Source organism: Narcine bancroftii, chromosome 8, assembly GCF_036971445.1.
Source record: "Narcine bancroftii isolate sNarBan1 chromosome 8, sNarBan1.hap1, whole genome shotgun sequence".
NCBI lineage: Eukaryota > Metazoa > Chordata > Chondrichthyes > Torpediniformes > Narcinidae > Narcine > Narcine bancroftii.
This window is the reverse complement of record NC_091476.1, coordinates 113,209,011-113,279,461: the sequence shown is the minus strand read 5'-3', so window position 1 is coordinate 113,279,461 and position 70,451 is coordinate 113,209,011.

The window sequence follows — 70,451 nt, the reverse complement described above, 5'->3', positions numbered from 1 at the left end:
TGCGGAATCAGAGCCGATGAATCTGAGCCGGGAAATCGGAAGCAGAGCAACAGAGGCGATGAAACATGGGTGCGGAATCGGACGCGGGGAATCAGAAGTGGTGACTCAGAGGCAGGGAATCAGAGGCAGGTTATCAGAGGCAGGGAATCAGAGGCGGGGAATCAGAGGCGGAGAATCAGAGGCGGGCAATCAGATGCAGGGAATCAGAGGCAGGAATTCAGAGGCAGAGAATCTGAGGCAGGGAATCTGAGGCAGGGACTCAGAGGTGGGGAATCAGAGGCGGGGAATCAGAGGCAGGGAATCAGATGAAGGGAATCTGATGCAGGGAATCTGAGGAAGGGAATTTGCGGCAGGGAATCTGTGGCAGGGAATCTGATGCGGGTTATCAGAAGGGGGAAATGAGATGTGGGAAACGAGATGCAGAGAAAGAGGCACGGAAATAGAGGAAGGGAAAGAGAGGCAGGGAATCAGACGCGGGGAATCAGAGGCGGGGAATCAGAGGCGGGGAATCAGAGGCGGGGAATCAGAGGGGGGAATCAGAGGTGAGGAATCAGAGGCGGGGAATCAGAGGCGGGGAATCAGAGGCCGGGAATCAGAGGCAGGGAATCAGATGAAGGGAATCTGATGCAGGGAATCTGAGGCAGGGAATCTGAGGCGGGGAAACAGGCGGGTAAACAGAGGCGGGTAAACATAGGCGGGGAATAAGAGGCAGGGAATCAGAAGCGGGGAATCATAGGCGGGTAATCAGAGGCGGGGAATCAGTAAAAAGTTATCAGAGGCAGGGTATCAGAGGCGGGGATTCAGATGCGGGGAATCAGAGGCAGGGAATCAGAGGCGGGGAAACAGAGGCAGGGAATCAGTTGAAGGGAATCTGATGCAGGGAATCTGAGGCAGGGAATCTGAGGCAGGGAATCGGAGGCAGGGAATCTGAGGCAGGGAATCAGTAAAAAGTTATCAGAGGCACGGTATCAGAGGCGGGGATTCAGAGGCGGGGTATCAGATGCGGGTCTTCAGAGGCGGGGAATCAGAGGCGGGGAATCAGAGGCGGGGTATCAGAGGCGGGGAAAGATATATGGGGAAACGTAGGCCAGGAAAGTTGAGCGGAAAGGGAGGCAGTGAACCAGAGGTGGGGAATCAGAGGCGGGGAATCAGAGGCGGGGAATCAGAGGCGGGGAATCAGAGGTGGGGAATCAGAAGCGGGGAATCATAGGTGGGGAATCAGAGGCAGAGAATCAGAGGCGGGCAATCAGATGCAGGGAATCAGAGGCAGGGAATCAGAGGCATGGAATCAGAGGCAGGGAATCTGAGGTAGGGAATCTGAGGTGGGGAATCAGAGGCGGGGAAACAGGCGGGTAAACAGAGGCGGGTAAACATAGGTGGGGAATCAGAGGCGGGGAATCAGAGGCGGGGAATCAGAGGCGGGGAATTAGATGCGGGGAATCAGAGGCGGGGAATCAGAGGCGGGGAATCAGAGGCAAGGAATCTGAGGCAGGGAATCTGTGGTGGGGAATCAGAGGCGGGAAAACAGGCGGGTAAACAGAGGCGGGTAAACATAGGTGGGGTATCAGAGGCGGGGAATCAGAGGCGGGGAATCAGAGGCGGTGAATCAGAGGCGGGGAATCAGAGGCGGGGAATCAGAGGCGGGGAATCAGAAGTGGGGAATCAGAGGTGGGGAATCAGAGGCGGGGAATCATAGGCGGGGAATCAGAGGCGGGCAATCAGATGCAGGGAATCAGAGGCAGGGAATCAGAGGCAGGGAATCAGAGGCAGGGAATCTGAGGCAGGGAATCTGTGGTGGGGAATCAGAGGCGGGAAAACAGGCGGGTAAACAGAGGCGGGTAAACATAGGTGGGGTATCAGAAGCGGGGAATCAGAGTCGTGGAATCAGAGGCGGGGAATCAGAACCGGGAAATCAGAGGCGGGGAATCTGAGGCGGGGAATCTGAGGCGGGGAATCTGATGCGGGTTATCAGAAGGGGGAAATGAGATGTGGGAAACGAGATGCAGAGAAAGAGGCACGGAAATAGATGCAGGGAAAGAGAGGCAGGGTATCAGAGGCAGGTAATCAGAGGCGTGGAATCAGAGGCGGGGAATCAGAGACACAGAAAGAGAGGCGTGGAATCAGAGGTGCGGAATCAGAGCCGATGAATCTGAGCCGGGAAATCGGAAGCAGATCAACAGAGGCGATGAAACATGGGTGCGGAATCGGACGCAGGGAATCAGAAGTGGTGACTCAGAGGCAGGGAATCAGAGGCAGGTTATCAGAGGCAGGGAATCAGAGGCGGGGAATCAGAGGCGGAGAATCAGAGGCGGGCAATCAGATGCAGGGAATCAGAGGCAGGAATTCAGAGGCAGAGAATCTGAGGCAGTGAATCTGAGGCAGGGACTCAGAGGTGGGGAATCAGAGGCGGGGAATCAGAGGAAGGGAATCAGATGAAGGGAATCTGATGCAGGGACTCTGAGGAAGGGAATCTGAGGCAGGGAATCTGTGGCAGGGAATCTGATGCGGGTTTTCAGAAGGGGGAAATGAGATGTGGGAAACGAGATGCAGAGAAAGAGGCACGGAAATAGAGGAAGGGAAAGAGAGGCAGGGAATCAGACGCGGGGAATCAGAGGCGGGGAATCAGAGGCGGGGAATCAGAGGCGGGGAATCAGAGGCGGGGAATCAGAGGCCGGGAATCAGAGGCAGGGAATCAGATGAAGGGAATCTGATGCAGGGAATCTGAGGCAGGGAATCTGAGGCGGGGAAACAGGCGGGTAAACAGAGGCGGGTAAACATAGGTGGGGAATAAGAGGCAGGGAATCAGAAGCGGGGAATCATAGGCGGGTAATCAGAGGCGGGGAATCAGTAAAAAGTTATCAGAGGCAGGGTATCAGAGGCGGGGATTCAGATGCGGGGAATCAGAGGCAGGGAATCAGAGGCGGGGAAACAGAGGCAGGGAATCAGTTGAAGGGAATCTGATGCAGGGAATCTGAGGCAGGGAATCTGAGGCAGGGAATCGGAGGCAGGGAATCTGAGGCAGGGAATCAGTAAAAAGTTATCAGAGGCACGGTATCAGAGGCGGGGATTCAGAGGCGGGGTATCAGATGCGGGTCTTCAGAGGCGGGGAATCAGAGGCGGGGAATCAGAGGCGGGGTATCAGAGGCGGGGAAAGATATATGGGGAAACGTAGGCCAGGAAAGTTGAGCGGAAAGGGAGGCAGTGAATCAGAGGTGGGGAATCAGAGGCGGGGAATCAGAGGCGGGGAATCAGAGGCGGGGAATCAGAGGTGGGGAATCAGAAGCGGGGAATCATAGGTGGGGAATCAGAGGCAGGGAATCAGAGGCAGAGAATCAGAGGCGGGCAATCAGATGCAGGGAATCAGAGGCAGGGAATCAGAGGCATGGAATCAGAGGCAGGGAATCTGAGGTAGGGAATCTGAGGTGGGGAATCAGAGGCGGGGAAACAGGCGGGTAAACAGAGGCGGGTAAACATAGGTGGGGAATCAGAGGCGGGGAATCAGAGGCGGGGAATCAGAGGCGGGGAATTAGATGCGGGGAATCAGAGGCGGGGAATCAGAGGCGGGGAATCAGAGGCAAGGAATCTGAGGCAGGGAATCTGTGGTGGGGAATCAGAGGCGGGAAAACAGGCGGGTAAACAGAGGCGGGTAAACATAGGTGGGGTATCAGAGGCGGGGAATCAGAGGCGGGGAATCAGAGGCGGTGAATCAGAGGCGGGGAATCAGAGGCGGGGAATCAGAGGCGGGGAATCAGAAGTGGGGAATCAGAGGTGGGGAATCAGAGGCGGGGAATCATAGGCGGGGAATCAGAGGCGGGCAATCAGATGCAGGGAATCAGAGGCAGGGAATCAGAGGCAGGGAATCAGAGGCAGGGAATCTGAGGCAGGGAATCTGTGGTGGGGAATCAGAGGCGGGAAAACAGGCGGGTAAACAGAGGCGGGTAAACATAGGTGGGGTATCAGAAGCGGGGAATCAGAGTCGTGGAATCAGAGGCGGGGAATCAGAACCGGGAAATCAGAGGCGGGGAATCTGAGGCGGGGAATCTGAGGCGGGGAATCTGATGCGGGTTATCAGAAGGGGGAAATGAGATGTGGGAAACGAGATGCAGAGAAAGAGGCACGGAAATAGATGCAGGGAAAGAGAGGCAGGGTATCAGAGGCAGGTAATCAGAGGCGTGGAATCAGAGGCGGGGAATCAGAGACACAGAAAGAGAGGCGTGGAATCAGAGGTGCGGAATCAGAGCCGATGAATCTGAGCCGGGAAATCGGAAGCAGATCAACAGAGGCGATGAAACATGGGTGCGGAATCGGACGCGGGGAATCAGAAGTGGTGACTCAGAGGCAGGGAATCAGAGGCAGGTTATCAGAGGCAGGGAATCAGAGGCGGGGAATCAGAGGCGGAGAATCAGAGGCGGGCAATCAGATGCAGGGAATCAGAGGCAGGAATTCAGAGGCAGAGAATCTGAGGCAGTGAATCTGAGGCAGGGACTCAGAGGTGGGGAATCAGAGGCGGGGAATCAGAGGAAGGGAATCAGATGAAGGGAATCTGATGCAGGGACTCTGAGGAAGGGAATCTGAGGCAGGGAATCTGTGGCAGGGAATCTGATGCGGGTTTTCAGAAGGGGGAAATGAGATGTGGGAAACGAGATGCAGAGAAAGAGGCACGGAAATAGAGGAAGGGAAAGAGAGGCAGGGAATCAGACGCGGGGAATCAGAGGCGGGGAATCAGAGGCGGGGAATCAGAGGCGGGGAATCAGAGGGGGGAATCAGAGGTGGGGAATCAGAGGCGGGGAATCAGAGGCGGGGAATCAGATGAAGGGAATCTGATGCAGGGAATCTGAGGCAGGGAATCTGAGGCGGGGAAACAGGCAGGTAAACAGAGGCGGGTAAACATAGGCGGGGAATAAGAGGCGGGGAATCAGAGGCGGGGAATCAGTAAAAAGTTATCAGAGGCAGGGTATCAGAGGCGGGGATTCAGAGGCGGGGAATCAGAGGCAGGGAATCAGAGGCGGGGAAACAGAGGCAGGGAATCAGATGAAGGGAATCTGATGCAGGGAATCTGAGGCAGGGAATCTGAGGCAGGGAATCGGAGGCAGGGAATCTGAGGCAGGGAATCAGTAAAAAGTTATCAGAGGCACGGTATCAGAGGCGGGGATTCAGAGGCGGGGTATCAGATGCGGGTCTTCAGAGGCGGGGAATCAGAGGCGGGGAATCAGAGGCGGGGTATCAGAGGCGGGGAAAGATATATGGGGAAACGTAGGCCAGGAAAGTTGAGCGGAAAGGGAGGCAGTGAATCAGAGGTGGGGAATCAGAGGCGGGGAATCAGAGGCGGGGAATCAGAGGCGGGGAATCAGAGGTGGGGAATCAGAAGCGGGGAATCATAGGTGGGGAATCAGAGGCAGGGAATCAGAGGCAGAGAATCAGAGGCGGGCAATCAGATGCAGGGAATCACAGGCAGGGAATCAGATGCATGGAATCAGAGGCAGGGAATCTGAGGTAGGGAATCTGAGGTGGGGAATCAGAGGCGGGGAAACAGGTGGGTAAACAGAGGCGGGTAAACATAGGTGGGGAATCAGAGGCGGGGAATCAGAGGCGGGGAATCAGAGGCGGGGAATTAGATGCGGGGAATCAGAGGCGGGGAATCAGAGGCGGGGAATCAGATGTGGGGAATCAGAGGCGGGGAATCAGAGGTGGGGTATCAGAGGAGTGGAATCAGATGCGGGGAATCAGAGGCGGGGAATCAGAGGCGGGGAATCAGAGGCGGGGAATCAGAAGTGGGGAATAAGATGTGGGGAATCAGAGGCGGGGAATCAGAGGCAGGGAATCAGAGGCGGGCAATCAGAAGTGGGGAATCAGAGGCGGGGAATCAGAGGCGGGGAATCAGAGGCGGTGAATCAGAGGCGGGGAATCAGAGGCGGGGAATCAGAGGCGGGGAATCAGAAGTGGGGAATCAGAGGTGGGGAATCAGAGGCGGGGAATCAGAGGCGGGGAATCAGAGGTGGGCAATCAGATGCAGGGAATCAGAGGCAGGGAATCAGAGGCAGGGAATCAGAGGCAAGGAATCTGAGGCAGGGAATCTGTGGTGGGGAATCGGAGGCGGGAAAACAGGCGGGTAAACAGAGGCGGGTAAACATAGGTGGGGTATCAGAGGCGGGGAATCAGAGTCGGGGAATCAGAGGCGGAGAATCAGAGCCGGGAAATCAGAGGCGGGGAATCTGAGGCGGGGAATCAGAGGAAGGGAATCAGAGGCGGGCAATCAGAAGTGGGGTATCAGAGGCGGGAAATCAGAGGCGGGGAATCAGAGGCGGTGAATCAGAGGCGGGGAATCAGAGGCGGGGAATCAGAGGCGGGGAATCAGAAGTGGGGAATCAGAGGTGGGGAATCAGAGGTGGGGAATCATAGGCGGGGAATCAGAGGCGGGCAATCAGATGCAGGGAATCAGAGGCAGGGAATCAGAGGCAGGGAATCAGAGGCAGAGAATCTGAGGCAGGGAATCTGAGGCAGGGACTCAGAGGTGGGGAATCAGAGGCGGGGAATCAGAGGCAGGGAATCAGATGAAGGGAATCTGATGCAGGGAATCTGAGGAAGGGAATTTGAGGCAGGGAATCTGTGGCAGGGAATCTGATGCGGGTTATCAGAAGGGGGAAATGAGATGTGGGAAACGAGATGCAGAGAACTAGGCACGGAAATAGAGGAAGGGAAAGAGAGGCAGGGAATCAGACGCGGTGAATCAGAGGCGGGGAATCAGAGGCGGGGAATCAGAGGCGGGAAATCAGAGGGGGGAATCAGAGGTGGGGAATCAGAGGCGGGGAATCAGAGGCGGGGAATCAGAGGCCGGGAATCAGAGGCAGGGAATCAGATGAAGGGAATCTGATGCAGGGAATCTGAGGCAGGGAATCTGAGGCGGGGAAACAGGCGGGTAAACAGAGGCGGGTAAACATAGGCGGGGAATAAGAGGCAGGGAATCAGAGGCGGGGAAACAGGCGGGTAAACAGAGGCAGGTAAACATAGGCGGGGAATAAGAGGCAGGGAATCAGAGGCGGGGAATCAGAGGCGGGGAATCAGAGGCGGGGAATCAGTAAAAAGTTATCAGAGGCAGGGTATCAGAGGCGGGGATTCAGAGGCCGGGAATCAGAGGCAGGGAATCAGAGGCGGGGAATCAGAGGCGGAGAATCAGAGGCGGGCAATCAGATGCAGGGAATCAGAGGCAGGAATTCAGAGGCAGAGAATCTGAGGCAGGGAATCTGAGGCAGGGACTCAGAGGTGGGGAATCAGAGGCGGGGAATCAGAGGAAGGGAATCAGATGAAGGGAATCTGATGCAGGGAATCTGAGGAAGGGAATCTGAGGCAGGGAATCTGTGGCAGGGAATCTGATGCGGGTTTTCAGAAGGGGGAAATGAGATGTGGGAAACGAGATGCAGAGAAAGAGGCACGGAAATAGAGGAAGGGAAAGAGAGGCAGGGAATCAGACGCGGGGAATCAGAGGCGGGGAATCAGAGGCGGGGAATCAGAGGCGGGGAATCAGAGGGGGGAATCAGAGGTGGGGAATCAGAGGCGGGGAATCAGAGGCGGGGAATCAGAGGCCGGGAATCAGAGGCAGGGAATCAGATGAAGGGAATCTGATGCAGGGAATCTGAGGCAGGGAATCTGAGGCTGGGAAACAGGCGGGTAAACAGAGGCGGGTAAACATAGGCGGGGAATAAGAGGCGGGGAATCAGAGGCGGGGAATCAGAGGCGGGGAATCAGAGGCGGAGAATCAGTAAAAAGTTATCAGAGGCAGGGTATCAGAGGCGGGGATTCAGAGGCGGGGAATCAGAGGCAGGGAATCAGAGGCGGGGAAACAGAGGCAGGGAATCAGATGAGGGGAATCTGATGCAGGGAATCTGAGGCAGGGAATCTGAGGCAGGGAATCGGAGGCAGGGAATCTGAGGCAGGGAATCAGTAAAAAGTTATCAGAGGCACGGTATCAGAGGCGGGGATTCAGAGGCGGGGTATCAGATGCGGGTCTTCAGAGGCGGGGAATCAGAGGCGGGGAATCAGAGGCGGGGTATCAGAGGCGGGGAAAGATATATGGGGAAACGTAGGCCAGGAAAGTTGAGCGGAAAGGGAGGCAGTGAATCAGAGGTGGGGAATCAGAGGCGGGGAATCAGAGGCAGGGAATCAGAGGCGGGGAATCAGAGGTGGGGAATCAGAAGCGGGGAATCATAGGTGGGGAATCAGAGGCAGGGAATCAGAGGCAGAGAATCAGAGGCGGGCAATCAGATGCAGGGAATCAGAGGCAGGGAATCAGAGGCATGGAATCAGAGGCAGGGAATCTGAGGTAGGGAATCTGAGGTGGGGAATCAGAGGCGGGGAAACAGGCGGGTAAACAGAGGCGGGTAAACATAGGTGGGGAATCAGAGGCGGGGAATCAGAGGCGGGGAATCAGAGGCGGGGAATTAGATGCGGGGAATCAGAGGCGGGGAATCAGAGGCGGGGAATCAGATGTGGGGAATCAGAGGCGGGGAATCAGAGGTGGGGTATCAGAGGAGGGGAATCAGATGCGGGGAATCAGAGGCGGGGAATCAGAGGCGGGGAATCAGAGGCGGGGAATCAGAAGTGGGGAATAAGATGTGGGGAATCAGAGGCGGGGAATCAGAGGCAGGGAATCAGAGGCGGGCAATCAGAAGTGGGGAATCAGAGGCGGGGAATCAGAGGCGGGGAATCAGAGGCGGTGAATCAGAGGCGGGGAATCAGAGGCGGGGAATCAGAGGCGGGGAATCAGAAGTGGGGAATCAGAGGTGGGGAATCAGAGGCGGGGAATCAGAGGCGGGGAATCAGAGGTGGGCAATCAGATGCAGGGAATCAGAGGCAGGGAATCAGAGGCAGGGAATCAGAGGCAAGGAATCTGAGGCAGGGAATCTGTGGTGGGGAATCAGAGGCGGGAAAACAGGCGGGTAAACAGAGGCGGGTAAACATAGGTGGGGTATCAGAGGCGGGGAATCAGAGTCGGGGAATCAGAGGCGGAGAATCAGAGCCGGGAAATCAGAGGCGGGGAATCTGAGGCGGGGAATCAGAGGAAGGGAATCAGAGGCGGGCAATCAGAAGTGGGGTATCAGAGGCGGGAAATCAGAGGCGGGGAATCAGAGGCGGTGAATCAGAGGCGGGGAATCAGAGGCGGGGAATCAGAGGCTGGGAATCAGAAGTGGGGAATCAGAGGTGGGGAACCAGAGGCGGGGAATCATAGGCGGGGAATCAGAGGCGGGCAATCAGATGCAGGGAATCAGAGGCAGGGAATCAGAGGCAGGGAATCAGAGGCAGGGAATCTGAGGCAGGGAATCTGTGGTGGGGAATCAGAGGCGGGAAAACAGGCGGGTAAACAGAGGCGGGTAAACATAGGTGGGGTATCAGAAGCGGGGAATCAGAGTCGTGGAATCAGAGGCGGGGAATCAGAACCGGGAAATCAGAGGCGGGGAATCTGAGGCGGGGAATCTAAGGCGGGGAATCTGATGCGGGTTATCAGAAGGGGGAAATGAGATGTGGGAAACGAGATGCAGAGAAAGAGGCACGGAAATAGATGCAGGGAAAGAGAGGCAGGGTATCAGAGGCAGGTAATCAGAGGCGTGGAATCAGAGGCGGGGAATCAGAGACACAGAAAGAGAGGCGTGGAATCAGAGGTGCGGAATCAGAGCCGATGAATCTGAGCCGGGAAATCGGAAGCAGAGCAACAGAGGCGATGAAACATGGGTGCGGAATCGGACGCGGGGAATCAGAAGTAGTGACTCAGAGGCAGGGAATCAGAGGCAGGTTATCAGAGGCAGGGAATCAGAGGCGGGGAATCAGAGGCGGAGAATCAGAGGCGGGCAATCAGATGCAGGGAATCAGAGGCAGGAATTCAGAGGCAGAGAATCTGAGGCAGGGAATCTGAGGCAGGGACTCAGAGGTGGGGAATCAGAGGCGGGGAATCAGAGGCAGGGAATCAGATGAAGGGAATCTGATGCAGGGAATCTGAGGAAGGGAATTTGAGGCAGGGAATCTGTGGCAGGGAATCTGATGCGGGTTATCAGAAGGGGGAAATGAGATGTGGGAAACGAGATGCAGAGAAAGAGGCACGGAAATAGAGGAAGGGAAAGAGAGGCAGGGAATCAGACGCGGGGAATCAGAGGCGGGGAATCAGAGGCGGGGAATCAGAGGCGGGGAATCAGAGGGGGGAATCAGAGGTGGGGAATCAGAGGCGGGGAATCAGAGGCGGGGAATCAGAGGCCGGGAATCAGAGGCAGGGAATCAGATGAAGGGAATCTGATGCAGGGAATATGAGGCAGGGAATCTGAGGCGGGGAAACAGGCGGGTAAACAGAGGCGGGTAAACATAGGCGGGGAATAAGAGGCAGGGAATCAGAAGCGGGGAATCATAGGCGGGTAATCAGAGGCGGGGAATCAGTAAAAAGTTATCAGAGGCAGGGTATCAGAGGCGGGGATTCAGATGCGGGGAATCAGAGGCAGGGAATCAGAGGCGGGGAAACAGAGGCAGGGAATCAGTTGAAGGGAATCTGATGCAGGGAATCTGAGGCAGGGAATCTGAGGCAGGGAATCGGAGGCAGGGAATCTGAGGCAGGGAATCAGTAAAAAGTTATCAGAGGCACGGTATCAGAGGCGGGGATTCAGAGGCGGGGTATCAGATGCGGGTCTTCAGAGGCGGGGAATCAGAGGCGGGGAATCAGAGGCGGGGTATCAGAGGCGGGGAAAGATATATGGGGAAACGTAGGCCAGGAAAGTTGAGCGGAAAGGGAGGCAGTGAATCAGAGGTGGGGAATCAGAGGCGGGGAATCAGAGGCGGGGAATCAGAGGCGGGGAATCAGAGGTGGGGAATCAGAAGCGGGGAATCATAGGTGGGGAATCAGAGGCAGGGAATCAGAGGCAGAGAATCAGAGGCGGGCAATCAGATGCAGGGAATCAGAGGCAGGGAATCAGAGGCATGGAATCAGAGGCAGGGAATCTGAGGTAGGGAATCTGAGGTGGGGAATCAGAGGCGGGGAAACAGGCGGGTAAACAGAGGCGGGTAAACATAGGTGGGGAATCAGAGGCGGGGAATCAGAGGCGGGGAATCAGAGGCGGGGAATTAGATGCGGGGAATCAGAGGCGGGGAATCAGAGGCGGGGAATCAGAGGCAAGGAATCTGAGGCAGGGAATCTGTGGTGGGGAATCAGAGGCGGGAAAACAGGCGGGTAAACAGAGGCGGGTAAACATAGGTGGGGTATCAGAGGCGGGGAATCAGAGGCGGGGAATCAGAGGCGGTGAATCAGAGGCGGGGAATCAGAGGCGGGGAATCAGAGGCGGGGAATCAGATGTGGGGAATCAGAGGTGGGGAATCAGAGGCGGGGAATCATAGGCGGGGAATCAGAGGCGGGCAATCAGATGCAGGGAATCAGAGGCAGGGAATCAGAGGCAGGGAATCAGAGGCAGGGAATCTGAGGCAGGGAATCTGTGGTGGGGAATCAGAGGCGGGAAAACAGGCGGGTAAACAGAGGCGGGTAAACATAGGTGGGGTATCAGAAGCGGGGAATCAGAGTCGTGGAATCAGACGCGGGGAATCAGAACCGGGAAATCAGAGGCGGGGAATCTGAGGCGGGGAATCTGAGGCGGGGTATCTGATGCGGGTTATCAGAAGGGGGAAATGAGATGTGGGAAACGAGATGCAGAGAAAGAGGCACGGAAATAGATGCAGGGAAAGAGAGGCAGGGTATCAGAGGCAGGTAATCAGAGGCGTGGAATCAGAGGCGGGGAATCAGAGACACAGAAACAGAGGCGTGGAATCAGAGGTGCGGAATCAGAGCCGATGAATCTGAGCCGGGAAATCGGAAGCAGATCAACAGAGGCGATGAAACATGGGTGCGGAATCGGACGCGGGGAATCAGAAGTGGTGACTCAGAGGCAGGGAATCAGAGGCAGGTTATCAGAGGCAGGGAATCAGAGGCGGGGAATCAGAGGCGGAGAATCAGAGGCGGGCAATCAGATGCAGGGAATCAGAGGCAGGAATTCAGAGGCAGAGAATCTGAGGCAGTGAATCTGAGGCAGGGACTCAGAGGTGGGGAATCAGAGGCGGGGAATCAGAGGAAGGGAATCAGATGAAGGGAATCTGATGCAGGGACTCTGAGGAAGGGAATCTGAGGCAGGGAATCTGTGGCAGGGAATCTGATGCGGGTTTTCAGAAGGGGGAAATGAGATGTGGGAAACGAGATACAGAGAAAGAGGCACGGAAATAGAGGAAGGGAAAGAGAGGCAGGGAATCAGACGCGGGGAATCAGAGGCGGGGAATCAGAGGCGGGGAATCAGAGGCGGGGAATCAGAGGGGGGAATCAGAGGTGGGGAATCAGAGGCGGGGAATCAGAGGCGGGGAATCAGATGAAGGGAATCTGATGCAGGGAATCTGAGGCAGGGAATCTGAGGCGGGGAAACAGGCGGGTAAACAGAGGCGGGTAAACATAGGCGGGGAATAAGAGGCGGGGAATCAGAGGCGGGGAATCAGTAAAAAGTTATCAGAGGCAGGGTATCAGAGGCGGGGATTCAGAGGCGGGGAATCAGAGGCAGGGAATCAGAGGCGGGGAAACAGAGGCAGGGAATCAGATGAAGGGAATCTGATGCAGGGAATCTGAGGCAGGGAATCTGAGGCAGGGAATCGGAGGCAGGGAATCTGAGGCAGGGAATCAGTAAAAAGTTATCAGAGGCACGGTATCAGAGGCGGGGATTCAGAGGCGGGGTATCAGATGCGGGTCTTCAGAGGCGGGGAATCAGAGGCGGGGAATCAGAGGCGGGGTTTCAGAGGCGGGGAAAGATATATGGGGAAACGTAGGCCAGGAAAGTTGAGCGGAAAGGGAGGCAGTGAATCAGAGGTGGGGAATCAGAGGCGGGGAATCAGAGGCGGGGAATCAGAGGCGGGGAATCAGAGGTGGGGAATCAGAAGCGGGGAATCATAGGTGGGGAATCAGAGGCAGGGAATCAGAGGCAGAGAATCAGAGGCGGGCAATCAGATGCAGGGAATCAGAGGCATGGAATCAGAGGCAGGGAATCTGAGGTAGGGAATCTGAGGTGGGGAATCAGAGGCGGGGAAACAGGTGGGTAAACAGAGGCGGGTAAACATAGGTGGGGAATCAGAGGCGGGGAATCAGAGGCGGGGAATCAGAGGCGGGGAATTAGATGCGGGGAATCAGAGGCGGGGAATCAGAGGCGGGGAATCAGATGTGGGGAATCAGAGGCGGGGAATCAGAGGTGGGGTATCAGAGGAGGGGAATCAGATGCGGGGAATCAGAGGCGGGGAATCAGAGGCGGGGAATCAGAGGCGGGGAATCAGAAGTGGGGAATAAGATGTGGGGAATCAGAGGCGGGGAATCAGAGGCAGGGAATCAGAGGCGGGCAATCAGAAGTGGGGAAACAGAGGCGGGGAATCAGAGGCGGGGAATCAGAGGCGGTGAATCAGAGGCGGGGAATCAGAGGCGGGGAATCAGAGGCGGGGAATCAGAAGTGGGGAATCAGAGGTGGGGAATCAGAGGCGGGGAATCAGAGGCGGGGAATCAGAGGTGGGCAATCAGATGCAGGGAATTAGAGGCAGGGAATCAGAGGCAGGGAATCAGAGGCAAGGAATCTGAGGCAGGGAATCTGTGGTGGGGAATCAGAGGCGGGAAAACAGGCGGGTAAACAGAGGCGGGTAAACATAGGTGGGGTATCAGAGGCGGGGAATCAGAGTCGGGGAATCAGAGGCGGAGAATCAGAGCCGGGAAATCAGAGGCGGGGAATCTGAGGCGGGGAATCAGAGGAAGGGAATCAGAGGCGGGCAATCAGAAGTGGGGTATCAGAGGCGGGAAATCAGAGGCGGGGAATCAGAGGCGGTGAATCAGAGGCGGGGAATCAGAGGCGGGGAATCAGAGGCGGGGAATCAGAAGTGGGGAATCAGAGGTGGGGAATCAGAGGCGGGGAATCATAGGCGGGGAATCAGAGGCGGGGAATCAGAGGCGGGGAATCAGAGGCGGGGAATCAGAGGCGGGGAATCAGTAAAAAGTTATCAGAGGCAGGGTATCAGAGGCGGGGATTCAGAGGCGGGGAATCAGAGGCAGGGAATCAGAGGCGGGGAATCAGAGGCGGAGAATCAGAGGCGGGCAATCAGATGCAGGGAATCAGAGGCAGGAATTCAGAGGCAGAGAATCTGATGCAGGGAATCTGAGGCAGGGACTCAGAGGTGGGGAATCAGAGGCGGGGAATCAGAGGAAGGGAATCAGATGAAGGGAATCTGATGCAGGGAATCTGAGGAAGGGAATCTGAGGCAGGGAATCTGTGGCAGGGAATCTGATGCGGGTTTTCAGAAGGGGGAAATGAGATGTGGGAAACGAGATGCAGAGAAAGAGGCACGGAAATAGAGGAAGGGAAAGAGAGGCAGGGAATCAGACGCGGGGAATCAGAGGCGGGGAATCAGAGGCGGGGAATCAGAGGCGGGGAATCAGAGGGGGGAATCAGAGGTGGGGAATCAGAGGCGGGGAATCAGAGGCGGGGAATCAGAGGCCGGGAATCAGAGGCAGGGAATCAGATGAAGGGAATCTGATGCAGGGAATCTGAGGCAGGGAATCTGAGGCGGGGAAACAGGCGGGTAAACAGAGGCGGGTAAACATAGGCGGGGAATAAGAGGCGGGGAATCAGAGGCGGGGAATCAGAGGCGGGGAATCAGAGGCGGGGAATCAGTAAAAAGTTATCAGAGGCAGGGTATCAGAGGCGGGGATTCAGAGGCGGGGAATCAGAGGCAGGGAATCAGAGGCGGGGAAACAGAGGCAGGGAATCAGATGAGGGGAATCTGATGCAGGGAATCTGAGGCAGGGAATCTGAGGCAGGGAATCGGAGGCAGGGAATCTGAGGCAGGGAATCAGTAAAAAGTTATCAGAGGCACGGTATCAGAGGCGGGGATTCAGAGGCGGGGTATCAGATGCGGGTCTTCAGAGGCGGGGAATCAGAGGCGGGGAATCAGAGGCGGGGTATCAGAGGCGGGGAAAGATATATGGGGAAACGTAGGCCAGGAAAGTTGAGCGGAAAGGGAGGCAGTGAATCAGAGGTGGGGAATCAGAGGCGGGGAATCAGAGGCGGGGAATCAGAGGCGGGGAATCAGAGGTGGGGAATCAGAAGCGGGGAATCATAGGTGGGGAATCAGAGGCAGGGAATCAGAGGCAGAGAATCAGAGGCGGGCAATCAGATGCAGGGAATCAGAGGCAGGGAATCAGAGGCATGGAATCAGAGGCAGGGAATCTGAGGTAGGGAATCTGAGGTGGGGAATCAGAGGCGGGGAAACAGGCGGGTAAACAGAGGCGGGTAAACATAGGTGGGGAATCAGAGGCGGGGAATCAGAGGCGGGGAATCAGAGGCGGGGAATTAGATGCGGGGAATCAGAGGCGGGGAATCAGAGGCGGGGAAACAGATGTGGGGAATCAGAGGCGGGGAATCAGAGGTGGGGTATCAGAGGAGGGCAATCAGATGCGGGGAATCAGAGGCGGGGAATCAGAGGCGGGGAATCAGAGGCGGGGAATCAGAAGTGGGGAATAAGATGTGGGGAATCAGAGGCGGGGAATCAGAGGCGGGGAATCAGAGGCGGGGAATCAGAAGTGGGGAATCAGAGGTGGGGAATCAGAGGCGGGGAATCATAGGCGGGGAATCAGAGGCGGGCAATCAGATGCAGGGAATCAGAGGCAGGGAATCAGAGGCAGGGAATCAGAGGCAGGGAATCTGAGGCAGGGAATCTGTGGTGGGGAATCAGAGGCGGGAAAACAGGCGGGTAAACAGAGGCGGGTAAACATAGGTGGGGTATCAGAAGCGGGGAATCAGAGTCGTGGAATCAGAGGCGGGGAATCAGAACCGGGAAATCAGAGGCGGGGAATCTGAGGCGGGGAATCTAAGGCGGGGAATCTGATGCGGGTTATCAGAAGGGGGAAATGAGATGTGGGAAACGAGATGCAGAGAAAGAGGCACGGAAATAGATGCAGGGAAAGAGAGGCAGGGTATCAGAGGCAGGTAATCAGAGGCGTGGAATCAGAGGCGGGGAATCAGAGACACAGAAAGAGAGGCGTGGAATCAGAGGTGCGGAATCAGAGCCGATGAATCTGAGCCGGGAAATCGGAAGCAGAGCAACAGAGGCGATGAAACATGGGTGCGGAATCGGACGCGGGGAATCAGAAGTGGTGACTCAAAGGCAGGGAATCAGAGGCAGGTTATCAGAGGCAGGGAATCAGAGGCGGGGAATCAGAGGCGGAGAATCAGAGGCGGGCAATCAGATGCAGGGAATAAGAGGCAGGAATACAGAGGCAGAGAATCTGAGGCAGGGAATCTGAGGCAGGGACTCAGAGGTGGGGAATCAGAGGCGGGGAATCAGAGGCAGGGAATCAGATGAAGGGAATCTGATGCAGGGAATCTGAGGAAGGGAATTTGAGGCAGGGAATCTGTGGCAGGGAATCTGATGCGGGTTATCAGAAGGGGGAAATGAGATGTGGGAAACGAGATGCAGAGAAAGAGGCACGGAAATAGAGGAAGGGAAAGAGAGGCAGGGAATCAGACGCGGGGAATCAGAGGCGGGGAATCAGAGGCGGGGAATCAGAGGCGGGGAATCAGAGGGGGGAATCAGAGGTGGGGAATCAGAGGCGGGGAATCAGAGGCGGGGAATCAGAGGCCGGGAATCAGAGGCAGGGAATCAGATGAAGGGAATCTGATGCAGGGAATCTGAGGCAGGGAATCTGAGGCGGGGAAACAGGCGGGTAAACAGAGGCGGGTAAACATAGGCGGGGAATAAGAGGCAGGGAATCAGAAGCGGGGAATCATAGGCGGGTAATCAGAGGCGGGGAATCAGTAAAAATTATCAGAGGCAGGGTATCAGAGGCGGGGATTCAGATGCGGGGAATCAGAGGCAGGGAATCAGAGGCGGGTCAACAGAGGCAGGGAATCAGTTGAAGGGAATCTGATGCAGGGAATCTGAGGCAGGGAATCTGAGGCAGGGAATCGGAGGCAGGGAATCTGAGGCAGGGAATCAGTAAAAAGTTATCAGAGGCACGGTATCAGAGGCGGGGATTCAGAGGCGGGGTATCAGATGCGGGTCTTCAGAGGCGGGGAATCAGAGGCGGGGATTCAGAGGCGGGGTATCAGAGGCGGGGAAAGATATATGGGGAAACGTAGGCCAGGAAAGTTGAGCGGAAAGGGAGGCAGTGAATCAGAGGTGGGGAATCAGAGGCGGGGAATCAGAGGCGGGGAATCAGAGGCGGGGAATCAGAGGTGGGGAATCAGAAGCGGGGAATCATAGGTGGCGAATCAGAGGCAGGGAATCAGAGGCAGAGAATCAGAGGCGGGCAATCAGATGCAGGGAATCAGAGGCAGGGAATCAGAGGCATGGAATCAGAGGCAGGGAATCTGAGGTAGGGAATCTGAGGTGGGGAATCAGAGGCGGGGAAACAGGCGGGTAAACAGAGGCGGGTAAACATAGGTGGGGAATCAGAGGCGGGGAATCAGAGGCGGGGAATCAGAGGCGGGGAATTAGATGCGGGGAATCTGAGGCGGGGAATCAGAGGCGGGGAATCAGACGCAAGGAATCTGAGGCAGGGAATCTGTGGTGGGGAATCAGAGGCGGGAAAACAGGCGGGTAAACAGAGGCGGGTAAACATAGGTGGGGTATCAGAGGCGGGGAATCAGAGGCGGGGAATCAGAGGCGGTGAATCAGAGGCGGGGAATCAGAGGCGGGGAATCAGAGGCGGGGAATCAGAAGTGGGGAATCAGAGGTGGGGAATCAGAGGCGGGGAATCATAGGCGGGGAATCAGAGGCGGGCAATCAGATGCAGGGAATCAGAGGCAGGGAATCAGAGGCAGGGAATCAGAGGCAGGGAATCTGAGGCAGGGAATCTGTGGTGGGGAATCAGAGGCGGGAAAACAGGCGGGTAAACAGAGGCGGGTAAACATAGGTGGGGTATCAGAGGCGGGGAATCAGAGTCGGGGAATCAGAGGCGGAGAATCAGAGCCGGGAAATCAGAGGCGGGGAATCTGAGGCGGGGAATCAGAGGAAGGGAATCAGAGGCGGGCAATCAGAAGTGGGGTATCAGAGGCGGGAAATCAGAGGCGGGGAATCAGATGCAGGGAATCAGAGGCGGGGAATCAGAGGTGGGGTATCAGAGGAGGGGAATCAGATGCGGGGAATCAGAGGCGGGGAATCAGAGGCGGGGAATCAGAGGCGGGGAATCAGAAGTGGGGAATAAGATGTGGGGAATCAGAGGCGGGGAATCAGAGGCGGGGAATCAGAGGCGGGGAATCAGAAGTGGGGAATCAGAGGTGGGGAATCAGAGGCGGGGAATCATAGGCGGGGAATCAGAGGCGGGCAATCAGATGCAGGGAATCAGAGGCAGGGAATCAGAGGCAGGGAATCAGAGGCAGGGAATCTGAGGCAGGGAATCTGTGGTGGGGAATCAGAGGCGGGAAAACAGGCGGGTAAACAGAGGCGGGTAAACATAGGTGGGGTATCAGAAGCGGGGAATCAGAGTCGTGGAATCAGAGGCGGGGAATCAGAACCGGGAAATCAGAGGCGGGGAATCTGAGGCGGGGAATCTAAGGCGGGGAATCTGATGCGGGTTATCAGAAGGGGGAAATGAGATGTGGGAAACGAAATGCAGAGAAAGAGGCACGGAAATAGATGCAGGGAAAGAGAGGCAAGGTATCAGAGGCAGGTAATCAGAGGCGTGGAATCAGAGGCGGGGAATCAGAGACACAGAAAGAGAGGCGTGGAATCAGAGGTGCGGAATCAGAGCCGATGAATCTGAGCCGGGAAATCGGAAGCAGAGCAACAGAGGCGATGAAACATGGGTGCGGAATCGGACGCGGGGAATCAGAAGTGGTGACTCAGAGGCAGGGAATCAGAGGCAGGTTATCAGAGGCAGGGAATCAGAGGCGGGGAATCAGAGGCGGAGAATCAGAGGCGGGCAATCAGATGCAGGGAATCAGAGGCAGGAATACAGAGGCAGAGAATCTGAGGCAGGGAATCTGAGGCAGGGACTCAGAGGTGGGGAATCAGAGGCGGGGAATCAGAGGCAGGGAATCAGATGAAGGGAATCTGATGCAGGGAATCTGAGGAAGGGAATTTGAGGCAGGGAATCTGTGGCAGGGAATCTGATGCGGGTTATCAGAAGGGGGAAATGAGATGTGGGAAACGAGATGCAGAGAAAGAGGCACGGAAATAGAGGAAGGGAAAGAGAGGCAGGGAATCAGACGCGGGGAATCAGAGGCGGGGAATCAGAGGCGGGGAATCAGAGGCGGGGAATCAGAGGGGGGAATCAGAGGTGGGGAATCAGAGGCGGGGAATCAGAGGCGGGGAATCAGAGGCCGGGAATCAGAGGCAGGGAATCAGATGAAGGGAATCTGATGCAGGGAATCTGAGGCAGGGAATCTGAGGCGGGGAAACAGGCGGGTAAACAGAGGCGGGTAAACATAGGCGGGGAATAAGAGGCAGGGAATCAGAAGCGGGGAATCATAGGCGGGTAATCAGAGGCGGGGAATCAGTAAAAAGTTATCAGAGGCAGGGTATCAGAGGCGGGGATTCAGATGCGGGGAATCAGAGGCAGGGAATCAGAGGCGGGGAAACAGAGGCAGGGAATCAGTTGAAGGGAATCTGATGCAGGGAATCTGAGGCAGGGAATCTGAGGCAGGGAATCGGAGGCAGGGAATCTGAGGCAGGGAATCAGTAAAAAGTTATCAGAGGCACGGTATCAGAGGCGGGGATTCAGAGGCGGGGTATCAGATGCGGGTCTTCAGAGGCGGGGAATCAGAGGCGGGGATTCAGAGGCGGGGTATCAGAGGCGGGGAAAGATATATGGGGAAACGTAGGCCAGGAAAGTTGAGCGGAAAGGGAGGCAGTGAATCAGAGGTGGGGAATCAGAGGCGGGGAATCAGAGGCGGGGAATCAGAGGCGGGGAATCAGAGGTGGGGAATCAGAAGCGGGGAATCATAGGTGGGGAATCAGAGGCAGGGAATCAGAGGCAGAGAATCAGAGGCGGGCAATCAGATGCAGGGAATCAGAGGCAGGGAATCAGAGGCATGGAATCAGAGGCAGGGAATCTGAGGTAGGGAATCTGAGGTGGGGAATCAGAGGCGGGGAAACAGGCGGGTAAACAGAGGCGGGTAAACATACGTGGGGAATCAGAGGCGGGGAATCAGAGGCGGGGAATCAGAGGCGGGGAATTAGATGCGGGGAATCAGAGGCGGGGAATCAGAGGCGGGGAATCAGACGCAAGGAATCTGAGGCAGGGAATCTGTGGTGGGGAATCAGAGGCGGGAAAACAGGCTGGTAAACAGAGGCGGGTAAACATAGGTGGGGTATCAGAGGCGGGGAATCAGAGGCGGGGAATCAGAGGCGGTGAATCAGAGGCGGGGAATCAGAGGCGGGGAATCAGAGGCGGGGAATCAGAAGTGGGGAATCAGAGGTGGGGAATCAGAGGCGGGGAATCATAGGCGGGGAATCAGAGGCGGGCAATCAGATGCAGGGAATCAGAGGCAGGGAATCAGAGGCAGGGAATCAGAGGCAGGGAATCTGAGGCAGGGAATCTGTGGTGGGGAATCAGAGGCGGGAAAACAGGCGGGTAAACAGAGGCGGGTAAACATAGGTGGGGTATCAGAGGCGGGGAATCAGAGTCGGGGAATCAGAGGCGGAGAATCAGAGCCGGGAAATCAGAGGCGGGGAATCTGAGGCGGGGAATCAGAGGAAGGGAATCAGAGGCGGGCAATCAGAAGTGGGGTATCAGAGGCGGGAAATCAGAGGCGGGGAATCAGAGGCGGTGAATCAGAGGCGGGGAATCAGAGGCGGGGAATCAGAGGCGGGGAATCAGAAGTGGGGAATCAGAGGTGGGGAATCAGAGGCGGGGAATCATAGGCGGGGAATCAGAGGCGGGCAATCAGATGCAGGGAATCAGAGGCAGGGAATCAGAGGCAGGGAATCAGAGGCAGAGAATCTGAGGCAGGGAATCTGAGGCAGGGACTCAGAGGTGGGCAATCAGAGGCGGGGAATCAGAGGCAGGGAATCAGATGAAGGGAATCTGATGCAGGGAATCTGAGGAAGGGAATTTGAGGCAGGGAATCTGTGGCAGGGAATCTGATGCGGGTTATCAGAAGGGGGAAATGAGATGTGGGAAACGAGATGCAGAGAAAGAGGCACGGAAATAGAGGAAGGGAAAGAGAGGCAGGGAATCAGACGCGGGGAATCAGAGGCGGGGAATCAGAGGCAGGGAATCAGAGGCGGGGAATCAGAGGGGGGAATCAGAGGTGGGGAATCAGAGGCGGGGAATCAGAGGCGGGGAATCAGAGGCCGGGAATCAGAGGCAGGGAATCAGATGAAGGGAATCTGATGCAAGGAATCTGAGGCAGGGAATCTGAGGCGGGGAAACAGGCGGGTAAACAGAGGCGGGTAAACATAGGCGGGGAATAAGAGGCAGGGAATCAGAGGCGGGGAATCAGAGGCGGGGAATCAGAGGCGGGGAATCAGTAAAAAGTTATCAGAGGCAGGGTATCAGAGGCGGGGATTCAGAGGCGGGGAATCAGAGGCAGGGAATCAGAGGCGGGGAATCAGAGGCGGAGAATCAGAGGCGGGCAATCAGATGCAGGGAATCAGAGGCAGAAATTCAGAGGCAGAGAATCTGAGGCAGGGAATCTGAGGCAGGGACTCAGAGGTGGGGAATCAGAGGCGGGGAATCAGAGGAAGGGAATCAGATGAAGGGAATCTGATGCAGGGAATCTGAGGAAGGGAATCTGATGCAGGGAATCTGAGGCAGGGAATCTGAGGCAGGGAATCGGAGGCAGGGAATCTGAGGCAGGGAATCAGTAAAAAGTTATCAGAGGCACGGTATCAGAGGCGGGGATTCAGAGGCGGGGTATCAGATGCGGGTCTTCAGAGGCGGGGAATCAGAGGCGGGGAATCAGAGGCGGGGTATCAGAGGCGGGGAAAGATATATGGGGAAACGTAGGCCAGGAAAGTTGAGCGGAAAGGGAGGCAGTGAATCAGAGGTGGGGAATCAGAGGCGGGGAATCAGAGGCGGGGAATCAGAGGCGGGGAATCAGAGGTGGGGAATCAGAAGCGGGGAATCATAGGTGGGGAATCAGAGGCAGGGAATCAGAGGCAGAGAATCAGAGGCGGGCAATCAGATGCAGGGAATCAGAGGCAGGGAATCAGAGGCATGGAATCAGAGGCAGGGAATCTGAGGTAGGGAATCTGAGGTGGGGAATCAGAGGCGGGGAAACAGGCGGGTAAACAGAGGCGGGTAAACATAGGTGGGGAATCAGAGGCGGGGAATCAGAGGCGGGGAATCAGAGGCGGGGAATTAGATGCGGGGAATCAGAGGCGGGGAATCAGAGGCGGGGAATCAGATGTGGGGAATCAGAGGCGGGGAATCAGAGGTGGGGTATCAGAGGAGGGGAATCAGATGCGGGGAATCAGAGGCGGGGAATCAGAGGCGGGGAATCAGAGGCGGGGAATCAGAAGTTGGGAATAAGATGTGGGGAATCAGAGGCGGGGAATCAGAGGCGGGGAATCAGAGGCGGGGAATCAGAAGTGGGGAATCAGAGGTGGGGAATCAGAGGCGGGGAATCATAGGCGGGGAATCAGAGGCGGGCAATCAGATGCAGGGAATCAGAGGCAGGGAATCAGAGGCAGGGAATCAGAGGCAGGGAATCTGAGGCAGGGAATCTGTGGTGGGGAATCAGAGGCGGGAAAACAGGCGGGTAAACAGAGGCGGGTAAACATAGGTGGGGTATCAGAAGCGGGGAATCAGAGTCGTGGAATCAGAGGCGGGGAATCAGAACCGGGAAATCAGAGGCGGGGAATCTGAGGCGGGGAATCTAAGGCGGGGAATCTGATGCGGGTTATCAGAAGGGGCAAATGAGATGTGGGAAACGAGATGCAGAGAAAGAGGCACGGAAATAGATGCAGGGAAAGAGAGGCAGGGTATCAGAGGCAGGTAATCAGAGGCGTGGAATCAGAGGCGGGGAATCAGAGACACAGAAAGAGAGGCGTGGAATCAGAGGTGCGGAATCAGAGCCGATGAATCTGAGCCGGGAAATCGGAAGCAGAGCAACAGAGGCGATGAAACATGGGTGCGGAATCGGACGCGGGGAATCAGAAGTGGTGACTCAGAGGCAGGGAATCAGAGGCAGGTTATCAGAGGCAGGGAATCAGAGGCGGGGAATCAGAGGCGGAGAATCAGAGGCGGGCAATCAGATGCAGGGAATCAGAGGCAGGAATACAGAGGCAGAGAATCTGAGGCAGGGAATCTGAGGCAGGGACTCAGAGGTGGGGAATCAGAGGCGGGGAATCAGAGGCAGGGAATCAGATGAAGGGAATCTGATGCAGGGAATCTGAGGAAGGGAATTTGAGGCAGGGAATCTGTGGCAGGGAATCTGATGCGGGTTATCAGAAGGGGGAAATGAGATGTGGGAAACGAGATGCAGAGAAAGAGGCACGGAAATAGAGGAAGGGAAAGAGAGGCAGGGAATCAGACGCGGGGAATCAGAGGCGGGGAATCAGAGGCGGGGAATCAGAGGCGGGGAATCAGAGGGGGGAATCAGAGGTGGGGAATCAGAGGCGGGGAATCAGAGGCGGGGAATCAGAGGCCGGGAATCAGAGGCAGGGAATCAGATGAAGGGAATCTGATGCAGGGAATCTGAGGCAGGGAATCTGAGGCGGGGAAACAGGCGGGTAAACAGAGGCGGGTAAACATAGGCGGGGAATAAGAGGCAGGGAATCAGAAGCGGGGAATCATAGGCGGGTAATCAGAGGCGGGGAATCAGTAAAAAGTTATCAGAGGCAGGGTATCAGAGGCGGGGATTCAGATGCGGGGAATCAGAGGCAGGGAATCAGAGGCGGGGAAACAGAGGCAGGGAATCAGTTGAAGGGAATCTGATGCAGGGAATCTGAGGCAGGGAATCTGAGGCAGGGAATCGGAGGCAGGGAATCTGAGGCAGGGAATCAGTAAAAAGTTATCAGAGGCACGGTATCAGAGGCGGGGATTCAGAGGCGGGGTATCAGATGCGGGTCTTCAGAGGCGGGGAATCAGAGGCGGGGATTCAGAGGCGGGGTATCAGAGGCGGGGAAAGATATATGGGGAAACGTAGGCGAGGAAAGTTGAGCGGAAAGGGAGGCAGTGAATCAGAGGTGGGGAATCAGAGGCGGGGAATCAGAGGCGGGGAATCAGAGGTGGGGAATCAGAGGTGGGGAATCAGAAGCGGGGATTCATAGGTGGGGAATCAGAGGCAGGGAATCAGAGGCAGAGAATCAGAGGCGGGCAATCAGATGCAGGGAATCAGAGGCAGGGAATCAGAGGCATGGAATCAGAGGCAGGGAATCTGAGGTAGGGAATCTGAGGTGGGGAATCAGAGGCGGGGAAACAGGCGGGTAAACAGAGGCGGGTAAACATAGGTGGGGAATCAGAGGCGGGGAATCAGAGGCGGGGAATCAGAGGCGGGGAATTAGATGCGGGGAATCAGAGGCGGGGAATCAGAGGCGGGGAATCAGACGCAAGGAATCTGAGGCAGGGAATCTGTGGTGGGGAATCAGAGGCGGGAAAACAGGCGGGTAAACAGAGGCGGGTAAACATAGGTGGGGTATCAGAGGCGGGGAATCAGAGGCGGGGAATCAGAGGCAGTGAATCAGAGGCGGGGAATCAGAGGCGGGGAATCAGAGGCGGGGAATCAGAAGTGGGGAATCAGAGGTGGGGAATCAGAGGCGGGGAATCATAGGCGGGGAATCAGAGGCGGGCAATCAGATGCAGGGAATCAGAGGCAGGGAATCAGAGGCAGGGAATCAGAGGCAGGGAATCTGAGGCAGGGAATCTGTGGTGGGGAATCAGAGGCGGGAAAACAGGCGGGTAAACAGAGGCGGGTAAACATAGGTGGGGTATCAGAAGCGGGGAATCAGAGTCGTGGAATCAGAGGCGGGGAATCAGAACCGGGAAATCAGAGGCGGGGAATCTGAGGCGGGGAATCTGAGGCGGGGAATCTGATGCGGGTTATCAGAAGGGGGAAATGAGATGTGGGAAACGAGATGCAGAGAAAGAGGCACGGAAATAGATGCAGGGAAAGAGAGGCAGGGTATCAGAGGCAGGTAATCAGAGGCGTGGAATCAGAGGCGGGGAATCAGAGACACAGAAAGAGAGGCGTGGAATCAGAGGTGCGGAATCAGAGCCGATGAATCTGAGCCGGGAAATCGGAAGCAGATCAACAGAGGCGATGAAACATGGGTGCGGAATCGGACGCGGGGAATCAGAAGTGGTGACTCAGAGGCAGGGAATCAGAGGCAGGTTATCAGAGGCAGGGAATCAGAGGCGGGGAATCAGAGGCGGAGAATCAGAGGCGGGCAATCAGATGCAGGGAATCAGAGGCAGGAATTCAGAGGCAGAGAATCTGAGGCAGTGAATCTGAGGCAGGGACTCAGAGGTGGGGAATCAGAGGCGGGGAATCAGAGGAAGGGAATCAGATGAAGGGAATCTGATGCAGGGACTCTGAGGAAGGGAATCTGAGGCAGGGAATCTGTGGCAGGGAATCTGATGCGGGTTTTCAGAAGGGGGAAATGAGATGTGGGAAACGAGATGCAGAGAAAGAGGCACGGAAATAGAGGAAGGGAAAGAGAGGCAGGGAATCAGACGCGGGGAATCAGAGGCGGGGAATCAGAGGCGGGGAATCAGAGGCGGGGAATCAGAGGGGGGAATCAGAGGTGGGGAATCAGAGGCGGGGAATCAGAGGCGGGGAATCAGATGAAGGGAATCTGATGCAGGGAATCTGAGGCAGGGAATCTGAGGCGGGGAAACAGGCGGGTAAACAGAGGCGGGTAAACATAGGCGGGGAATAAGAGGCGGGGAATCAGAGGCGGGGAATCAGTAAAAAGTTATCAGAGGCAGGGTATCAGAGGCGGGGATTCAGAGGCGGGGAATCAGAGGCGGGGAATCAGAGGCGGGGAATTAGATGCGGGGAATCAGAGGCGGGGAATCAGAGGCGGGGAATCAGACGCAAGGAATCTGAGGCAGGGAATCTGTGGTGGGGAATCAGAGGCGGGAAAACAGGCGGGTAAACAGAGGCGGGTAAACATAGGTGGGGTATCAGAGGCGGGGAATCAGAGGCGGGGAATCAGAGGCAGTGAATCAGAGGCGGGGAATCAGAGGCGGGGAATCAGAGGCGGGGAATCAGAAGTGGGGAATCAGAGGTGGGGAATCAGAGGCGGGGAATCATAGGCGGGGAATCAGAGGCGGGCAATCAGATGCAGGGAATCAGAGGCAGGGAATCAGAGGCAGGGAATCAGAGGCAGGGAATCTGAGGCAGGGAATCTGTGGTGGGGAATCAGAGGCGGGAAAACAGGCGGGTAAACAGAGGCGGGTAAACATAGGTGGGGTATCAGAAGCGGGGAATCAGAGTCGTGGAATCAGAGGCGGGGAATCAGAACCGGGAAATCAGAGGCGGGGAATCTGAGGCGGGGAATCTGAGGCGGGGAATCTGATGCGGGTTATCAGAAGGGGGAAATGAGATGTGGGAAACGAGATGCAGAGAAAGAGGCACGGAAATAGATGCAGGGAAAGAGAGGCAGGGTATCAGAGGCAGGTAATCAGAGGCGTGGAATCAGAGGCGGGGAATCAGAGACACAGAAAGAGAGGCGTGGAATCAGAGGTGCGGAATCAGAGCCGATGAATCTGAGCCGGGAAATCGGAAGCAGATCAACAGAGGCGATGAAACATGGGTGCGGAATCGGACGCGGGGAATCAGAAGTGGTGACTCAGAGGCAGGGAATCAGAGGCAGGTTATCAGAGGCAGGGAATCAGAGGCGGGGAATCAGAGGCGGAGAATCAGAGGCGGGCAATCAGATGCAGGGAATCAGAGGCAGGAATTCAGAGGCAGAGAATCTGAGGCAGTGAATCTGAGGCAGGGACTCAGAGGTGGGGAATCAGAGGCGGGGAATCAGAGGAAGGGAATCAGATGAAGGGAATCTGATGCAGGGACTCTGAGGAAGGGAATCTGAGGCAGGGAATCTGTGGCAGGGAATCTGATGCGGGTTTTCAGAAGGGGGAAATGAGATGTGGGAAACGAGATGCAGAGAAAGAGGCACGGAAATAGAGGAAGGGAAAGAGAGGCAGGGAATCAGACGCGGGGAATCAGAGGCGGGGAATCAGAGGCGGGGAATCAGAGGCGGGGAATCAGAGGGGGGAATCAGAGGTGGGGAATCAGAGGCGGGGAATCAGAGGCGGGGAATCAGATGAAGGGAATCTGATGCAGGGAATCTGAGGCAGGGAATCTGAGGCGGGGAAACAGGCGGGTAAACAGAGGCGGGTAAACATAGGCGGGGAATAAGAGGCGGGGAATCAGAGGCGGGGAATCAGTAAAAAGTTATCAGAGGCAGGGTATCAGAGGCGGGGATTCAGAGGCGGGGAATCAGAGGCAGGGAATCAGAGGCGGGGAAACAGAGGCAGGGAATCAGATGAAGGGAATCTGATGCAGGGAATCTGAGGCAGGGAATCTGAGGCAGGGAATCGGAGGCAGGGAATCTGAGGCAGGGAATCAGTAAAAAGTTATCAGAGGCACGGTATCAGAGGCGGGGATTCAGAGGCGGGGTATCAGATGCGGGTCTTCAGAGGCGGGGAATAAGAGGCGGGGAATCAGAGGCGGGGTATCAGAGGCGGGGAAAGATATATGGGGAAACGTAGGCCAGGAAAGTTGAGCGGAAAGGGAGGCAGTGAATCAGAGGTGGGGAATCAGAGGCGGGGAATCAGAGGCGGGGAATCAGAGGCGGGGAATCAGAGGTGGGGAATCAGAAGCGGGGAATCATAGGTGGGGAATCAGAGGCAGGGAATCAGAGGCAGAGAATCAGAGGCGGGCAATCAGATGCAGGGAATCACAGGCAGGGAATCAGAGGCATGGAATCAGAGGCAGGGAATCTGAGGTAGGGAATCTGAGGTGGGGAATCAGAGGCGGGGAAACAGGTGGGTAAACAGAGGCGGGTAAACATAGGTGGGGAATCAGAGGCGGGGAATCAGAGGCGGGGAATCAGAGGCGGGGAATTAGATGCGGGGAATCAGAGGCGGGGAATCAGAGGCGGGGAATCAAATGTGGGGAATCAGAGGCGGGGAATCAGAGGTGGGGTATCAGAGGAGGGGAATCTGATGCGGGGAATCAGAGGCGGGGAATCAGAGGCGGGGAATCAGAGGCGGGGAATCAGAAGTGGGGAATAAGATGTGGGGAATCAGAGGCGGGGAATCAGAGGCAGGGAATCAGAGGCGGGCAATCAGAACTCGGGAATCAGAGGCGGGGAATCAGAGGCGGGGAATCAGAGGCGGTGAATCAGAGGCGGGGAATCAGAGGCGGGGAATCAGAGGCGGGGAATCAGAAGTGGGGAATCAGAGGTGGGGAATCAGAGGCGGGGAATCAGAGGCGGGGAATCAGAGGTGGGCAATCAGATGCAGGGAATCAGAGGCAGGGAATCAGAGGCAGGGAATCAGAGGCAAGGAATCTGAGGCAGGGAATCTGTGGTGGGGAATCAGAGGCGGGAAAACAGGCGGGTAAACAGAGGCGGGTAAACATAGGTGGGGTATCAGAGGCGGGGAATCAGAGTCGGGGAATCAGAGGCGGAGAATCAGAGCCGGGAAATCAGAGGCGGGGAATCTGAGGCGGGGAATCAGAGGAAGGGAATCAGAGGCGGGCAATCAGAAGTGGGGTATCAGAGGCGGGAAATCAGAGGCGGGGAATCAGAGGCGGTGAATCAGAGGCGGGGAATCAGAGGCGGGGAATCAGAGGCGGGGAATCAGAAGTGGGGAATCAGAGGTGGGGAATCAGAGGCGGGGAATCATAGGCGGGGAATCAGAGGCGGGCAATCAGATGCAGGGAATCAGAGGCAGGGAATCAGAGGCAGGGAATCAGAGGCAGGGAATCTGAGGCAGGGAATCTGTGGTGGGGAATCAGAGGCGGGAAAACAGGCGGGTAAACAGAGGCGGGTAAACATAGGTGGGGTATCAGAAGCGGGGAATCAGAGTCGTGGAATCAGAGGCGGGGAATCAGAACCGGGAAATCAGAGGCGGGGAATCTGAGGCGGGGAATCTGAGGCGGGGAATCTCATGCGGGTTATCAGAAGGGGGAAATGAGATGTGGGAAACGAGATGCAGAGAAAGAGGCACGGAAATAGATGCAGGGAAAGAGAGGCAGGGTATCAGAGGCAGGTAATCAGAGGCGTGGAATCAGAGGCGGGGAATCAGAGACACAGAAAGAGAGGCGTGGAATCAGAGGTGCGGAATCAGAGCCGATGAATCTGAGCCGGGAAATCGGAAGCAGAGCAACAGAGGCGATGAAACATGGGTGCAGAATCGGACGCGGGGAATCAGAAGTGGTGACTCAGAGGCAGGGAATCAGAGGCAGGTTATCAGAGGCAGGGAATCAGAGGCGGGGAATCAGAGGCGGAGAATCAGAGGCGGGCAATCAGATGCAGGGAATCAGAGGCAGGAATTCAGAGGCAGAGAATCTGAGGCAGGGAATCTGAGGCAGGGACTCAGAGGTGGGGAATCAGAGGCGGGGAATCAGAGGCAGGGAATCAGATGAAGGGAATCTGATGCAGGGAATCTGAGGAAGGGAATTTGAGGCAGGGAATCTGTGGCAGGGAATCTGATGCGGGTTATCAGAAGGGGGAAATGAGATGTGGGAAACGAGATGCAGAGAAAGAGGCACGGAAATAGAGGAAGGGAAAGAGAGGCAGGGAATCAGACGCGGGGAATCAGAGGCGGGGAATCAGAGGCGGGGAATCAGAGGCGGGGAATCAGAGGGGGGAATCAGAGGTGGGGAATCAGAGGCGGGGAATCAGAGGCGGGGAATCAGAGGCCGGGAATCAGAGGCAGGGAATCAGATGAAGGGAATCTGATGCAGGGAATCTGAGGCAGGGAATCTGAGGCGGGGAAACAGGCGGGTAAACAGAGGCGGGTAAACATAGGCGGGGAATAAGAGGCAGGGAATCAGAGGCGGGGAATCAGAGGCGGGGAATCAGAGGCGGGGAATCAGTAAAAAGTTATCAGAGGCAGGGTATCAGAGGCGGGGATTCAGAGGCGGGGAATCAGAGGCAGGGAATCAGAGGCGGGGAATCAGAGGCGGAGAATCAGAGGCGGGCAATCAGATGCAGGGCATCAGAGGCAGGAATTCAGAGGCAGAGAATCTGAGGCAGGGAATCTGAGGCAGGGACTCAGAGGTGGGGAATCAGAGGCGGGGAATCAGAGGAAGGGAATCAGATGAAGGGAATCTGATGCAGGGAATCTGAGGAAGGGAATCTGAGGCAGGGAATCTGTGGCAGGGAATCTGATGCGGGTTTTCAGAAGGGGGAAATGAGATGTGGGAAACGAGATGCAGAGAAAGAGGCACGGAAATAGAGGAAGGGAAAGAGAGGCAGGGAATCAGACGCGGGGAATCAGAGGCGGGGAATCAGAGGCGGGGAATCAGAGGCGGGGAATCAGAGGGGGGAATCAGAGGTGGGGAATCAGAGGCGGGGAATCAGAGGCGGGGAATCAGAGGCCGGGAATCAGAGGCAGGAAATCAGATGAAGGGAATCTGATGCAGGGAATCTGAGGCAGGGAATCTGAGGCGGGGAAACAGGCGGGTAAACAGAGGCGGGTAAACATAGGCGGGGAATAAGAGGCGGGGAATCTGAGGCGGGGAATCAGAGGCGGGGAATCAGAGGCGGGGAATCAGTAAAAAGTTATCAGAGGCAGGGTATCAGAGGCGGGGATTCAGAGGCGGGGAATCAGAGGCAGGGAATCAGAGGCGGGGAAACAGAGGCAGGGAATCAGATGAGGGGAATCTGATGCAGGGAATCTGAGGCAGGGAATCTGAGGCAGGGAATCGGAGGCAGGGAATCTGAGGCAGGGAATCAGTAAAAAGTTATCAGAGGCACGGTATCAGAGGCGGGGATTCAGAGGCGGGGTATCAGATGCGGGTCTTCAGAGGCGGGGAATCAGAGGCGGGGAATCAGAGGCGGGGTATCAGAGGCGGGGAAAGATATATGGGGAAACGTAGGCCAGGAAAGTTGAGCGGAAAGGGAGGCAGTGAATCAGAGGTGGGGAATCAGAGGCGGGGAATCAGAGGCGGGGAATCAGAGGCGGGGAATCAGAGGTGGGGAATCAGAAGCGGGGAATCATAGGTGGGGAATCAGAGGCAGGGAATCAGAGGCAGAGAATCAGAGGCGGGCAATCAGATGCAGGGAATCAGAGGCAGGGAATCAGAGGCATGGAATCAGAGGCAGGGAATCTGAGGTAGGGAATCTGAGGTGGGGAATCAGAGGCGGGGAAACAGGCGGGTAAACAGAGGCGGGTAAACATAGGTGGGGAATCAGAGGCGGGGAATCAGAGGCGGGGAATCAGAGGCGGGGAATTAGATGCGGGGAATCAGAGGCGGGGAATCAGAGGCGGGGAATCAGATGTGGGGAATCAGAGGCGGGGAATCAGAGGTGGGGTATCAGAGGAGGGGAATCAGATGCGGGGAATCAGAGGCGGGGAATCAGAGGCGGGGAATCAGAGGCGGGGAATCAGAAGTGGGGAATAAGATGTGGGGAATCAGAGGCGGGGAATCAGAGGCAGGGAATCAGAGGCGGGCAATCAGAAGTGGGGAATCAGAGGCGGGGAATCAGAGGCGGGGAATCAGAGGCGGGGAATCAGAGGCGGGGAATCAGAGGCGGGGAATCAGAAGTGGGGAATCAGAGGTGGGGAATCAGAGGCGGGGAATCAGAGGCGGGGAATCAGAGTTGGGCAATCAGATGCAGGGAATCAGAGGCAGGGAATCAGAGGCAGGGAATCAGAGGCAAGGAATCTGAGGCAGGGAATCTGTGGTGGGGAATCAGAGGCGGGAAAACAGGCGGGTAAACAGAGGCGGGTAAACATAGGTGGGGTATCAGAGGCGGGGAATCAGAGTCGGGGAATCAGAGGCGGAGAATCAGAGCCGGGAAATCAGAGGCGGGGAATCTGAGGCGGGGAATCAGAGGAAGGGAATCAGAGGCGGGCAATCAGAAGTGGGGTATCAGAGGCGGGAAATCAGAGGCGGGGAATCAGAGGCGGTGAATCAGAGGCGGGGAATCAGAGGCGGGGAATCAGAGGCGGGGAATCAGAAGTGGGGAATCAGAGGTGGGGAATCAGAGGCGGGGAATCATAGGCGGGGAATCAGAGGCGGGCAATCAGATGCAGGGAATCAGAGGCAGGGAATCAGAGGCAGGGAATCAGAGGCAGGGAATCTGAGGCAGGGAATCTGTGGTGGGGAATCAGAGGCGGGAAAACAGGCGGGTAAACAGAGGCGGGTAAACATAGGTGGGGTATCAGAAGCGGGGAATCAGAGTCGTGGAATCAGAGGCGGGGAATCAGAACCGGGAAATCAGAGGCGGGGAATCTGAGGCGGGGAATCTAAGGCGGGGAATCTGATGCGGGTTATCAGAAGGGGGAAATGAGATGTGGGAAACGAGATGCAGAGAAAGAGGCACGGAAATAGATGCAGGGAAAGAGAGGCAGGGTATCAGAGGCAGGTAATCAGAGGCGTGGAATCAGAGGCGGGGAATCAGAGGCAGGGAATCAGAGGCGGGGAAACAGAGGCAGGGAATCAGATGAGGGGAATCTGATGCAGGGAATCTGAGGCAGGGAATCTGAGGCAGGGAATCGGAGGCAGGGTATCTGAGGCAGGGAATCAGTAAAAAGTTATCAGAGGCACGGTATCAGAGGCGGGGATTCAGAGGCGGGGTATCAGATGCGGGTCTTCAGAGGCGGGGAATCAGAGGCGGGGAATCAGAGGCGGGGTATCAGAGGCGGGGAAAGATATATGGGGAAACGTAGGCCAGGAAAGTTGAGCGGAAAGGGAGGCAGTGAATCAGAGGTGGGGAATCAGAGGCGGGGAATCAGAGGCGGGGAATCAGAGGCGGGGAATCAGAGGTGGGGAATCAGAAGCGGGGAATCATAGGTGGGGAATCAGAGGCAGGGAATCAGAGGCAGAGAATCAGAGGCGGGCAATCAGATGCAGGGAATCAGAGGCAGGGAATCAGAGGCATGGAATCAGAGGCAGGGAATCAGAGGCATGGAATCAGAGGCAGGGAATCTGAGGTAGGGAATCTGAGGTGGGGAATCAGAGGCGGGGAAATAGGCGGGTAAACAGAGGCGGGTAAACATAGGTGGGGAATCAGAGGCGGGGAATCAGAGGCGGGGAATCAGAGGCGGGGAATCAGATGTGGGGAATCAGAGGCGGGGAATCAGAGGTGGGGTATCAGAGGAGGGGAATCAGATGCGGGGAATCAGAGGCGGGGAATCAGAGGCGGGGAATCAGAGGCGGGGAATCAGAAGTGGGGAATAAGATGTGGGGAATCAGAGGCGGGGAATCAGAGGCAGGGAATCAGAGGCGGGCAATCAGAAGTGGGGAATCAGAGGCGGGGAATCAGAGGCGGGGAATCAGAGGCGGTGAATCAGAGGCGGGGAATCAGAGGCGGGGAATCAGAGGCGGAGAATCAGAAGTGGGGAATCAGAGGTGGGGAATCAGAGGCGGGGAATCAGAGGCGGGGAATCCGAGTTGGGCAATCTGATGCAGGGAATCAGAGGCAGGGAATCAGAGGCAGGGAATCAGAGGCAAGGAATCTGAGGCAGGGAATCTGTGGTGGGGAATCAGAGGCGGGAAAACAGGCGGGTAAACAGAGGCGGGTAAACATAGGTGGGGTATCAGAGGCTGGGAATCAGAGTCGGGGAATCAGAGGCGGAGAATCAGAGCCGGGAAATCAGAGGCGGGGAATCTGAGGCGGGGAATCAGAGTAAGGGAATCAGAGGCGGGCAATCAGAAGTGGGGTATCAGAGGCGGGAAATCAGAGGCGGGGAATCAGAGGCGGTGAATCAGAGGCGGGGAATCAGAGGCGGGGAATCAGAGGCGGGGAATCAGAAGTGGGGAATCAGAGGTGGGGAATCAGAGGCGGGGAATCATAGGCGGGGAATCAGAGGCGGGCAATCAGATGCAGGGAATCAGAGGCAGGGAATCAGAGGCAGGGAATCAGAGGCAGGGAATCTGAGGCAGGGAATCTGTGGTGGGGAATCAGAGGCGGGAAAACAGGCGGGTAAACAGAGGCGGGTAAACATAGGTGGGGTATCAGAAGCGGGGAATCAGAGTCGTGGAATCAGAGGCGGGGAATCAGAACCGGGAAATCAGAGGCGGGGAATCTGAGGCGGGGAATCTAAGGCGGGGAATCTGATGCGGGTTATCAGAAGGGGGAAATGAGATGTGGGAAACGAGATGCAGAGAAAGAGGCACGGAAATAGATGCAGGGAAAGAGAGGCAGGGTATCAGAGGCAGGTAATCAGAGGCGTGGAATCAGAGGTGCGGAATCAGAGCCGATGAATCTGAGCCGGGAAATCGGAAGCAGAGCAACAGAGGCGATGAAACATGGGTGCAGAATCGGACGCGGGGAATCAGAAGTGGTGACTCAGAGGCAGGGAATCAGAGGCAGGTTATCAGAGGCAGGGAATCAGAGGCGGGGAATCAGAGGCGGAGAATCAGAGGCGGGCAATCAGATGCAGGGAATCAGAGGCAGGAATTCAGAGGCAGAGAATCTGAGGCAGGGAATCTGAGGCAGGGACTCAGAGGTGGGGAATCAGAGGCGGGGAATCAGAGGCAGGGAATCAGATGAAGGGAATCTGATGCAGGGAATCTGAGGAAGGGAATTTGAGGCAGGGAATCTGTGGCAGGGAATCTGATGCGGGTTATCAGAAGGGGGAAATGAGATGTGGGAAACGAGATGCAGAGAAAGAGGCACGGAAATAGAGGAAGGGAAAGAGAGGCAGGGAATCAGACGCGGGGAATCAGAGGCGGGGAATCAGAGGCGGGGAATCAGAGGCGGGGAATCAGAGGGGGGAATCAGAGGTGGGGAATCAGAGGCGGGGAATCAGAGGCGGGGAATCAGAGGCCGGGAATCAGAGGCAGGGAATCAGATGAAGGGAATCTGATGCAGGGAATCTGAGGCAGGGAATCTGAGGCGGGGAAACAGGCGGGTAAACAGAGGCGGGTAAACATAGGCGGGGAATAAGAGGCAGGGAATCAGAGGCGGGGAATCAGAGGCGGGGAATCAGAGGCGGGGAATCAGTAAAAAGTTATCAGAGGCAGGGTATCAGAGGCGGGGATTCAGATGCGGGGAATCAGAGGCAGGGAATCAGAGGCGGGGAAACAGAGGCAGGGAATCAGTTGAAGGGAATCTGATGCAGGGAATCTGAGGCAGGGAATCTGAGGCAGGGAATCGGAGGCAGGGAATCTGAGGCAGGGAATCAGTAAAAAGTTATCAGAGGCACGGTATCAGAGGCGGGGATTCAGAGGCGGGGTATCAGATGCGGGTCTTCAGAGGCGGGGAATCAGAGGCGGGGTATCAGAGGCGGGGAAAGATATATGGGGAAACGTAGGCCAGGAAAGTTGAGCGGAAAGGGAGGCAGTGAATCAGAGGTGGGGAATCAGAGGCGGGGAATCAGAGGCGGGGAATCAGAGGCGGGGAATCAGAGGTGGGGAATCAGAAGCGGGGAATCATAGGTGGGGAATCAGAGGCAGGGAATCAGAGGCAGAGAATCAGAGGCGGGCAATCAGATGCAGGGAATCAGAGGCAGGGAATCAGAGGCATGGAATCAGAGGCAGGGAATCTGAGGTAGGGAATCTGAGGTGGGGAATCAGAGGCGGGGAAACAGGCGGGTAAACAGAGGCGGGTAAACATAGGTGGGGAATCAGAGGCGGGGAATCAGAGGCGGGGAATCAGAGGCGGGGAATTAGATGCGGGGAATCAGAGGCGGGGAATCAGAGGCGGGGAATCAGAGGCAAGGAATCTGAGGCAGGGAATCTGTGGTGGGGAATCAGAGGCGGGAAAACAGGCGGGTAAACAGAGGCGGGTAAACATAGGTGGGGTATCAGAGGCGGGGAATCAGAGTCGGGGAATCAGAGGCGGAGAATCAGAGACGGGAAATCAGAGGCGGGGAATCTGAGGCGGGGAATCAGATGCAGGGAATCAGATGCGGGGAATCAGAGGCGGGGTATCAGAAGTGGGGAATCAGAGGCGGGGAATCGGAGGCGGGGAATCAGAGGCGTGGAATCAGAGGCGGGGAATCAGAGGCGGGGAATCAGAAGTGGGGAATCAGAGGTAGGGAATCAGAGGCGGGGAATCAGAGGCGGGGAATCAGAGGCAGGAAATCAGAGGCGGGCAATCAGATGCAGGGAATCTGAGGGAGGGAAACAGAGGCAGGGAATCAGAGGCAGGGAATCTGAGGCGGCGAATATGAGGTGGTGAATCAGAGGCGGGGAAACAGGCGGGTAAACAGAGGCGGGGAATCAGAGGCAGGGAATCAGCGGCGAGGAATCAGAGGCAGGGAATCAGATGAAGGAAATCTGATGCAGGGAATCTGATGCAGGGAATCTGAGGCAGGGAATCTGTGGCAGGGAATCTGATGCGGGTTATCAGAAGGGGGAAATGAGATGTGGGAAACGAGATGCAGAGAAAGAGGCACAGAAATAGAGGCAGGGAAAGAGAGGCAGGGTATCAGAGGCGGGTAATCAGAGGCGTGGAATCAGAAGTGGGGAATCAGAGGTAGGGAATCAGAGGCGGGGAATCAGAGTCGGGGAATCAGAGGCAGGATATCAGAGGCGGGCAATCAGAGGCGGGGAATCAGAGGCAGGGAATCAGAGGCGGGCAATCAGAAGTGGGGAATCAGAGGCGGGGAATCAGAGGCGGGGAATCAGAGGCGGTGAATCAGAGGTGGGGAATCAGAGGCGGGGAATCAGAGCCGGGGAATCAGAAGTGGGGAATCAGAGGTGGGGAATCAGAGGCGGGGAATCAGAGGCGGGGAATCAGAGGTGGGCAATCAGATGCAGGGAATCAGAGGCAGGGAATCAGAGGCAGGGAATCAGAGGCAAGGAATCTGAGGCAGGGAATCTGAGGCGGGAAAACAGGCGGGTAAACAGAGGCGGGTAAACATAGGTGGGGTATCAGAGGCGGGGAATCAGAGTCGGGGAATCAGAGGCGGAGAATCAGAGCCGGGAAATCAGAGGCGGGGAATCTGAGGCTGCGAATCAGAGGAAGGGAATCAGAGGCGGGCAATCAGAAGTGGGGTATCAGAGGCGGGAAATCAGAGGCGGGGAATCAGAGGCGGTGAATCAGAGGCGGGGAATCAGAGGCGGGGAATCAGAGGCGGGGAATCAGAAGTGGGGAATCAGAGGTGGGGAATCAGAGGCGGGGAATCCTAGGCGTGGAATCAGAGGCGGGCAATCAGATGCAGCGAATCAGAGGCAGGGAATCAGAGGCAGGGAATCAGAGGCAGGGAATCTGAGGCAGGGAATCTGTGGTGGGGAATCAGAGGCGGGAAAACAGGCGGGTAAACAGAGGCGGGTAAACATAGGTGGGGTATCAGAAGCGTGGAATCAGAGTCGTGGAATCAGAGGCGGGGAATCAGAACCGGGAAATCAGAGGCGGGGAATCTGAGGCGGGGAATCTGAGGCGGGGAATCTGATGCGGGTTATCAGAAGGGGGAAATGAGATGTGGGAAACGAGATGCAGAGAAAGAGGCACGGAAATAGATGCAGGGAAAGAGAGGCAGGGTATCAGAGGCAGGTAATCAGAGGCGTGGAATCAGAGGCGTGGAATCAGAGACACAGAAAGAGAGGCGTGGAATCAGAGGTGCGGAATCAGAGCCGATGAATCTGAGCCGGGAAATCGGAAGCAGAGCAACAGAGGCGATGAAACATGGGTGCGGAATCGGACGCGGGGAATCAGAAGTGGTGACTCAGAGGCAGGGAATCTGAGGCGGGGAATCTGATGCAGGGAATCAGAGGCGGGGAATCAGAGGCGGGGTATCAGAGGCGGGGAATCAGAGGTGGGGAATCAGAGGCGGGGAATCAGAGGCGTGGAATCAGAGGCAGGGAATCAGATGAAGGGAATCTGATGCAGGGAATCTGAGGCAGGGAATCTGAGGCAGGGAATCGGAGGCAGGGAATCTGAGGCAGGGAATCAGTAAAAAGTTATCAGAGGCAGTGTATCAGAGGCGGGGATTCAGAGGCGGGATATCAGATGCGGGTCATCAGAGGCGGGGAATCAGAGGCGGGGAATCAGAGGCGGGGTATCAGAGGCGGGGAAAGATATATGGGGAAACGTAGGCCAGGAAAGTTGAGCGGAAAGGGAGGCAGTGAATCAGAGGTGGGGAATCAGAGGCGGGGAATCAGAGGCGGGAAATCGGAGGCGGGGAATCAGAGGCGGGGAATCAGAAGCGGGGAATCATAGGTGGGTAATCAGAGGCGGGGAATCAGAGGCGGAGAATCAGAGGCGGGCAATCAGATGCAGGGAATCAGAGGCAGGGAATCAGAGGCAGGGAATCAGAGGCAAGGAATCTGAGGTAGGGAATCTGAGGTGGGGAATCAGTGGCAGGGAAAAAGGCGGGTAAACAGAGGCGGGTAAAAATAGGCGGGGAATCAGAGGCGGGGAATCAGAGGCGGGGAATCAGAGGCGGGGAATCAGAGGCGGGGAATCAGAGGCGGGGAATCAGAGGCGGGGAATCAGATGCGGGGAATCAGAGGCGGGGAATCAGAGGCGGGGTATCAGAGGAGGGGAATCAGAGGCGGGGAATCAGAGGCGGGGAATCAGAGGCGGGGTATCAGAGGCGTGGAATCAGAGGCGGGGAATCAGAGGCGGGGAATCAGAAGTGGGGAATCAGATGTGGGGAATCAGAGGCGGGGAATCAGAGGAAGGGAATCAGAGGCGGGCAATCAGAAGTTGGGTATCAGAGGTGGGAAATCAGAGGTGGGGAATCAGAGGCGGTGAATCAGAGGCGGGGAATCAGAGGCGGGGATTCAGAGGCGGGGAATCAGAAGTGGGGAATCAGAGGTGGGGAATCAGAGGCGGGGAATCATAGGCGGGGAATCAGAGGCGGGCAATCAGATGCAGGGAATCAGAGGCAGGGAATCAGAGGCAGGGAATCAGAGGCAGGGAATCTGAGGCAGGGAATCTGTGGTGGGGAATCAGAGGCGGGAAAACAGGCGGGTAAACAGAGGCGGGTAAACATAGGTGGGGTATCAGAAGCGGGGAATCAGAGTCGTGGAATCAGAGGCGGGGAATCAGAGGCGGGGAATCAGAGGCGGGGAATCAGAGGCGGGGAATCAGAGGCGGGGAATCAGAGGCGGGGAATCAGATGCGGGGAATCAGAGGCGGGGAATCAGAGGCGGGGTATCAGAGGAGGGGAATCAGAGGCGGGGAATCAGAGGCGGGGAATCAGAGGCGGGGTATCAGAGGCGTGGAATCAGAGGCGGGGAATCAGAGGCGGGGAATCAGAAGTGGGGAATCAGATGTGGGGAATCAGAGGCGGGGAATCAGAGGAAGGGAATCAGAGGCGGGCAATCAGAAGTTGGGTATCAGAGGTGGGAAATCAGAGGTGGGGAATCAGAGGCGGTGAATCAGAGGCGGGGAATCAGAGGCGGGGATTCAGAGGCGGGGAATCAGAAGTGGGGAATCAGAGGTGGGGAATCAGAGGCGGGGAATCATAGGCGGGGAATCAGAGGCGGGCAATCAGATGCAGGGAATCAGAGGCAGGGAATCAGAGGCAGGGAATCAGAGGCAGGGAATCTGAGGCAGGGAATCTGTGGTGGGGAATCAGAGGCGGGAAAACAGGCGGGTAAACAGAGGCGGGTAAACATAGGTGGGGTATCAGAAGCGGGGAATCAGAGTCGTGGAATCAGAGGCGGGGAATCAGAACCGGGAAATCAGAGGCGGGGAATCTGAGGCGGGGAATCTGAGGCGGGGAATCTGATGCGGGTTATCAGAAGGGGGAAATGAGATGTGGGAAACGAGATGCAGAGAAAGTGGCACGGAAATAGATGCAGGGAAAGAGAGGCAGGGTATCAGAGGCAGGTAATCAGAGGCGTGGAATCAGAGGCGGGGAATCAGAGACACAGAAAGAGAGGCGTGGAATCAGAGGTGCGGAATCAGAGCCGATGAATCTGAGCCGGGTAATCGGAAGCAGATCAACAGAGGCGATGAAACATGGGTGCGGAATCGGACGCGGGGAATCAGAAGTGGTGACTCAGAGGCAGGGAATCAGAGGCAGGTTATCTGAGGCAGGGAATCTGTGGCAGGGAAACTGATGCGGGTTATCTGAAGGGGGAAATGAGATGTGGGAAACGAGATGCAGAGAAAGAGGCACGGAAATACAGGCAGGGAAAGATAGGCAGGGAATCAAATGCGGGGAATCAGAGGCGGGGAATGAGAGGCAGGGAATCAGACGCGGGGAATCAGAGGCGAGGAATCAGAGGCGGGGAATCAGATGCAGGAAATCAGAGGCGGGCAATCAGAGGCGGCGAATCAGAGGCGTGGAATCAGAGGTGGGGAAAGAGATGTGGGTAAACGTAGGCCAGGAAAGTTGCGCGGAAAGGGAGGCGGTGAATCAGAGGCGGGGAATCAGATGCGGGTCATCAGAGGCGGGGAATCAGAGGCGGGGAGTCAGAGGCGGGGTATCAGAGGCGGGGAAAGATATGTGGGGAAACGTAGGCCAGGAAAGTTGAGCGGAAAGGGCGGCAGTGAATCAGAAGTGGGGAATCAGAGGCGGGGAATCAGAGGCGGGGAATCAGAGGCGGGGAATCAGAGGCGGGGAATCAGAAGCGGGGAATCAGAGGTGGGGAATCAGAGGCGGGGAATCAGAGGCGGAGAATCAGAGGCGGGCAATCAGATGCACGGAATCAGAGGCAGGGAATCAGAGGCAGGGAATCAGAGGCAGGGAATCTGAGGTAGGGAATCTGAGGTGGGGAATCAGAGGCGTGGAATCAGAGGCATGGAATCAGAGGCGGGGAATCAGAGGCGGGGAATCAGAAGTGGGGAATCAGAGGTGGGGAATCAGAGGTGGGAAATCAGAGGCAGGGAATCAGAGGCGGGCAATCAGAAGTGGGGAATCAGAGGCGGGGAATCAGAGGCGGGGAATCAGAGGCAGTGAATCAGAGGCGGGGAATCAGAGGCGGGGAATCAGAGGCGGGGAATCAGAAGTGGGGATTCAGAGGTGGGGAATCAGAGGCGGGGAATCAGAGGCGGGGAATCAGAGGCGGGCAATCAGATGCAGGGAATCAGAGGCAGGGAATCAGAGGCAGGGAATCAGGGGCAGGGAATCTGAGGCAGGGAATCTGTGGTGGGGAATCAGAGGCGGGAAAACAGGCGGGTAAACAGAGGCGTGTAAACATAGGCGGGGAATCAGAGGCGGGGAATCAGAGTCGGGGAATCAGAGACGGGGAATCAGAGGCGGGGAATCTGAGGCGGGGAATCAGATGCAGGGAATCAGAGGCGGGGAATCAGAGGCGGGGTATCAGAGGCGGGGAATCAGAGGTGGGGAATCAGAGGCGGGGAATCAGAGGCGGGGAATCAGAGGCAGGGAATCAGATGAAGGGAATCTGATGCAGGGAATCTGAGGCAGGGAATCTGAGGCAGGGAATCGGAGGCAGGGAATCTGAGGCAGGGAATCAGTAAAAAGTTATCAGAGGCAGTGTATCAGAGGCGGGGATTCAGAGGCGGGATATCAGATGCGGGTCATCAGAGGCGGGGAATCAGAGGCGGGGAATCAGAGGCGGGGTATCAGAGGCGGGGAAAGATATATGGGGAAACGTAGGCCAGGAAAGTTGAGCGGAAAGGGAGGCAGTGAATCAGAGGTGGGGAATCAGAGGCGGGGAATCAGAGGCGGGGAATCGGAGGCGGGGAATCAGAGGCGGGGAATCAGAAGCGGGGAATCAGAGGTGGGGAATCAGAGGCGGGGAATCAGAGGCGGAGAATCAGAGGCGGGCAATCAGATGCACGGAATCAGAGGCAGGGAATCAGAGGCAGGGAATCAGAGGCAGGGAATCTGAGGTAGGGAATCTGAGGTGGGGAATCAGAGGCGTGGAATCAGAGGCATGGAATCAGAGGCGGGGAATCAGAGGCGGGGAATCAGAAGTGGGGATTCAGAGGTGGGGAATCAGAGGTGGGAAATCAGAGGCAGGGAATCAGAGGCGGGCAATCAGAAGTGGGGAATCAGAGGCGGGGAATCAGAGGCGGGGAATCAGAGGCGGTGAATCAGAGGCGGGGAATCAGAGGTGGGGAATCAGAGGCGGGGAATCAGAAGTGGGGATTCAGAGGTGGGGAATCAGAGGCGGGGAATCAGAGGCGGGGAATCAGAGGCGGGCAATCAGATGCAGGGAATCAGAGGCAGGGAATCAGAGGCAGGGAATCAGGGGCAGGGAATCTGAGGCAGGGAATCTGTGGTGGGGAATCAGAGGCGGGAAAACAGGCGGGTAAACAGAGGCGTGTAAACATAGGCGGGGAATCAGAGGCGGGGAATCAGAGTCGGGGAATCAGAGACGGGGAATCAGAGGCGGGGAATCAGAGGCGGGGAATCTGAGGCGGGGAATCAGATGCAGGGAATCAGAGGCGGGGAATCAGAGGCGGGGTATCAGAGGCGGGGAATCAGAGGTGGGGAATCAGAGGCGGGGAATCAGAGGCGGGGAATCAGAGGCAGGGAATCAGATGAAGGGAATCTGATGCAGGGAATCTGAGGAAGGGAATTTGAGGCAGGGAATCTGTGGCAGGGAATCTGATGCGGGTTATCAGAAGGGGGAAATGAGATGTGGGAAACGAGATGCAGAGAAAGAGGCACGGAAATAGAGGAAGGGAAAGAGAGGCAGGGAATCAGACGCGGGGAATCAGAGGCGGGGAATCAGAGGCGGGGAATCAGAGGCGGGGAATCAGAGGGGGGAATCAGAGGTGGGGAATCAGAGGCGGGGAATCAGAGGCGGGGAATCAGAGGCCGGGAATCAGAGGCAGGGAATCAGATGAAGGGAATCTGATGCAGGGAATCTGAGGCAGGGAATCTGAGGCGGGGAAACAGGCGGGTAAACAGAGGCGGGTAAACATAGGCGGGGAATAAGAGGCAGGGAATCAGAGGCGGGGAATCAGAGGCGGGGAATCAGAGGCGGGGAATCAGTAAAAAGTTATCAGAGGCAGGGTATCAGAGGCGGGGATTCAGAGGCGGGGAATCAGAGGCAGGGAATCAGAGGCGGGGAATCAGAGGCGGAGAATCAGAGGCGGGCAATCAGATGCAGGGAATCAGAGGCAGGAATTCAGAGGCAGAGAATCTGAGGCAGGGAATCTGAGGCAGGGACTCAGAGGTGGGGAATCAGAGGCGGGGAATCAGAGGAAGGGAATCAGATGAAGGGAATCTGATGCAGGGAATCTGAGGAAGGGAATCTGAGGCAGGGAATCTGTGGCAGGGAATCTGATGCGGGTTTTCAGAAGGGGGAAATGAGATGTGGGAAACGAGATGCAGAGAAAGAGGCACGGAAATAGAGGAAGGGAAAGAGAGGCAGGGAATCAGACGCGGGGAATCAGAGGCGGGGAATCAGAGGCGGGGAATCAGAGGCGGGGAATCAGAGGGGGGAATCAGAGGTGGGGAATCAGAGGCGGGGAATCAGAGGCGGGGAATCAGAGGCCGGGAATCAGAGGCAGGAAATCAGATGAAGGGAATCTGATGCAGGGAATCTGAGGCAGGGAATCTGAGGCGGGGAAACAGGCGGGTAAACAGAGGCGAGTAAACATAGGCGGGGAATAAGAGGCGGGGAATCAGAGGCGGGGAATCAGAGGCGGGGAATCAGAGGCGGGGAATCAGTAAAAAGTTATCAGAGGCAGGGTATCAGAGGCGGGAATTCAGAGGCGGGGAATCAGAGGCAGGGAATCAGAGGCGGGGAAACAGAGACAGGGAATCAGATGAGGGGAATCTGATGCAGGGAATCTGAGGCAGAGAATCTGAGGCAGGGAATCGGAGGCAGGGAATCTGAGGCAGGGAATCAGTAAAAAGTTATCAGAGGCACTTTATCAGAGGCGGGGATTCAGAGGCGGGGTATCAGATGCGGGTCTTCAGAGGCGGGGAATCAGAGGCGGGGAATCAGAGGCGGGGTATCAGAGGCGGGGAAAGATATATGGGGAAACGTAGGCCAGGAAAGTTGAGCGGAAAGGGAGGCAGTGAATCAGAGGTGGGGAATCAGAGGCGGGGAATCAGAGGCGGGGAATCAGAGGCGGGGAATCAGAGGTGGGGAATCAGAAGCGGGGAATCATAGGTGGGGAATCAGAGGCAGGGAATCAGAGGCAGAGAATCAGAGGCGGGCAATCAGATGCAGGGAATCAGAGGCAGGGAATCAGAGGCATGGAATCAGAGGCAGGGAATCTGAGGTAGGGAATCTGAGGTGGGGAATCAGAGGCGGGGAAACAGGCGGGTAAACAGAGGCGGGTAAACATAGGTGGGGAATCAGAGGCGGGGAATCAGAGGCGGGGAATCAGAGGCGGGGAATTAGATGCGGGGAATCAGAGGCGGGGAATCAGAGGCGGGGAATCAGATGTGGGGAATCAGAGGCGGGGAATCAGAGGTGGGGTATCAGAGGAGGGGAATCAGATGCGGGGAATCAGAGGCGGGGAATCAGAGGCGGGGAATCAGAGGCGGGGAATCAGAAGTGGGGAATAAGATGTGGGGAATCAGAGGCGGGGAATCAGAGGCAGGGAATCAGAGGCGGGCAATCAGAAGTGGGGAATCAGAGGCGGGGAATCAGAGGCGGGGAATCAGAGGCGGTGAATCAGAGGCGGGGAATCAGAGGCGGGGAATCAGAGGCGGGGAATCAGAAGTGGGGAATCAGAGGTGGGGAATCAGAGGCGGGGAATCAGAGGCGGGGAATCAGAGGTGGGCAATCAGATGCAGGGAATCAGAGGCAGGGAATCAGAGGCAGGGAATCAGAGGCAAGGAATCTGAGGCAGGGAATCTGTGGTGGGGAATCAGAGGCGGGAAAACAGGCGGGTAAACAGAGGCGGGTAAACATAGGTGGGGTATCAGAGGCGGGGAATCAGAGTCGGGGAATCAGAGGCGGAGAATCAGAGCCGGGAAATCAGAGGCGGGGAATCTGAGGCGGGGAATCAGAGGAAGGGAATCAGAGGCGGGCAATCAGAAGTGGGGTATCAGAGGCGGGAAATCAGAGGCGGGGAATCAGAGGCGGTGAATCAGAGGCGGGGAATCAGAGGCGGGGAATCAGAGGCGGGGAATCAGAAGTGGGGAATCAGAGGTGGGGAATCAGAGGCGGGGAATCATAGGCGGGGAATCAGAGGCGGGCAATCAGATGCAGGGAATCAGAGGCAGGGAATCAGAGGCAGGGAATCAGAGGCAGGGAATCTGAGGCAGGGAATCTGTGGTGGGGAATCAGAGGCGGGAAAACAGGCGGGTAAACAGAGGCGGGTAAACATAGGTGGGGTATCAGAAGCGGGGAATCAGAGTCGTGGAATCAGAGGCGGGGAATCAGAACCGGGAAATCAGAGGCGGGGAATCTGAGGCGGGGAATCTAAGGCGGGGAATCTGATGCGGGTTATCAGAAGGGGGAAATGAGATGTGGGAAACGAGATGCAGAGAAAGAGGCACGGAAATAGATGCAGGGAAAGAGAGGCAGGGTATCAGAGGCAGGTAATCAGAGGCGTGGAATCAGAGGTGCGGAATCAGAGCCGATGAATCTGAGCCGGGAAATCGGAAGCAGAGCAACAGAGGCGATGAAACATGGGTGTGGAATCGGACGCGGGGAATCAGAAGTGGTGACTCAGAGGCAGGGAATCAGAGGCAGGTTATCAGAGGCAGGGAATCAGAGGCGGGGAATCAGAGGCGGAGAATCAGAGGCGGGCAATCAGATGCAGGGAATCAGAGGCAGGAATTCAGAGGCAGAGAATCTGAGGCAGGGAATCTGAGGCAGGGACTCAGAGGTGGGGAATCAGAGGCGGGGAATCAGAGGCAGGGAATCAGATGAAGGGAATCTGATGCAGGGAATCTGAGGAAGGGAATTTGAGGCAGGGAATCTGTGGCAGGGAATCTAATGCGGGTTATCAGAAGGGGGAAATGAGATGTGGGAAACGAGATGCAGAGAAAGAGGCACGGAAATAGAGGAAGGGAAAGAGAGGCAGGGAATCAGACGCGGGGAATCAGAGGCGGGGAATCAGAGGCGGGGAATCAGAGGCGGGGAATCAGAGGGGGGAATCAGAGGTGGGGAATCAGAGGCGGGGAATCAGAGGCGGGGAATCAGAGGCCGGGAATCAGAGGCAGGGAATCAGATGAAGGGAATCTGATGCAGGGAATCTGAGGCAGGGAATCTGAGGCGGGGAAACAGGCGGGTAAACAGAGGCGGGTAAACATAGGCGGGGAATAAGAGGCAGGGAATCAGAGGCGGGGAATCAGAGGCGGGGAATCAGAGGCGGGGAATCAGTAAAAAGTTATCAGAGGCAGGGTATCAGAGGCGGGGATTCAGATGCGGGGAATCAGAGACAGGGAATCAGAGGCGGGGAAACAGAGGCAGGGAATCAGTTGAAGGGAATCTGATGCAGGGAATCTGAGGCAGGGAATCTGAGGCAGGGAATCGGAGGCAGGGAATCTGAGGCAGGGAATCAGTAAAAAGTTATCAGAGGCACGGTATCAGAGGCGGGGATTCAGAGGCGGGGTATCAGATGCGGGTCTTCAGAGGCGGGGAATCAGAGGCGGGGAATCAGAGGCGGGGTATCAGAGGCGGGGAAAGATATATGGGGAAACGTAGGCCAGGAAAGTTGAGCGGAAAGGGAGGCAGTGAATCAGAGGTGGGGAATCAGAGGCGGGGAATCAGAGGTGGGGAATCAGAAGCGGGGAATCATAGGTGGGGAATCAGAGGCAGGGAATCAGAGGCAGAGAATCAGAGGCGGGCAATCAGATGCAGGGAATCAGAGGCAGGGAATCAGAGGCATGGAATCAGAGGCAGGGAATCTGAGGTAGGGAATCTGAGGTGGGGAATCAGAGGCGGGGAAACAGGCGGGTAAACAGAGGCGGGTAAACATAGGTGGGGAATCAGAGGCGGGGAATCAGAGGCGGGGAATCAGAGGCGGGGAATTAGATGCGGGGAATCAGAGGCGGGGAATCAGAGGCGGGGAATCAGAGGCAAGGAATCTGAGGCAGGGAATCTGTGGTGGGGAATCAGAGGCGGGAAAACAGGCGGGTAAACAGAGGCGGGTAAACATAGGTGGGGTATCAGAGGCGGGGAATCAGAGTCGGGGAATCAGAGGCGGAGAATCAGAGCCGGGAAATCAGAGGCGGGGAATCTGAGGCGGGGAATCAGATGCAGGGAATCAGATGCGGGGAATCAGAGGCGGGGTATCAGAAGTGGGGAATCAGAGGCGGGGAATCGGAGGCGGGGAATCAGAGGCGTGGAATCAGAGGCGGGGAATCAGAGGCGGGGAATCAGAAGTGGGGAATCAGAGGTAGGGAATCAGAGGCGGGGAATCAGAGGCGGGGAATCAGAGGCAGGAAATCAGAGGCGGGCAATCAGATGCAGGGAATCTGAGGGAGGGAAACAGAGGCAGGGAATCAGAGGCAGGGAATCTGAGGCGGCGAATATGAGGTGGTGAATCAGAGGCGGGGAAACAGGCGGGTAAACAGAGGCGGGGAATCAGAGGCAGGGAATCAGCGGCGAGGAATCAGAGGCAGGGAATCAGATGAAGGAAATCTGATGCAGGGAATCTGATGCAGGGAATCTGAGGCAGGGAATCTGTGGCAGGGAATCTGATGCGGGTTATCAGAAGGGGGAAATGAGATGTGGGAAACGAGATGCAGAGAAAGAGGCACAGAAATAGAGGCAGGGAAAGAGAGGCAGGGTATCAGAGGCGGGTAATCAGAGGCGTGGAATCAGAAGTGGGGAATCAGAGGTAGGGAATCAGAGGCGGGGAATCAGAGGCGGGGAATCAGAGGCAGGATATCAGAGGCGGGCAATCAGAGGCGGGGAATCAGAGGCAGGGAATCAGAGGCGGGCAATCAGAAGTGGGGAATCAGAGGCGGGGAATCAGAGGCGGGGAATCAGAGGCGGTGAATCAGAGGTGGGGAATCAGAGGCGGGGAATCAGAGCCGGGGAATCAGAAGTGGGGAATCAGAGGTGGGGAATCAGAGGCGGGGAATCAGAGGCGGGGAATCAGAGGTGGGCAATCAGATGCAGGGAATCAGAGGCAGGGAATCAGAGGCAGGGAATCAGAGGCAAGGAATCTGAGGCAGGGAATCTGAGGCGGGAAAACAGGCGGGTAAACAGAGGCGGGTAAACATAGGTGGGGTATCAGAGGCGGGGAATCAGAGTCGGGGAATCAGAGGCGGAGAATCAGAGCCGGGAAATCAGAGGCGGGGAATCTGAGGCGGGGAATCAGAGGAAGGGAATCAGAGGCGGGCAATCAGAAGTGGGGTATCAGAGGCGGGAAATCAGAGGCGGGGAATCAGAGGCGGTGAATCAGAGGCGGGGAATCAGAGGCGGGGAATCAGAAGTGGGGAATCAGAGGTGGGGAATCAGAGGCGGGGAATCCTAGGCGTGGAATCAGAGGCGGGCAATCAGATGCAGCGAATCAGAGGCAGGGAATCAGAGGCAGGGAATCAGAGGCAGGGAATCTGAGGCAGGGAATCTGTGGTGGGGAATCAGAGGCGGGAAAACAGGCGGGTAAACAGAGGCGGGTAAACATAGGTGGGGTATCAGAAGCGTGGAATCAGAGTCGTGGAATCAGAGGCGGGGAATCAGAACCGGGAAATCAGAGGCGGGGAATCTGAGGCGGGGAATCTGAGGCGGGGAATCTGATGCGGGTTATCAGAAGGGGGAAATGAGATGTGGGAAACGAGATGCAGAGAAAGAGGCACGGAAATAGATGCAGGGAAAGAGAGGCAGGGTATCAGAGGCAGGTAATCAGAGGCGTGGAATCAGAGGCGGGGAATCAGAGACACAGAAAGAGAGGCGTGGAATCAGAGGTGCGGAATCAGAGCCGATGAATCTGAGCCGGGAAATCGGAAGCAGAGCAACAGAGGCGATGAAACATGGGTGCGGAATCGGACGCGGGGAATCAGAAGTGGTGACTCAGAGGCAGGGAATCTGAGGCGGGGAATCTTATGCAGGGAATCAGAGGCGGGGAATCAGAGGCGGGGTATCAGAGGCGGGGAATCAGAGGTGGGGAATCAGAGGCGGGGAATCAGAGGCGGGGAATCAGAGGCAGGGAATCAGATGAAGGGAATCTGATGCAGGGAATCTGAGGCAGGGAATCTGAGGCAGGGAATCGGAGGCAGGGAATCTGAGGCAGGGAATCAGTAAAAAGTTATCAGAGGCAGTGTATCAGAGGCGGGGATTCAGAGGCGGGATATCAGATGCGGGTCATCAGAGGCGGGGAATCAGAGGCGGGGAATCAGAGGCGGGGTATCAGAGGCGGGGAAAGATATATGGGGAAACGTAGGCCAGGAAAGTTGAGCGGAAAGGGAGGCAGTGAATCAGAGGTGGGGAATCAGAGGCGGGGAATCAGAGGCGGGAAATCGGAGGCGGGGAATCAGAGGCGGGGAATCAGAAGCGGGGAATCATAGGTGGGTAATCAGAGGCGGGGAATCAGAGGCGGAGAATCAGAGGCGGGCAATCAGATGCAGGGAATCAGAGGCAGGGAATCAGAGGCAGGGAATCAGAGGCAAGGAATCTGAGGTAGGGAATCTGAGGTGGGGAATCAGTGGCAGGGAAAAAGGCGGGTAAACAGAGGCGGGTAAAAATAGGCGGGGAATCAGAGGCAGGGAATCAGAGGCAGGGAATCTGTGGTGGGGAATCAGAGGCGGGAAAACAGGCGGGTAAACAGAGGCGGGTAAACATAGGTGGGGTATCAGAAGCGGGGAATCAGAGTCGTGGAATCAGAGGCGGGGAATCAGAACCGGGAAATCAGAGGCGGGGAATCTGAGGCAGGGAATCTGAGGCGGGGAATCTGATGCGGGTTATCAGAAGGGGGAAATGAGATGTGGGAAACGAGATGCAGAGAAAGTGGCACGGAAATAGATGCAGGGAAAGAGAGGCAGGGTATCAGAGGCAGGTAATCAGAGGCGTGGAATCAGAGGCGGGGAATCAGAGACACAGAAAGAGAGGCGTGGAATCAGAGGTGCGGAATCAGAGCCGATGAATCTGAGCCGGGAAATCGGAAGCAGATCAACAGAGGCGATGAAACATGGGTGCGGAATCGGACGCGGGGAATCAGAAGTGGTGACTCAGAGGCAGGGAATCAGAGGCAGGTTATCTGAGGCAGGGAATCTGTGGCAGGGAAACTGATGCGGGTTATCTGAAGGGGGAAATGAGATGTGGGAAACGAGATGCAGAGAAAGAGGCACGGAAATACAGGCAGGGAAAGATAGGCAGGGAATCAAATGCGGGGAATCAGAGGCGGGGAATGAGAGGCAGGGAATCAGACGCGGGGAATCAGAGGCGAGGAATCAGAGGCGGGGAATCAGATGCAGGAAATCAGAGGCGGGCAATCAGAGGCGGCGAATCAGAGGCGTGGAATCAGAGGTGGGGAAAGAGATGTGGGTAAACGTAGGCCAGGAAAGTTGCGCGGAAAGGGAGGCGGTGAATCAGAGGCGGGGAATCAGATGCGGGTCATCAGAGGCGGGGAATCAGAGGCGGGGAGTCAGAGGCGGGGTATCAGAGGCGGGGAAAGATATGTGGGGAAACGTAGGCCAGGAAAGTTGAGCGGAAAGGGCGGCAGTGAATCAGAGGTGGGGAATCAGAGGCGGGGAATCAGAGGCGGGGAATCAGAGGCGGGGAATCAGAGGCGGGGAATCAGAAGCGGGGAATCAGAGGTGGGGAATCAGAGGCGGGGAATCAGAGGCGGAGAATCAGAGGCGGGCAATCAGATGCACGGAATCAGAGGCAGGGAATCAGAGGCAGGGAATCAGAGGCAGGGAATCTGAGGTAGGGAATCTGAGGTGGGGAATCAGAGGCGTGGAATCAGAGGCATGGAATCAGAGGCGGGGAATCAGAGGCGGGGAATCAGAAGTGGGGAATCAGAGGTGGGGAATCAGAGGTGGGAAATCAGAGGCAGGGAATCAGAGGCGGGCAATCAGAAGTGGGGAATCAGAGGCGGGGAATCAGAGGCGGGGAATCAGAGGCGGTGAATCAGAGGCGGGGAATCAGAGGCGGGGAATCAGAGGCGGGGAATCAGAAGTGGGGATTCAGAGGTGGGGAATCAGAGGCGGGGAATCAGAGGCGGGGAATCAGAGGCGGGCAATCAGATGCAGGGAATCAGAGGCAGGGAATCAGAGGCAGGGAATCAGGGGCAGGGAATCTGAGGCAGGGAATCTGTGGTGGGGAATCAGAGGCGGGAAAACAGGCGGGTAAACAGAGGCGTGTAAACATAGGCGGGGAATCAGAGGCGGGGAATCAGAGTCGGGGAATCAGAGACGGGGAATCAGAGGCGGGGAATCAGAGGCGGGGAATCTGAGGCGGGGAATCAGATGCAGGGAATCAGAGGCGGGGAATCAGAGGCGGGGTATCAGAGGCGGGGAATCAGAGGTGGGGAATCAGAGGCGGGGAATCAGAGGCGGGGAATCAGAGGCAGGGAATCAGATGAAGGGTATCTGATGCAGGGAATCTGAGGCAGGGAATCTGAGGCAGGGAATCGGAGGCAGGGAATCTGAGGCAGGGAATCAGTAAAAAGTTATCAGAGGCAGTGTATCAGAGGCGGGGATTCAGAGGCGGGATATCAGATGCGGGTCATCAGAGGCGGGGAATCAGAGGCGGGGAATCAGAGGCGGGGTATCAGAGGCGGGGAAAGATATATGGGGAAACGTAGGCCAGGAAAGTTGAGCGGAAAGGGAGGCAGTGAATCAGAGGTGGGGAATCAGAGGTGGGGAATCAGAGGCGGGGAATCGGAGGCGGGGAATCAGAGGCGGGGAATCAGAAGCGGGGAATCAGAGGTGGGGAATCAGAGGCGGGGAATCAGAGGCGGAGAATCAGAGGCGGGCAATCAGATGCACGGAATCAGAGGCAGGGAATCAGAGGCAGGGAATCAGAGGCAGGGAATCTGAGGTAGGGAATCTGAGGTGGGGAATCAGAGGCGTGGAATCAGAGGCATGGAATCAGAGGCGGGGAATCAGAGGCGGGGAATCAGAAGTGGGGATTCAGAGGTGGGGAATCAGAGGTGGGAAATCAGAGGCAGGGAATCAGAGGCGGGCAATCAGAAGTGGGGAATCAGAGGTGGGGAATCAGAGGCGGGGAATCAGAGGCGGTGAATCAGAGGCGGGGAATCAGAGGCGGGGAATCAGAGGCGGGGAATCAGAAGTGGGGATTCAGAGGTGGGGAATCAGAGTCGGGGAATCAGAGGCGGGGAATCAGAGGCGGGCAATCAGATGCAGGGAATCAGAGGCAGGGAATCAGAGGCAGGGAATCAGGGGCAGGGAATCTGAGGCAGGGAATCTGTGGTGGGGAATCAGAGGCGGGAAAACAGGCGGGTAAACAGAGGCGTGTAAACATAGGCGGGGAATCAGAGGCGGGGAATCAGAGTCGGGGAATCAGAGACGTGGAATCAGAGGCGGGGAATCAGAGGCGGGGAATCTGAGGCGGGGAATCAGATGCAGGGAATCAGAGGCGGGGAATCAGAGGCGGGGTATCAGAGGCGGGGAATCAGAGGTGGGGAATCAGAGGCGGGGAATCAGAGGCGGGGAATCAGAGGCAGGGAATCAGATGAAGGGAATCTGATGCAGGGAATCTGAGGCAGGAAATCTGAGGCAGGGAATCGGAGGCAGGGAATCTGAGGCAGGGAATCAGTAAAAAGTTATCAGAGGCAGTGTATCAGAGGCAGGGATTCAGAGGCGGGATATCAGATGCGGGTCATCAGAGGCGGGGAATCAGAGGCGGGGAATCAGAGGCGGGGTATCAGAGGCGGGGAAAGATATATGGGGAAACGTAGGCCAGGAAAGTTGAGCGGAAAGGGAGGCAGTGAATCAGAGGTGGGGAATCAGAGGCGGGGAATCAGAGGCGGGGAATCGGAGGCGGGGAATCAGAGGCGGGGAATCAGAAGCGGGGAATCATAGGTGGGTAATCAGAGGCGGGGAATCAGAGGCGGAGAATCAGAGGCGGGCAATCAGATGCAGGGAATCAGAGGCAGGGAATCAGAGGCAGGGAATCAGAGGCAAGGAATCTGAGGTAGGGAATCTGAGGTGGGGAATCAGAGGCAGGGAAACAGGCGGGTAAACAGAGGCAGGTAAAAATAGGCGGGGAATCAGAGGCGGGGAATCAGAGGCGGGGAATCAGAGGCGGGGAATCAGAGGCGGGGAATCAGAGGCGGGGTATCAGAGGCGGGGAATCAGATGCGGGGAATCAGAGGCGGGGAATCAGAGGCGGGGTATCAGAGGAGGGGAATCAGAGGCGGGGAATCAGAGGTGGGGAATCAGAGGCGGGGAATCAGAGGCGTGGAATCAGAGGCGGGGAATCAGAGGAAGGGAATCAGAGGCGGGCAATCAGAAGTGGGGTATCAGAGGCGGGAAATCAGAGCCGGGGAATCAGAGGCGGTGAATCAGAGGCGGGGAATCAGAGGTGTGGAATCAGAGGCGGGGAATCAGAAGTGGGGAATCAGAGGTGGGGAATCAGAGGCGGGGAATCATAGGCTGGGAATCAGAGGCGGGCAATCAGATGCAGGGAATCAGAGGCAGGGAATCAGAGGCAGGGAATCAGAGGCAGGGAATCTGAGGCAGGGAATCTGTGGTGGGGAATCAGAGGCGGGAAAACAGGCGGGTAAACAGAGGCGGGTAAACATAGGTGGGGTATGAGAAGCGGGGAATCAGAGTCGTGGAATCAGAGGCGGGGAATCAGAACCGGGAAATCAGAGGCGGGGAATCTGAGGCGGGGAATCTGAGGCGGGGAATCTGATGTGGGTTATCAGAAGGGGGAAATGAGATGTGGGAAACGAGATGCAGAGAAAGAGGCACGGAAATAGATGCAGGGAAAGAGAGGCAGGGTATCAGAGGCAGGTAATCAGAGGCGTGGAATCAGAGGCGGGGAATCAGAGACACAGAAAGAGAGGCGTGGAATCAGAGGTGCGGAATCAGAGCCGATGAATCTGAGCCGGGAAATCGGAAGCAGATCAACAGAGGCGATGAAACATGGGTGCGGAATCGGACGCGGGGAATCAGAAGTGGTGACTCAGAGGCAGGGAATCAGAGGCAGGTTATCAGAGGCAGGGAATCAGAGGCGGGGAATCAGAGGCGGAGAATCAGAGGCGGGCAATCAGATGCAGGGAATCAGAGGCAGGAATTCAGAGGCAGAGAATCTGAGGCAGGGAATCTGAGGCAGGGACTCAGAGGTGGGGAATCAGAGGCGGGGAATCAGAGGAAGGGAATCAGATGAAGGGAATCTGATGCAGGGAATCTGAGGAAGGGAATCTGAGGCAGGGAATCTGTGGCAGGGAATCTGATGCGGGTTTTCAGAAGGGGGAAATGAGATGTGGGAAACGAGATGCAGAGAAAGAGGCACGGAAATAGAGGAAGGGAAAGAGAGGCAGGGAATCAGACGCGGGGAATCAGAGGCGGGGAATCAGAGGCGGGGAATCAGAGGCGGGGAATCAGAGGGGGGAATCAGAGGTGGGGAATCAGAGGCGGGGAATCAGAGGCGGGCAATCAGAGGCCGGGAATCAGAGGCAGGGAATCAGATGAAGGGAATCTGATGCAGGGAATCTGAGGCAGGGAATCTGAGGCGGGGAAACAGGCGGGTAAACAGAGGCGGGTAAACATAGGCGGGGAATAAGAGGCGGCGAATCAGAGGCGGGGAATCAGAGGCGGGGAATCAGAGGCGGGGAATCAGTAAAAAGTTATCAGAGGCAGGGTATCAGAGGCGGGGATTCAGAGGCGGGGAATCAGAGGCAGGGAATCAGAGGCGGGGAATCAGAGGCAGGGAATCAGATCAAGGGAATCTGATGCAGGGAATCTGAGGCAGGGAATCTGAGGCAGGGAATCGGAGGCAGGGAATCTGAGGCAGGGAATCAGTAAAAAGTTATCAGAGGCAGTGTATCAGAGGCGGGGATTCAGAGGCGGGATATCAGTTGCGGGTCATCAGAGGCGGGGAATCAGAGGCGGGGAATCAGAGGCGGGGTATCAGAGGCGGGGAAAGATATATGGGGAAACGTAGGCCAGGAAAGTTGAGCGGAAAGGGAGGCAGTGAATCAGAGGTGGGGAATCAGAGGCGGGGAATCAGAGGCGGGAAATCGGAGGCGGGGAATCAGAGGCGGGGAATCAGAAGCGGGGAATCATAGGTGGGTAATCAGAGGCGGGGAATCAGAGGCGGGGAATCATAGGCGGGGAATCAGAGGCGGGCAATCAGATGCAGGGAATCAGAGGCAGGGAATCAGAGGCAGGGAATCAGAGGCAGGGAATCTGAGGCAGGGAATCTGTGGTGGGGAATCAGAGGCGGGAAAACAGGCGGGTAAACAGAGGCGGGTAAACATAGGTGGGGTATCAGAAGCGTGGAATCAGAGTCGTGGAATCAGAGGCGGGGAATCAGAACCGGGAAATCAGAGGCGGGGAATCTGAGGCGGGGAATCTGAGGTGGGGAATCTGATGCGGGTTATCAGAAGGGGGAAATGAGATGTGGGAAACGAGATGCAGAGAAAGAGGCACGGAAATAGATGCAGGGAAAGAGAGGCAGGGTATCAGAGGCAGGTAATCAGAGGCGTGGAATCAGAGGCGGGGAATGAGAGACACAGAAAGAGAGGCGTGGAATCAGAGGTGCGGAATCAGAGCCGATGAATCTGAGCCGGGAAATCGGAAGCAGAGCAACAGAGGCGATGAAACATGGGTGCGGAATCGGACGCGGGGAATCAGAAGTGGTGACTCAGAGGCAGGGAATCTGAGGCGGGGAATCAGATGCAGGGAATCAGAGGCGGGGAATCAGAGGCGGGGTATCAGAGGCGGGGAATCAGAGGTGGGGAATCAGAGGCGGGGAATCAGAGGCGGGGAATCAGAGGCAGGGAATCAGATGAAGGGAATCTGATGCAGGGAATCTGAGGCAGGGAATCTGAGGCAGGGAATCGGAGGCAGGGAATCTGAGGCAGGGAATCAGTAAAAAGTTATCAGAGGCAGTGTATCAGAGGCGGGGATTCAGAGGCGGGATATCAGATGCGGGTCATCAGAGGCGGGGAATCAGAGGCGGGGAATCAGAGGCGGGGTATCAGAGGAGGGGAAAGATATATGGGGAAACGTAGGCCAGGAAAGTTGAGCGGAAAGGGAGGCAGTGAATCAGAGGTGGGGAATCAGAGGGGCGGAATCAGAGGCGGGAAATCGGAGGCGGGGAGTCAGAGGCGGGGAATCAGAAGCGGGGAATCATAGGTGGGTAATCAGAGGCGGGGAATCAGAGGCGGAGAATCAGAGGCTGGCAATCAGATGCAGGGAATCAGAGGCAGGGAATCAGAGGCAGGGAATCAGAGGCAAGGAATCTGAGGTAGGGAATCTGAGGTGGGGAATCAGAGGCAGGGAAACAGGCGGGTAAATAGAGGCGGGTAAAAATAGGCGGGGAATCAGAGGCGGGGAATCAGAGGCGGGGAATCAGAGGCGAGGAATCAGAGGCGGGGAATCAGAGGCGGGGAATCAGAGGCGGGGAATCAGATGCGGGGAATCAGAGGCGGGGAATCAGAGGCGGGGTATCAGAGGAGGGGAATCAGTGGCGGGGAATCAGAGGCGGGGAATCAGAGGCGGGGAATCAGAGGCGTGGAATCAGAGGCGGGGAATCAGAGGCGGGGAATCAGAAGTGGGGAATCAGATGTGGGGAATCAGAGGCGGGGAATCAGAGGAAGGGAATCAGAGGCGGGCAATCAGAAGTGGGGTATCAGAGGTGGGAAATCAGAGGCGGGGAATCAGAGGCGGTGAATCAGAGGCGGGGAATCAGAGGCGGGAAAACAGGCGGGTAAACAGAGGCGGGTAAACATAGGTGGGGTATCAGAAGCGGGGAATCAGAGTCGTGGAATCAGAGGCGGGGAATCAGAACCGGGAAATCAGAGGCGGGGAATCTGAGGCGGGGAATCTGAGGCGGGGAATCTGATGCGGGTTATCAGAAGGGGGAAATGAGATGTGGGAAACGAGATGCAGAGAAAGTGGCACGGAAATAGATGCAGGGAAAGAGAGGCAGGGTATCAGAGGCAGGTAATCAGAGGCGTGGAATCAGAGGCGGGGAATCAGAGACACAGAAAGAGAGGCGTGGAATCAGAGGTGCGGAATCAGAGCCGATGAATCTGAGCCGGGAAATCGGAAGCAGATCAACAGAGGCGATGAAACATGGGTGCGGAATCGGACGCGGGGAATCAGAAGTGGTGACTCAGAGGCAGGGAATCAGAGGCAGGTTATCAGAGGCAGGGAATCAGAGGCGGGGAATAAGAGGCGGAGAATCAGAGGCGGGCAATCAGATGCAGGGAATCAGAGGCAGGAATTCAGAGGCAGAGAATCTGATGCAGGGAATCTGAGGCAGGGAATCTGAGGCAGGGAATCTGTGGCAGGGAAACTGATGCGGGTTATCTGAAGGGGGAAATGAGATGTGGGAAACGAGATGCAGAGAAAGAGGCACGGAAATACAGGCAGGGAAAGATAGGCAGGGAATCAGATGCGGGGAATCAGAGGCGGGGAATGAGAGGCAGGGAATCAGACGCGGGGAATCAGAGGCGAGGAATCAGAGGCGGGGAATCAGATGCAGGAAATCAGAGGCGGGCAATCAGAGGCGGCGAATCAGAGGCGTGGAATCAGAGGTGGGGAAAGAGATGTGGGTAAACGTAGGCCAGGAAAGTTGCGCGGAAAGGGAGGCGGTGAATCAGAGGCGGGGAATCAGATGCGGGGAATGAGAGGCGGGGAATCAGAGGCGTGGAATCAGAGGTGGGGAAAGAGATGTGGGGAAACAGGCGGGTAAACAGAAGCGGGTAAACATAGGTGCATAAATAGAGGCGGCGAAAGAGATGGGCGAAACATAGTGGTTGGAACTTGTATGTTGAAAATGAGGTACACGGAACAGATCAAACAGAGTTGTTGAAATTGAGGGAGGGAAAGAGAGGCACGGAAAGAGTGGAGGGGAAAGAGTGCAGGCAAAAGAGAGGCGTAGAGACAGAGGTGGGGAATCAGAGGCGGGGAATCAGAGGCGGGGAATCGGAGGCGGGGAATCAGAGGCAGGGAATCAGATCAAGGGAATCTGATGCAGGGAATCTGAGGCAGGGAATCTGAGGCAGGGAATCGGAGGCAGGGAATCTGAGGCAGGGAATCAGTAAAAAGTTATCAGAGGCAGGGTATCAGAGGCGGGGAATCAGAGGCGGGGTATCAGATGCGGGTCATCAGAGGCGGGGAATCAGAGGCGGGGAGTCAGAGGCGGGGTATCAGAGGCGGGGAAAGATATGTGGGGAAACGTAGGCCAGGAAAGTTGAGCGGAAAGGGCGGCAGTGAATCAGAGGTGGGGAATCAGAGGCGGGGAATCAGAGGCGGGGAATCAGAGGCGGGGAATCAGAGGCGGGGAATCAGAAGCGGGGAATCAGAGGTGGGGAATCAGAGGCGGGGAAGCAGAGGCGGAGAATCAGAGGCGGGCAATCAGATGCACGGAATCAGAGGCAGGGAATCAGAGGCAGGGAATCAGAGGCAGGGAATCTGAGGTAGGGAATCTGAGGTGGGGAATCAGAGGCGTGGAATCAGAGGCGTGGAATCAGAGGCGGGGAATCAGAGGCGGGGAATCAGAAGTGGGGAATCAGAGGTGGGGAATCAGAGGTGGGAAATCAAAGGCAGGGAATCAGAGGCGGGCAATCAGAAGTGGGGAATCAGAGGCGGGGAATCAGAGGCGGGGAATCAGAGGCGGTGAATCAGAGGCGGGGAATCAGAGGCGGGGAATCAGAGGTGGGGAATCAGAAGTGGGGATTCAGAGGTGGGGAATCAGAGGCGGGGAATCAGAGGCGGGGAATCAGAGGCGGGCAATCAGATGCAGGGAATCAGAGGCAGGGAATCAGAGGCAGGGAATCAGGGGCAGGGAATCTGAGGCAGGGAATCTGTGGTGGGGAATCAGAGGCGGGAAAACAGGCGGGTAAACAGAGGCGTGTAAACATAGGCGGGGAATCAGAGGCGGGGAATCAGAGTCGGGGAATCAGAGACGGGGAATCAGAGGCGGGGAATCAGAGGCGGGGAATCTGAGGCGGGGAATCAGATGCAGGGAATCAGAGGCGGGGAATCAGAGGCGGGGTATCAGAGGCGGGGAATCAGAGGTGGGGAATCAGAGGCGGGGAATCAGAGGCGGGGAATCAGAGGCAGGGAATCAGATGAAGGGAATCTGATGCAGGGAATCTGAGGCAGGGAATCTGAGGCAGGGAATCGGAGGCAGGGAATCTGAGGCAGGGAATCAGTAAAAAGTTATCAGAGGCAGTGTATCAGAGGCGGGGATTCAGAGGCGGGATATCAGATGCGGGTCATCAGAGGCGGGGAATCAGAGGCGGGGAATCAGAGGCGGGGTATCAGAGGCGGGGAAAGATATATGGGGAAACGTAGGCCAGGAAAGTTGAGCGGAAAGGGAGGCAGTGAATCAGAGGTGGGGAATCAGAGGCGGGGAATCAGAGGCGGGGAATCGGAGGCGGGGAATCAGAGGCGGGGAATCAGAAGCGGGGAATCATAGGTGGGTAATCAGAGGCGGGGAATCAGAGGCGGAGAATCAGAGGCGGGCAATCAGATGCAGGGAATCAGAGGCAGGGAATCAGAGGCAGGGAATCAGAGACAAGGAATCTGAGGTAGGGAATCTGAGGTGGGGAATCAGAGGCAGGGAAACAGGCGGGTAAACAGAGGCGGGTAAAAATAGGCGGGGAATCAGAGGCGGGGAATCAGAGGCGGGGAATCAGAGGCGGGGAATCAGAGGCGGGGAATCAGAGGCGGGGAATCAGAGGCGGGGAATCAGATGCGGGGAATCAGAGGCGGGGAATCAGAGGCGGGGTATCAGAGGAGGGGAATCAGAGGCGGGGAATCAGAGGTGGGGAATCAGAGGCGGGGAATCAGAGGCGTGGAATCAGAGGCGGGGAATCAGAGGCGGGGAATCAGAAGTGGGGAATCAGATGTGGGGAAACAGAGGCGGGGAATCAGAGGAAGGGAATCAGAGGCGGGCAATCAGAAGTGGGGTATCAGAGGCGGGAAATCAGAGGCGGGGAATCAGAGGCGGTGAATCAGAGGCGGGGAATCAGAGGCGGGGAATCAGAGGCGGGGAATCAGAAGTGGGGAATCAGAGGTGGGGAATCAGAGGCGGGGAATCATAGGCGGGGAATCAGAGGCGGGCAATCAGATGCAGGGAATCAGAGGCAGGGAATCAGAGGCAGGGAATCAGAGGCAGAGAATCTGAGGCAGGGAATCTGAGGCAGGGACTCAGAGGTGGGCAATCAGAGGCGGGGAATCAGAGGCAGGGAATCAGATGAAGGGAATCTGATGCAGGGAATCTGAGGAAGGGAATTTGAGGCAGGGAATCTGTGGCAGGGAATCTGATGCGGGTTATCAGAAGGGGGAAATGAGATGTGGGAAACGAGATGCAGAGAAAGAGGCACGGAAATAGAGGAAGGGAAAGAGAGGCAGGGAATCAGACGCGGGGAATCAGAGGCGGGGAATCAGAGGCAGGGAATCAGAGGCGGGGAATCAGAGGGGGGAATCAGAGGTGGGGAATCAGAGGCGGGGAATCAGAGGCGGGGAATCAGAGGCCGGGAATCAGAGGCAGGGAATCAGATGAAGGGAATCTGATGCAAGGAATCTGAGGCAGGGAATCTGAGGCGGGGAAACAGGCGGGTAAACAGAGGCGGGTAAACATAGGCGGGGAATAAGAGGCAGGGAATCAGAGGCGGGGAATCAGAGGCGGGGAATCAGAGGCGGGGAATCAGTAAAAAGTTATCAGAGGCAGGGTATCAGAGGCGGGGATTCAGAGGCGGGGAATCAGAGGCAGGGAATCAGAGGCGGGGAATCAGAGGCGGAGAATCAGAGGCGGGCAATCAGATGCAGGGAATCAGAGGCAGAAATTCAGAGGCAGAGAATCTGAGGCAGGGAATCTGAGGCAGGGACTCAGAGGTGGGGAATCAGAGGCGGGGAATCAGAGGAAGGGAATCAGATGAAGGGAATCTGATGCAGGGAATCTGAGGAAGGGAATCTGATGCAGGGAATCTGAGGCAGGGAATCTGAGGCAGGGAATCGGAGGCAGGGAATCTGAGGCAGGGAATCAGTAAAAAGTTATCAGAGGCACGGTATCAGAGGCGGGGATTCAGAGGCGGGGTATCAGATGCGGGTCTTCAGAGGCGGGGAATCAGAGGCGGGGAATCAGAGGCGGGGTATCAGAGGCGGGGAAAGATATATGGGGAAACGTAGGCCAGGAAAGTTGAGCGGAAAGGGAGGCAGTGAATCAGAGGTGGGGAATCAGAGGCGGGGAATCAGAGGCGGGGAATCAGAGGCGGGGAATCAGAGGTGGGGAATCAGAAGCGGGGAATCATAGGTGGGGAATCAGAGGCAGGGAATCAGAGGCAGAGAATCAGAGGCGGGCAATCAGATGCAGGGAATCAGAGGCAGGGAATCAGAGGCATGGAATCAGAGGCAGGGAATCTGAGGTAGGGAATCTGAGGTGGGGAATCAGAGGCGGGGAAACAGGCGGGTAAACAGAGGCGGGTAAACATAGGTGGGGAATCAGAGGCGGGGAATCAGAGGCGGGGAATCAGAGGCGGGGAATTAGATGCGGGGAATCAGAGGCGGGGAATCAGAGGCGGGGAATCAGATGTGGGGAATCAGAGGCGGGGAATCAGAGGTGGGGTATCAGAGGAGGGGAATCAGATGCGGGGAATCAGAGGCGGGGAATCAGAGGCGGGGAATCAGAGGCGGGGAATCAGAAGTTGGGAATAAGATGTGGGGAATCAGAGGCGGGGAATCAGAGGCGGGGAATCAGAGGCGGGGAATCAGAAGTGGGGAATCAGAGGTGGGGAATCAGAGGCGGGGAATCATAGGCGGGGAATCAGAGGCGGGCAATCAGATGCAGGGAATCAGAGGCAGGGAATCAGAGGCAGGGAATCAGAGGCAGGGAATCTGAGGCAGGGAATCTGTGGTGGGGAATCAGAGGCGGGAAAACAGGCGGGTAAACAGAGGCGGGTAAACATAGGTGGGGTATCAGAAGCGGGGAATCAGAGTCGTGGAATCAGAGGCGGGGAATCAGAACCGGGAAATCAGAGGCGGGGAATCTGAGGCGGGGAATCTAAGGCGGGGAATCTGATGCGGGTTATCAGAAGGGGGAAATGAGATGTGGGAAACGAGATGCAGAGAAAGAGGCACGGAAATAGATGCAGGGAAAGAGAGGCAGGGTATCAGAGGCAGGTAATCAGAGGCGTGGAATCAGAGGCGGGGAATCAGAGACACAGAAAGAGAGGCGTGGAATCAGAGGTGCGGAATCAGAGCCGATGAATCTGAGCCGGGAAATCGGAAGCAGAGCAACAGAGGCGATGAAACATGGGTGCGGAATCGGACGCGGGGAATCAGAAGTGGTGACTCAGAGGCAGGGAATCAGAGGCAGGTTATCAGAGGCAGGGAATCAGAGGCGGGGAATCAGAGGCGGAGAATCAGAGGCGGGCAATCAGATGCAGGGAATCAGAGGCAGGAATACAGAGGCAGAGAATCTGAGGCAGGGAATCTGAGGCAGGGACTCAGAGGTGGGGAATCAGAGGCGGGGAATCAGAGGCAGGGAATCAGATGAAGGGAATCTGATGCAGGGAATCTGAGGAAGGGAATTTGAGGCAGGGAATCTGTGGCAGGGAATCTGATGCGGGTTATCAGAAGGGGGAAATGAGATGTGGGAAACGAGATGCAGAGAAAGAGGCACGGAAATAGAGGAAGGGAAAGAGAGGCAGGGAATCAGACGCGGGGAATCAGAGGCGGGGAATCAGAGGCGGGGAATCAGAGGCGGGGAATCAGAGGGGGGAATCAGAGGTGGGGAATCAGAGGCGGGGAATCAGAGGCGGGGAATCAGAGGCCGGGAATCAGAGGCAGGGAATCAGATGAAGGGAATCTGATGCAGGGAATCTGAGGCAGGGAATCTGAGGCGGGGAAACAGGCGGGTAAACAGAGGCGGGTAAACATAGGCGGGGAATAAGAGGCAGGGAATCAGAAGCGGGGAATCATAGGCGGGTAATCAGAGGCGGGGAATCAGTAAAAAGTTATCAGAGGCAGGGTATCAGAGGCGGGGATTCAGATGCGGGGAATCAGAGGCAGGGAATCAGAGGCGGGGAAACAGAGGCAGGGAATCAGTTGAAGGGAATCTGATGCAGGGAATCTGAGGCAGGGAATCTGAGGCAGGGAATCGGAGGCAGGGAATCTGAGGCAGGGAATCAGTAAAAAGTTATCAGAGGCACGGTATCAGAGGCGGGGATTCAGAGGCGGGGTATCAGATGCGGGTCTTCAGAGGCGGGGAATCAGAGGCGGGGATTCAGAGGCGGGGTATCAGAGGCGGGGAAAGATATATGGGGAAACGTAGGCGAGGAAAGTTGAGCGGAAAGGGAGGCAGTGAATCAGAGGTGGGGAATCAGAGGCGGGGAATCAGAGGCGGGGAATCAGAGGTGGGGAATCAGAGGTGGGGAATCAGAAGCGGGGATTCATAGGTGGGGAATCAGAGGCAGGGAATCAGAGGCAGAGAATCAGAGGCGGGCAATCAGATGCAGGGAATCAGAGGCAGGGAATCAGAGGCATGGAATCAGAGGCAGGGAATCTGAGGTAGGGAATCTGAGGTGGGGAATCAGAGGCGGGGAAACAGGCGGGTAAACAGAGGCGGGTAAACATAGGTGGGGAATCAGAGGCGGGGAATCAGAGGCGGGGAATCAGAGGCGGGGAATTAGATGCGGGGAATCAGAGGCGGGGAATCAGAGGCGGGGAATCAGACGCAAGGAATCTGAGGCAGGGAATCTGTGGTGGGGAATCAGAGGCGGGAAAACAGGCGGGTAAACAGAGGCGGGTAAACATAGGTGGGGTATCAGAGGCGGGGAATCAGAGGCGGGGAATCAGAGGCAGTGAATCAGAGGCGGGGAATCAGAGGCGGGGAATCAGAGGCGGGGAATCAGAAGTGGGGAATCAGAGGTGGGGAATCAGAGGCGGGGAATCATAGGCGGGGAATCAGAGGCGGGCAATCAGATGCAGGGAATCAGAGGCAGGGAATCAGAGGCAGGGAATCAGAGGCAGGGAATCTGAGGCAGGGAATCTGTGGTGGGGAATCAGAGGCGGGAAAACAGGCGGGTAAACAGAGGCGGGTAAACATAGGTGGGGTATCAGAAGCGGGGAATCAGAGTCGTGGAATCAGAGGCGGGGAATCAGAACCGGGAAATCAGAGGCGGGGAATCTGAGGCGGGGAATCTGAGGCGGGGAATCTGATGCGGGTTATCAGAAGGGGGAAATGAGATGTGGGAAACGAGATGCAGAGAAAGAGGCACGGAAATAGATGCAGGGAAAGAGAGGCAGGGTATCAGAGGCAGGTAATCAGAGGCGTGGAATCAGAGGCGGGGAATCAGAGACACAGAAAGAGAGGCGTGGAATCAGAGGTGCGGAATCAGAGCCGATGAATCTGAGCCGGGAAATCGGAAGCAGATCAACAGAGGCGATGAAACATGGGTGCGGAATCGGACGCGGGGAATCAGAAGTGGTGACTCAGAGGCAGGGAATCAGAGGCAGGTTATCAGAGGCAGGGAATCAGAGGCGGGGAATCAGAGGCGGAGAATCAGAGGCGGGCAATCAGATGCAGGGAATCAGAGGCAGGAATTCAGAGGCAGAGAATCTGAGGCAGTGAATCTGAGGCAGGGACTCAGAGGTGGGGAATCAGAGGCGGGGAATCAGAGGAAGGGAATCAGATGAAGGGAATCTGATGCAGGGACTCTGAGGAAGGGAATCTGAGGCAGGGAATCTGTGGCAGGGAATCTGATGCGGGTTTTCAGAAGGGGGAAATGAGATGTGGGAAACGAGATGCAGAGAAAGAGGCACGGAAATAGAGGAAGGGAAAGAGAGGCAGGGAATCAGACGCGGGGAATCAGAGGCGGGGAATCAGAGGCGGGGAATCAGAGGCGGGGAATCAGAGGGGGGAATCAGAGGTGGGGAATCAGAGGCGGGGAATCAGAGGCGGGGAATCAGATGAAGGGAATCTGATGCAGGGAATCTGAGGCAGGGAATCTGAGGCGGGGAAACAGGCGGGTAAACAGAGGCGGGTAAACATAGGCGGGGAATAAGAGGCGGGGAATCAGAGGCGGGGAATCAGTAAAAAGTTATCAGAGGCAGGGTATCAGAGGCGGGGATTCAGAGGCGGGGAATCAGAGGCGGGGAATCAGAGGCGGGGAATTAGATGCGGGGAATCAGAGGCGGGGAATCAGAGGCGGGGAATCAGACGCAAGGAATCTGAGGCAGGGAATCTGTGGTGGGGAATCAGAGGCGGGAAAACAGGCGGGTAAACAGAGGCGGGTAAACATAGGTGGGGTATCAGAGGCGGGGAATCAGAGGCGGGGAATCAGAGGCAGTGAATCAGAGGCGGGGAATCAGAGGCGGGGAATCAGAGGCGGGGAATCAGAAGTGGGGAATCAGAGGTGGGGAATCAGAGGCGGGGAATCATAGGCGGGGAATCAGAGGCGGGCAATCAGATGCAGGGAATCAGAGGCAGGGAATCAGAGGCAGGGAATCAGAGGCAGGGAATCTGAGGCAGGGAATCTGTGGTGGGGAATCAGAGGCGGGAAAACAGGCGGGTAAACAGAGGCGGGTAAACATAGGTGGGGTATCAGAAGCGGGGAATCAGAGTCGTGGAATCAGAGGCGGGGAATCAGAACCGGGAAATCAGAGGCGGGGAATCTGAGGCGGGGAATCTGAGGCGGGGAATCTGATGCGGGTTATCAGAAGGGGGAAATGAGATGTGGGAAACGAGATGCAGAGAAAGAGGCACGGAAATAGATGCAGGGAAAGAGAGGCAGGGTATCAGAGGCAGGTAATCAGAGGCGTGGAATCAGAGGCGGGGAATCAGAGACACAGAAAGAGAGGCGTGGAATCAGAGGTGCGGAATCAGAGCCGATGAATCTGAGCCGGGAAATCGGAAGCAGATCAACAGAGGCGATGAAACATGGGTGCGGAATCGGACGCGGGGAATCAGAAGTGGTGACTCAGAGGCAGGGAATCAGAGGCAGGTTATCAGAGGCAGGGAATCAGAGGCGGGGAATCAGAGGCGGAGAATCAGAGGCGGGCAATCAGATGCAGGGAATCAGAGGCAGGAATTCAGAGGCAGAGAATCTGAGGCAGTGAATCTGAGGCAGGGACTCAGAGGTGGGGAATCAGAGGCGGGGAATCAGAGGAAGGGAATCAGATGAAGGGAATCTGATGCAGGGACTCTGAGGAAGGGAATCTGAGGCAGGGAATCTGTGGCAGGGAATCTGATGCGGGTTTTCAGAAGGGGGAAATGAGATGTGGGAAACGAGATGCAGAGAAAGAGGCACGGAAATAGAGGAAGGGAAAGAGAGGCAGGGAATCAGACGCGGGGAATCAGAGGCGGGGAATCAGAGGCGGGGAATCAGAGGCGGGGAATCAGAGGGGGGAATCAGAGGTGGGGAATCAGAGGCGGGGAATCAGAGGCGGGGAATCAGATGAAGGGAATCTGATGCAGGGAATCTGAGGCAGGGAATCTGAGGCGGGGAAACAGGCGGGTAAACAGAGGCGGGTAAACATAGGCGGGGAATAAGAGGCGGGGAATCAGAGGCGGGGAATCAGTAAAAAGTTATCAGAGGCAGGGTATCAGAGGCGGGGATTCAGAGGCGGGGAATCAGAGGCAGGGAATCAGAGGCGGGGAAACAGAGGCAGGGAATCAGATGAAGGGAATCTGATGCAGGGAATCTGAGGCAGGGAATCTGAGGCAGGGAATCGGAGGCAGGGAATCTGAGGCAGGGAATCAGTAAAAAGTTATCAGAGGCACGGTATCAGAGGCGGGGATTCAGAGGCGGGGTATCAGATGCGGGTCTTCAGAGGCGGGGAATAAGAGGCGGGGAATCAGAGGCGGGGTATCAGAGGCGGGGAAAGATATATGGGGAAACGTAGGCCAGGAAAGTTGAGCGGAAAGGGAGGCAGTGAATCAGAGGTGGGGAATCAGAGGCGGGGAATCAGAGGCGGGGAATCAGAGGCGGGGAATCAGAGGTGGGGAATCAGAAGCGGGGAATCATAGGTGGGGAATCAGAGGCAGGGAATCAGAGGCAGAGAATCAGAGGCGGGCAATCAGATGCAGGGAATCACAGGCAGGGAATCAGAGGCATGGAATCAGAGGCAGGGAATCTGAGGTAGGGAATCTGAGGTGGGGAATCAGAGGCGGGGAAACAGGTGGGTAAACAGAGGCGGGTAAACATAGGTGGGGAATCAGAGGCGGGGAATCAGAGGCGGGGAATCAGAGGCGGGGAATTAGATGCGGGGAATCAGAGGCGGGGAATCAGAGGCGGGGAATCAAATGTGGGGAATCAGAGGCGGGGAATCAGAGGTGGGGTATCAGAGGAGGGGAATCTGATGCGGGGAATCAGAGGCGGGGAATCAGAGGCGGGGAATCAGAGGCGGGGAATCAGAAGTGGGGAATAAGATGTGGGGAATCAGAGGCGGGGAATCAGAGGCAGGGAATCAGAGGCGGGCAATCAGAACTCGGGAATCAGAGGCGGGGAATCAGAGGCGGGGAATCAGAGGCGGTGAATCAGAGGCGGGGAATCAGAGGCGGGGAATCAGAGGCGGGGAATCAGAAGTGGGGAATCAGAGGTGGGGAATCAGAGGCGGGGAATCAGAGGCGGGGAATCAGAGGTGGGCAATCAGATGCAGGGAATCAGAGGCAGGGAATCAGAGGCAGGGAATCAGAGGCAAGGAATCTGAGGCAGGGAATCTGTGGTGGGGAATCAGAGGCGGGAAAACAGGCGGGTAAACAGAGGCGGGTAAACATAGGTGGGGTATCAGAGGCGGGGAATCAGAGTCGGGGAATCAGAGGCGGAGAATCAGAGCCGGGAAATCAGAGGCGGGGAATCTGAGGCGGGGAATCAGAGGAAGGGAATCAGAGGCGGGCAATCAGAAGTGGGGTATCAGAGGCGGGAAATCAGAGGCGGGGAATCAGAGGCGGTGAATCAGAGGCGGGGAATCAGAGGCGGGGAATCAGAGGCGGGGAATCAGAAGTGGGGAATCAGAGGTGGGGAATCAGAGGCGGGGAATCATAGGCGGGGAATCAGAGGCGGGCAATCAGATGCAGGGAATCAGAGGCAGGGAATCAGAGGCAGGGAATCAGAGGCAGGGAATCTGAGGCAGGGAATCTGTGGTGGGGAATCAGAGGCGGGAAAACAGGCGGGTAAACAGAGGCGGGTAAACATAGGTGGGGTATCAGAAGCGGGGAATCAGAGTCGTGGAATCAGAGGCGGGGAATCAGAACCGGGAAATCAGAGGCGGGGAATCTGAGGCGGGGAATCTGAGGCGGGGAATCTCATGCGGGTTATCAGAAGGGGGAAATGAGATGTGGGAAACGAGATGCAGAGAAAGAGGCACGGAAATAGATGCAGGGAAAGAGAGGCAGGGTATCAGAGGCAGGTAATCAGAGGCGTGGAATCAGAGGCGGGGAATCAGAGACACAGAAAGAGAGGCGTGGAATCAGAGGTGCGGAATCAGAGCCGATGAATCTGAGCCGGGAAATCGGAAGCAGAGCAACAGAGGCGATGAAACATGGGTGCAGAATCGGACGCGGGGAATCAGAAGTGGTGACTCAGAGGCAGGGAATCAGAGGCAGGTTATCAGAGGCAGGGAATCAGAGGCGGGGAATCAGAGGCGGAGAATCAGAGGCGGGCAATCAGATGCAGGGAATCAGAGGCAGGAATTCAGAGGCAGAGAATCTGAGGCAGGGAATCTGAGGCAGGGACTCAGAGGTGGGGAATCAGAGGCGGGGAATCAGAGGCAGGGAATCAGATGAAGGGAATCTGATGCAGGGAATCTGAGGAAGGGAATTTGAGGCAGGGAATCTGTGGCAGGGAATCTGATGCGGGTTATCAGAAGGGGGAAATGAGATGTGGGAAACGAGATGCAGAGAAAGAGGCACGGAAATAGAGGAAGGGAAAGAGAGGCAGGGAATCAGACGCGGGGAATCAGAGGCGGGGAATCAGAGGCGGGGAATCAGAGGCGGGGAATCAGAGGGGGGAATCAGAGGTGGGGAATCAGAGGCGGGGAATCAGAGGCGGGGAATCAGAGGCCGGGAATCAGAGGCAGGGAATCAGATGAAGGGAATCTGATGCAGGGAATCTGAGGCAGGGAATCTGAGGCGGGGAAACAGGCGGGTAAACAGAGGCGGGTAAACATAGGCGGGGAATAAGAGGCAGGGAATCAGAGGCGGGGAATCAGAGGCGGGGAATCAGAGGCGGGGAATCAGTAAAAAGTTATCAGAGGCAGGGTATCAGAGGCGGGGATTCAGAGGCGGGGAATCAGAGGCAGGGAATCAGAGGCGGGGAATCAGAGGCGGAGAATCAGAGGCGGGCAATCAGATGCAGGGCATCAGAGGCAGGAATTCAGAGGCAGAGAATCTGAGGCAGGGAATCTGAGGCAGGGACTCAGAGGTGGGGAATCAGAGGCGGGGAATCAGAGGAAGGGAATCAGATGAAGGGAATCTGATGCAGGGGATCTGAGGAAGGGAATCTGAGGCAGGGAATCTGTGGCAGGGAATCTGATGCGGGTTTTCAGAAGGGGGAAATGAGATGTGGGAAACGAGATGCAGAGAAAGAGGCACGGAAATAGAGGAAGGGAAAGAGAGGCAGGGAATCAGACGCGGGGAATCAGAGGCGGGGAATCAGAGGCGGGGAATCAGAGGCGGGGAATCAGAGGGGGGAATCAGAGGTGGGGAATCAGAGGCGGGGAATCAGAGGCGGGGAATCAGAGGCCGGGAATCAGAGGCAGGAAATCAGATGAAGGGAATCTGATGCAGGGAATCTGAGGCAGGGAATCTGAGGCGGGGAAACAGGCGGGTAAACAGAGGCGGGTAAACATAGGCGGGGAATAAGAGGCGGGGAATCTGAGGCGGGGAATCAGAGGCGGGGAATCAGAGGCGGGGAATCAGTAAAAAGTTATCAGAGGCAGGGTATCAGAGGCGGGGATTCAGAGGCGGGGAATCAGAGGCAGGGAATCAGAGGCGGGGAAACAGAGGCAGGGAATCAGATGAGGGGAATCTGATGCAGGGAATCTGAGGCAGGGAATCTGAGGCAGGGAATCGGAGGCAGGGAATCTGAGGCAGGGAATCAGTAAAAAGTTATCAGAGGCACGGTATCAGAGGCGGGGATTCAGAGGCGGGGTATCAGATGCGGGTCTTCAGAGGCGGGGAATCAGAGGCGGGGAATCAGAGGCGGGGTATCAGAGGCGGGGAAAGATATATGGGGAAACGTAGGCCAGGAAAGTTGAGCGGAAAGGGAGGCAGTGAATCAGAGGTGGGGAATCAGAGGCGGGGAATCAGAGGCGGGGAATCAGAGGCGGGGAATCAGAGGTGGGGAATCAGAAGCGGGGAATCATAGGTGGGGAATCAGAGGCAGGGAATCAGAGGCAGAGAATCAGAGGCGGGCAATCAGATGCAGGGAATCAGAGGCAGGGAATCAGAGGC